The sequence below is a fragment of the Physcomitrium patens genome, chromosome 16 (assembly GCF_059467195.1).
Source record: "Physcomitrium patens ecotype Gransden chromosome 16, ASM5946719v1, whole genome shotgun sequence".
NCBI classification, from domain to species: domain Eukaryota; kingdom Viridiplantae; phylum Streptophyta; class Bryopsida; order Funariales; family Funariaceae; genus Physcomitrium; species Physcomitrium patens.
Genome location: NC_143425.1, coordinates 3,861,609 through 3,933,697, shown reverse-complemented (window position 1 = coordinate 3,933,697; position 72,089 = coordinate 3,861,609). Strand labels below are relative to the sequence as shown.

The 72,089-nt window shown below is 33.7% G+C and overlaps 5 protein-coding genes and 2 long non-coding RNA genes across 10 annotated transcripts; 1 reads left to right on the top strand and 6 right to left on the bottom strand.

Annotated features, from left to right (window-relative positions):
* The first annotated feature begins 16,613 nt into the window (after positions 1 to 16,613).
* On the top strand, positions 16,614 to 23,680 carry LOC112293742 (uncharacterized). The gene is made up of 18 exons (XM_024543533.3): positions 16,614 to 16,995; positions 17,427 to 17,510; positions 17,773 to 17,963; positions 18,291 to 18,395; positions 18,708 to 18,808; positions 19,009 to 19,087; positions 19,445 to 19,456; positions 19,644 to 19,709; positions 20,157 to 20,225; positions 20,412 to 20,468; positions 20,884 to 20,961; positions 21,270 to 21,367; positions 21,556 to 21,601; positions 21,826 to 21,962; positions 22,095 to 22,230; positions 22,508 to 22,573; positions 22,782 to 22,847; positions 23,151 to 23,680. Exons 1-18 carry the CDS (start codon positions 16,863 to 16,865, stop codon positions 23,367 to 23,369), a joined length of 1,743 nt encoding a protein of 580 aa, XP_024399301.1. The 5' UTR covers positions 16,614 to 16,862; the 3' UTR covers positions 23,370 to 23,680.
* Positions 23,681 to 23,806: 126 nt separating this feature from the next.
* Positions 23,807 to 26,006, bottom strand: LOC112293032 (protein NRT1/ PTR FAMILY 5.4-like; the record flags this gene model as incomplete). Its single annotated transcript, XM_090243556.1, has 5 exons — positions 23,807 to 24,485; positions 24,654 to 24,830; positions 24,984 to 25,198; positions 25,389 to 25,569; positions 25,800 to 26,006. Coding segments are annotated over 5 exons (1,326 nt in total), but the record flags the coding sequence as incomplete, so codon positions are not given.
* LOC149987598 (uncharacterized) lies at positions 25,552 to 27,094 on the bottom strand. The gene is made up of 4 exons (XR_016506932.1): positions 26,497 to 27,094; positions 26,175 to 26,336; positions 25,899 to 26,014; positions 25,552 to 25,668 (listed from the first exon to the last, which is right to left on the bottom strand). It is a non-coding gene; the product is annotated as an uncharacterized LOC149987598 (long non-coding RNA).
* Positions 27,095 to 30,024: 2,930 nt separating this feature from the next.
* Positions 30,025 to 30,772, bottom strand: LOC112293343 (protein EMB-1). Its single transcript, XM_024542641.3, has 2 exons — positions 30,472 to 30,772; positions 30,025 to 30,320 (listed from the first exon to the last, which is right to left on the bottom strand). The coding sequence occupies exons 1-2, from the start codon at positions 30,575 to 30,577 to the stop codon at positions 30,163 to 30,165; spliced, it is 264 nt and encodes an 87-aa protein (XP_024398409.1). The 5' UTR covers positions 30,578 to 30,772; the 3' UTR covers positions 30,025 to 30,162.
* A 4,263-nt stretch (positions 30,773 to 35,035) lies between these two features.
* On the bottom strand, positions 35,036 to 40,903 carry LOC112293410 (phosphoglucomutase, cytoplasmic 2). Of its 4 annotated transcripts, none has more exons than XR_016506930.1 (19): positions 40,727 to 40,903; positions 40,368 to 40,458; positions 39,946 to 40,027; positions 39,587 to 39,642; positions 39,300 to 39,413; positions 38,983 to 39,045; positions 38,728 to 38,847; positions 38,508 to 38,608; positions 38,264 to 38,323; positions 38,027 to 38,126; positions 37,634 to 37,788; positions 37,273 to 37,368; positions 37,091 to 37,154; positions 36,829 to 36,910; positions 36,460 to 36,632; positions 36,267 to 36,343; positions 35,954 to 36,111; positions 35,581 to 35,697; positions 35,036 to 35,403 (listed from the first exon to the last, which is right to left on the bottom strand). XR_016506930.1 is itself a non-coding variant. In XM_024542777.3 (19 exons), the coding sequence occupies exons 2-19, from the start codon at positions 40,446 to 40,448 to the stop codon at positions 35,332 to 35,334; spliced, it is 1,746 nt and encodes a 581-aa protein (XP_024398545.1). In that variant the 5' UTR covers positions 40,449 to 40,458; positions 40,727 to 40,903; the 3' UTR covers positions 35,036 to 35,331. The 4 variants fall into 4 exon arrangements, 2 of the variants coding, with proteins under 2 accessions (XP_024398545.1, XP_024398544.1); XR_002973021.3 differs by having other exon boundaries at positions 40,867 to 40,903; XM_024542777.3 differs by having other exon boundaries at positions 35,954 to 36,086.
* Positions 40,904 to 42,002: 1,099 nt separating this feature from the next.
* Positions 42,003 to 42,719, bottom strand: LOC149987597 (uncharacterized). The gene is made up of 3 exons (XR_016506931.1): positions 42,579 to 42,719; positions 42,268 to 42,370; positions 42,003 to 42,176 (listed from the first exon to the last, which is right to left on the bottom strand). It is a non-coding gene; the product is annotated as an uncharacterized LOC149987597 (long non-coding RNA).
* A 121-nt stretch (positions 42,720 to 42,840) lies between these two features.
* Positions 42,841 to 44,371, bottom strand: LOC112293411 (ATP-dependent Clp protease proteolytic subunit 4, chloroplastic-like). The gene is made up of 3 exons (XM_024542780.3): positions 43,836 to 44,371; positions 43,363 to 43,639; positions 42,841 to 43,138 (listed from the first exon to the last, which is right to left on the bottom strand). Exons 1-3 carry the CDS (start codon positions 44,279 to 44,281, stop codon positions 42,923 to 42,925), a joined length of 939 nt encoding a protein of 312 aa, XP_024398548.1. The 5' UTR covers positions 44,282 to 44,371; the 3' UTR covers positions 42,841 to 42,922.
* Between the last annotated feature and the right edge of the window lie 27,718 nt (positions 44,372 to 72,089).

The following is a 72,089-nucleotide window of genomic DNA, read 5'->3' as shown; positions in this document are numbered from 1 at the left end:
ATTTCGATCTGAGAATCATTCACGGGAACCTCAACGTTATTATTCAATGGCAACATCAACATCTTTGCCAAACGTACATTCGGAAGTAGAAGACATGCAAATTGACGCGGTACGTTTTAAACCTCTAACTGAGCAAGAAAAGATTCGTCGTCGTCAAGAAGGATTATGTTTATATTGTGGAGAACCTAAGCACACTGCTCAACATTGTCCAAAGAAACGACGCAATTATAAAATGAGGGGTACGACGGTCAAAGAAGACAACATGTCGGAAAACGGATTCGTCCAGCTACAATAGGGACCGTGCAGCTGGAACCTTGTACAATTCCTAATGAAGGTCCTATCCTCTCCTCAGAACCCTCTCCTTGTTTTATAATAGACTTATATTTAGGACCTAAGAATTACAAAGCCTCTGCTTTATTAGATTCGGGAGCCTCAGCATGTTTTTTAGATGAACAATTTGTTAAAAGTCGTAAAATACCCTTTGTACAGAAACCTAAACCAGTACATGTAGAAGTCATAGATGGTCGTCCCTTGTCTTCTGGAGATGTCACTCATGAAACTCATCCTATAAAAGTAACAATAGACGGTCATGATAGCTACATAGCTTTTAACATAATTAAATCCCCGTCCAATCCAGTTATTTTAGGTTTATCTTGGCTAGAAAAATATAACCCTCGAATAGATTGGAATTCGCGTAAACTTGACTTTTCCAAAAGCGTTATTAATAGCTCTACGAACCAAGTAAAAAATTATACGTCTAGTACAGTAAAACCCGTACTGATAGGTGCAAAAGCATTTATACACGCAGCAAAAGAAGGATTAACTTTTGCTATTTATGCTGCACCTATTTCTAAAAACGTAAAGACTTCAAGTGGCATTCCAAGTCAATATCAGGAGTATCAAGACGTTTTTGAGAAAAAGAATGCAGATATTCTTCCTGAGCATCGTCCATATGATTGTTCAATCGACCTCAAGGAAGGAACTCAGCCACCATTTGGACCAATTTACAGTTTATCGCAAGATGAGATGGCTGAACTCAAGACATATATTGACGAGAATTTAGCGAAGAATTTCATACGCCATTCAAAATCTCCAGCAGGAGCTCCAATTCTATTCGTAAAGAAAAAAGATGGATCTTTACGAATGTGTGTTGATTATCGAGGACTCAACAAGATCACAATCAAGAACAGGTATCCATTACCTTTGATATCAGGACTCCTTGACCAGTTGAATCAAGCTAAGATCTATACAAAAATAGATCTAAGAGGAGCATATAATCTAGTACGGATCAAAGAAGGAGATGAATGGAAGACTGCATTTCGAACCAGGTATGGACATTTCGAATATAATGTCATGCCCTTTGGACTCACGAATGCACCAGCTGCTTTTCAACATCTCATGAATGATGTATTTCGTGAATTCTTAGACAATTTTGTCGTCTGCTATCTAGACGATATCCTGATCTATTCCAAGAACGTCGAAGAACATGAAATACATGTTCGTTAAGTATTACAAAAACTTAGAGATGCAGGATTGTACGCCAAGATGGAAAAGTGTGTATTTCACACTACTCAAGTTGACTTTTTAGGATACATCATTTCAAATGATGGTCTCATGATGGATTCTAAGAAAGTCCAAACAATCGTGGATTGGAAGATTCCAAGGACAGTAAGAGATGTTCAATGTTTCTTGGGATTTGCCAATTACTATCGGATCTTCATCAAAGATTTCTCACGAGTTGCAGCTCCACTTACACGCTTGACTAGTAAAGATAAATTTCAATGGAATCAAGAAGCGGAAGCAGCATTTGAAGCCTTGAAGACATCATTTGTCTCTGCACCAGTCTTATATCGTGTTGACTTTTCCAAGGCATTTTTTATGGAAACAGATGCATCAGATTTTGCCTTGGGTGCAGTTTTATCACAAATGGGAACAGATGACAAACTCCATCCGATAGCTTTTCATTCAAGAAAATTCTCAGCAGCCGAGATCAATTATGAGATCCACGATAAAGAACTTCTTGCGATCGTGGATTCCTTTCAAGAATGGCGTCATTATCTAGAAGGCGCTTCTAGTCCAGTCACTGTGTATACAGATCACAAGAACCTCGAGTATTTCATGTCAGCACGCGTGTTGAATCGTCGTCAAGCTCGTTGGAGTATGTCTTTGTCAAGATTCGAGTTCATTATCACTTATCGACCAGGAAAACAACAGAGTTTATCCGATGCCCTATCTAGACGTTCTTATTTTGCACCAAAAGAAGGAGATGCAGCTTTTGAGCAACAAAGAACGGTCCTCTTGAAACCGGAGCAATTTCATCTCCGAGCAATGAAATTAACATTGACTGTTGATTCAACTTTTCTCAAGCAAATCCAGTCCAGTATGTCCTCAGACCCTCTTGTTTATGATATCGAGAATAATTCTTCCAAGTCTCATGATCCTTCTAAGTTTGAGTTCAAGAATAATCTATTATATTTTGAAGGACGCCTATATGTTCCAGAAGGAGAAGCACGTTTACGTGTTCTTCAAGCACGTCATGACTTTCCAGCAGCAGGGCACTTTGGATATAATAAGACTTTGGAACTCATATCAAGAGATTTTTGGTGGCCACAAATGTGGAAGTCAGTCAAAGACTTTGTACAATCATGTGATATTTGTTCAAGATCAAAAATTCCTCGTCATCGACCTTACGGACTTCTTCAGCCATTACCTATACCAGAACAACCATGGTCTTCTGTTTCTATGGATTTCATCACAGATCTTCCAAGCTCAAGATCTTATGATTCTATATTTGTGATAGTAGATCGTTTCACCAAGATGGCACATTTTGTGCCATGTACAAAATCTATCACAGGTGAAGAAACAGCTAAGCTTTTCATTGATAATATCTATCGCTATCATGGATTACCTAAAGATATCATATCGGATAGGGGAACTCAATTTGTGTCAAGATTTTGGAGGACCCTTTTCAAGATTTTAAAAGTGGACATAAAGCTATCTTCGGCTTTCCATCCTCAAACTGATGGACAAACAGAGCGCGTAAACCAAGTCTTGGAGCAATATTTAAGGTGTACTATCAACTACCAATAAGATGATTGGACAACCCTTCTGCCATTGGCAGAGTTTGCTTATAATAATATAGTACATTCTTCCACGCAACAAATACCTTTCTTTGCCAATTATGGCTATCATCCACGACTTGATACTTTTGATTTTTCAAAAGTTGATAATCCTGCAGCAGAAGATATGGCAAATCGGTTGTCAGAGTTACATGCAATAATGAAGACACAATTGAAGGAAGCTCAAGAACGACAAAAGATAAACGCAGATCTATATCGTAAGGAGCAACCACAAATCAACGTGGGTGATAAGGTATGGCTACTTCGTCGCAATATCAAGACTACTCGACCTTGTGACAAGTTGGACTATCGTAGGCTTGGCCCCTTTTCTTTTTCTGAACAGATCAACCCAGTTGCATATCGGTTACATCTACCGGAGTCAATGAAGATCCATCCTGTATTCCACGTATCTCTTCTTGAACCATATAAGACAGTGGATATACAAGGAAGAAGACAAATGCCACCGCCTCCTATAGAAGTAGATAATAATGAAGAATTTGAGGTGGAAGAGATATTAGACTCAAGGCGGCGCCAAAATAAGCTGAAATATCTTGTTCATTGGCGCGGATATGATATTAGTGAACGTACATGGGAGCCATCCAGGAATCTAGCAAATGCATCAGCTAAAGTCAAAGTTTTTCATCAACGACATCCATCAAAACCAAGATGAAAATCTCTCTTATAAAAGAGACAAGATTGAGGCAAGATAACATTCAATTTCCTATCCTTGTTTGTAACTTCTTTACATTTGTGACGCTAATTAGATGGAGAGCCAACAACCAGCGGATTCAACTCAAGAACCTTCGTTTGCTGACCTGTCGGACGAGACATTACGATTGTCACAACCTTCAAGACGACGCAATCGAGATGAAGATCTTCAAGAACGACATGTTCTTCCTCGAACAGATGGTGAGATACAACGCGTTTGGTATCACGATTTGGGAAGGGACTCTCGATGTTTGGTGATTTTGCTAGAGGTAGGAACAACTCCTGATGGTGTTCCGAATATTCTATTCGAAGGAAGTTATGAAGGCCTCAATAATGATCAAATAACTGGGTGGTCTTCCCGCCCTGGTATGGGACACTACCGATGGTTGAGAGGCCCTATCAATCATCTTCGAAGAGAACAGAGATCAGAGTATGTGGCAAATATAATTCGTCGCATCATAGATTTCCTCAACATATGATGACCGCTCCTCGTGGAACTCGTCTCTAGAAGGGGGGGTAATGTCACGGCCATAATCATGTAAGCTAATAATTACATATAGAAATAGGTAGAAGTAAGTAAAAGTAGATAAAAGTAAGTTAATTGTATAATATTTAATATAAAAGCTTCCTAGAAACTTCCTAGACGCTGCTTTGACTTCATAGGTGTCTTTAATTGACTTTTTGGATTAGAAACGTGGTCAACAAGTTGGCCATGTGCCACACATGTTGTTAGCTTGAAGATCAAGCTAACTATGTGGCCCACACGTAGAAAAACTTGCCTTGTAAGTCAAGGCATGTGTCCTACAAAGTCAACACATATTGGAGGTCCTATAGAACGTCGCCACGTAGTCCCTAGTTAGATAGTATATATAGAGACAAGAGTGAAGGCTTCTTCACTCTTGTCAACTCCTTTCTTGCTTCTAGTCCAGGTTCAAGAGTCTTTAGTTTCTTGTCTTGTGGCAATAGCCATTCCAGTTTCCTTTTAATATACCTACTTGTTTATATTTTGACTTATTATATCGAGATAGCCGTTTGGTGTATATTTTTCCTCATCGAGTCTTTGTCCTTGACAGCTCGAAGTTATGGAATGGATGTGATTTGTTCAGAAGTGGTTAGCATTGAATCGGCATACCACCTACATGGCGAAGCGATTATTATTTTCTGTGATGGAAACACTGGAAGGCACGATATTCAATTGGGCAGCTTATGTGGCCATAAGGATTCATGCAGAAATGAGAGCTAAGCGGAAGATGGGGAAGTTCGCTTCACCATTATGTTTCAATTATGTAAACTCAGTGATTGAGTATACATTGAAACAGGAATCTCAATCAGTAGTTCCAAGTTTACAAACAGAAACAGTTAGTCCAAGGAGTAATGGTGTATGAAGTGGGAGAATCCAGCAGAGCAACAAAACGGGAAGTAAGACTAATATCTACACCAGAGCGAGTTCCAATTCGACTGACAATAGAGATGACGACACTAATACCAGTTCCAAGGAAAAACAACCAGTTAGGGTTTCAATGGATTATAATGGAAGGATGGAATCTTAAAGAAGTTATATTGGGTCAAATTTTCCAGCTGCAACTTGCGGTGAGTAAGCTCGAAGATGAGGGTAGCTTAAAAAGGCAAGTGGAAGTGAGCAAGAAAATAATATTGGAGCAAAATTACAAAATCAGAGAACATGAACAAATCATCAAGGTAGAATCAGAATCCAAGATACGAGTGAAACGTGAATTGGATGAGGAAGTGGAAAACTGATCAAAGGAAAAATAGAGGATTCAGCATATCCTAGAAAATCAAAGACAAGAATTACTACAAACTCACAAATCATATAGATTGGAATAGGAGAAGATGAACACTCAGTTGAAGATGGAACGAGAGAAGAAGGAGGCATTGGAGCTTGAAAAGAAACAATTGGGTGACCAATATCGAAATAATACGGATGAGCTACAAACAGAAATTATTGTTTTGAAGGAAACAATAACAAAATTGGAGAGTGATTTGGTCAGTATTGATCAATCAGAGACATTTGCCTCAACGAGAGTAAGAATTGGAAAATTAGAGGAGAAATTGCAACAGCAGTAGCAACAACTGGAAGTTAAAGATGCGAAAATCCTCCAATTGGAAGCTCAGGTTCAAAAATTGGGAGCGTATAACGAAGATTTAACAGCTCAATTAAGGGCAAAGATTTAGGACGAGTCAGAGGAAGAAGATATAGTGTTGGAACAAGACCAAATGGAGCCAGCGCCAGAAATCAAAGAGATTGAATAATTCAGTTAAAAAAAAAAAAAAAAAAAAAGATTTTTGTTTATCAATACTGTGTTTACGGAGACGTTGTAGAGTTAGGAGTGGGACTATGTAGAATAAGTAGTTATTTTCAGAATGTAGATACCTAGTGTATAGTATAAACAGGGATAGATAACTGCTGAAAAGGTTGTTCAGCAGGTAGAATGGATGAATAGTCAGGAAAAGTAATTATCATCTGTAATATAGGAGTTGATATCTCGAGATAGTATAAAGAAGATGGGAGAGGGGAAGAAAATGCCAGACTATGATAGTACTGAGCCGAGAATAAGCTTGGTGCTATCTCTTCTTCTTAATTTTCTTATTTTTTTTGTATTAGTGTTGATTCTAGTAAAGAAAATCGATTTAATGAATTAATGTTTGATTTACAAAGTTGTTTATGGATCACTGTTTATCAATTGTTGAAAAAAATTGAGGACGTATGGAAGTTTCCAGTCATTATTTATCACAAGGTTGTAAGTTCAGTGGAGAAGAATTGTAATCGAAGGAATTGTCTTAATCAGATTCTGTGGATTGGAAGTTGTTCATTCCAGGGTTTGGGATATGCTTGTGTATTTGTGAATTACACAGGGTACTGAAATCATTGTAGTGGATGTTATTATATTGATATAAGAGAGTGGATAGTAGGAAGAAAAGATAAGTGTTCTTTGGTATGATAAGCATTCAGTAGTAGCGGTTAATTGCATGATCCTAACAATTGGAGCTCATATACATGGTCTTTCCCTGTATTCAAATTCCCCTATACGGGTTTATTCTGGGAGGTTTCTTCCAGAATAAGTAAAACGACAATCACAAGTCTCAACAATGATCAAATAATGGGGTGGTCTTTTTGCTTTGGTATAGGATACTATCGATGGCTGAGAGGGCCTATGAACTATCTTTAAAGAGAACAAAGATCAGTGTATGTAGCAAACATAATTTGCTACATCTTAGATTTCTTCAACATATGAAGACCGCTCCTTATAGAACTCATCTCTAGAAGGGAGGAAGGAGAGAGATAATATCACAGACATACATAGGTATTCTAATAAATAGTTATATGATTAGGTAGAAATAGATAAAAGTAGATTAATTTTATAAAATCTTTTAGAAAAACTTCCTAGAAGCTTCATAGATATTATTTGATTTTACATATGTGTGTAGTTGATTGATAGGTTAGAAACCTGGTTAACAAGTTAACTACATATTGGTATCTTGTAGAACAAGCTACTATATGGCGTACATATAGAAAACTTATCTTACAAATTAAGATATGTGTCTTGCAAAGTCAACATGTTTTTGGAGGTTCTATAGAACATTGCCATGTAGCTCTTAGTTAAGAGTATATATGGAAGCAAGAATGAAGCCTTCTTCACTCTTGTCAATGCCTTTCTAGTCCTTAGTCTTATTTTGAGACTTTTTAGTCTTCTATTTTTTAGCAATAGCCATTCTAGTTCAATTTTATATCATTTTTGAGTGACTTCTAGTTCCTTTCAATGGTACAAGAGTGTATTGAGGATTTTCTTTCTTCAAGATTCATATCTTTGACAATCTCATTTGATCCTTGTATAACTATTACTTATAATTTATAGAAAAGACATTGGTTTGTATAAATCCTATATTTTCTAATATAACTTGATCATATAAAAAAAATACAAAATTAAAATTGTGCAAATAAGCTTCTTAAATTAATTTTTGATTTTTTTTAGTCCTATATTAAGATAAAATTATGATCTCTATACTACAAAAATCTTGAACTGACATAATAGGATACTTAGATAATTAAATAATTTCAAGTTATATGATTGTGCATCTTGTTAAGTTATATTTAAGGCCAAATTTACTCAATCTTAGCAAAAATTAAGTCTTGGGCATAAATTAATAAATTAACTTTGTACTTCTAATTCACTTATCAAGATGAATACTATATTTTAGCCAATTTTTTTTAATCATGCTTCCTCTCTTCTTTGTATCGGAAGCTATCATTTTAAGGCTTTGAGAATCACATAATATGAAACAATAGTAGTAAGATACAATTGATTACATAGCTATGCCTTAAACATTCCAATATTTGTTATTATAACCTTCCAATTACAAGTAGATTCCACAATCTTAAATAAAAATATAAAATCTTCTATAATGATATTCTACTTGTACACCAATTTTCAATCAAAAAAAGATTATATAGCTATTGCAAGCAAACTCTCTACTACATTAGATTGAAAAATATGATTACATTCATTAAAAGTGTTTATGGTTTGGTATAGCAGGACTTACAAGGATAGAAAAGATGAAGAAATGGCATATGACTATAACTCTAAGAAGTCAATTATGAAGAAATCAAAATGTGTAAATTCTAAAATTATTATATTGTTTTGACTTAAAGACTTTGTCAAATTGATTTTAATATTTTTTAATAATGGCTTATTTTATTATGATTTTTAAATTCAATATATTATCATATTTATTAAATGAAAATAAATTTCCATCTATACTTTTTAATTATATTTACAAAGAAAGAAAATAGCCTCTTGCATTAGAATTCATTGCATTGAATGATTAGAGATAAAAAAATAAAGATACTTTAAAATAATCTTTAATAATATCATGCAATGATTTATGTGACCAAGAATATAATATTGGAATTTTAACAAGTCAATTATATAGGGCCATATAAACTAAATTATGTCAAATTCAAAACTCACCTTTTATTGAACTATCTCAAATCTACAAATAAGAATTATAAATCTAAAAATATTTTAGTCCTATTTAATACCTCATAGATGCTTCATGTCCATTTCTTGAAAGTGCATACCAAGTAGATGATATTCTAAGAAATGCCATAGTCCATTAAATGAAGAAAAAAAAGATGCAATTAAATCAACTTCAAAATTTAACATTCCACATTTCTCTTTAAATATTTTCAAGCATGTATTGTATCCTTGGATTTACAAGTTACTCATCCATATCTTGACCCTTCATCCTCTAATATCAAATATAAATCATAGACAAGAACTTTGAATCTTTCAAAATCCATTGCAACATCTTAAAACTACTTCATTGCAACAATACCCTAAGTTTTCATATTCAACATCCTTTCAATCCTCATATACTTTCTAAGCTCCTTAAAATCATCAATTTAGTGCATAAGACATCTTATCTATAATTTAAATGATCTTGTATCTTTTATAGAATTTGAACTTTATAATATTGCAATCACCTCTAATTGCCTTAAAAAATTCCTTTAATCCAAACTTCTATAAAATGTATTAATATGACAAGTAAAACTTTTGTAGCTATAGTATTTAGAACGTTGTTGTAATACGTGAAGTCTTGCTTGAAAATGCTCTGGGCACCTCGTTGTTGAAGGTAGAATAGAAATTACAACAAAAAAATCCTAAATCTAATAAAATACTAAGTAAACTCTAATTAGACCATAATAATACTAAGCAAGATTTAATCAAATTTAAAGAAATCTCAAAAGAATTATAAAGAAATAATAAAAAATCTTAAAGAAATATTAAAATGATCACAAATATATCTCAATTTAATCTTAATTTAATCCTAGTTAAAATCCTATTGGACTTTATTCAAACTTTAGGCCAATAACTAACTAAATCTTAAACCCTAAATAAATCCTAATAAAATCTTAAAAAAATCCTAAACAAATCTTAAACCCTATACCAAATCCTATATCTTAAATTTTAAATCAAATCCTAACCAAACTCTAAACCAAATCCTAACCAAATCCTAAAGTCTAAATCAAATCTTAATTAAATCCTAATCAAATCCTAAATCCTAAATCAAATCTTAATCAAATTCTAAATTCTATTTTTAAATCAAACCCTAATAAAATCCTAAATTCTAAATCAAATCCTAATCTTAAATCAAATCCTAATAATTCTTACAAAAAATTTAAATCTCAATTATTAATAAATGAATCATTGATTTTAATTCAAAATTTACACACTTCTTAAAAATTAACTTGATAATAAGCACAAAAAATTTAAAAAGAATCAGAATTATCAAATAGATAATAGCCTCAAAAAACATGCTTGGGTGTTGATTGGCCTCCTTCTTTGACCTTGATGCCAATCTTCTAAGCCAATATCTCTCTTTTTAAGATTTAGGATTTAAGATTTTTAGGATTTAAGATTTTTAGGATTTTAGAATTTTAGGATTTAGGATTTAGGATTTTGCAATCACTGTTCAATTGATCTCAAAATTTCCATATACATAGAAAAACAAGTCTAATATCTTAATACACAAATTTCACTCTAATCCAATTGGACTTAGAATTCTACTTTCTGAGACCTTGATCCACTTAAACCTCAATAATCTTCAATTCAACCTTTAGATCAAGCTAAAATTTATAATACATATTAAGCACAACTAAGACTATTAAATCAAAAAAATTCACTAATAGATCTATTATAAAAATCTTGAAATTGCCCAAAATATCAACCCTACTTTATTTCACAAAATCCAAGTCATCTAAAAACAAACTTGACTTTGTAAAGTTCTATCATGGATTATCCAAGGATATTATATTAGATAGAAGAACTCAGTTTATATCAAGATTTTGACAAATTCTTTTCAAGATTCTAAAAATGGATATAAAACTATCTTCGATATTCTATCCTCAAATTGATGGACAAATGGATCGTGTTAATCAAGTTTTGGAGGAGTATTTAAGATGTACTATCAACTACCAACAAGATGATTAGACAATTTTTTTGCCATTGGAAGAGTTTGCTTATAATAACATGGTATATTCTTCTACAAAACAAATACCTTTCTTTGCCAATTATGGTTAACATCCACGACTTGATATTTTTGACTTTTCAAAAGCTGATAATCTTGTGGCAAAAGATTTGGTAAATTATTTGTTATAGCTACATGCAATAATGAAGGTGCAGTTAAAAGAAGCTCAAGAACAACAAAAGATCAATGCGGATGTCTATCAAAAAGAACAACCACCATTCGACATGGATGATAAGGTATGATTACTTTGTCGCAATATCAATACTACTCGTCCTTGTGACAAGTTGGACTATCGAAGGCTTGGACCATTTTTTATTTTTGCATAAATCAATCTACTTGCATATCATTTACACCTACTAGAGTCAATAAAAATTCATCCAATATTCCACATGTCTCTTCTTGAATCATATAAGACAGTGGACATACCAAAAAAAAGACAAGCTCTACTTCCTTCCATAGAAGTGGACAATAATGAAGAATTCGAAGTGGAAGAAGTCTTAGATTCAACGCAGCACCAAAATAAATTGGAATATCTTGTCTATTGGCAAAGATATGATATTACTGAATGCACATAGGAGCTAGTAATGAATCTTGTAAATGTAACAAATATATTAGATGCTTTTCATCGATGATATCTATTAAAATCAAGATGAAAACTTTTTTTATAAAAGAAATAAGATCTAGGCAAGATAACATTGTACTTTCAATCCTTGTTTGTAGCTTCTTTGTAATTGTAATGCTGATGAAATGGAGGACCAAAACTAGCAGATTCGACTCAAGAGCCTTTGTTTGCTGATCTATCGGATAAGACATTATAATTGTCACAACCTTCAAGATGACGCAATCGAGATGAAGATCCTCAAGAATGACATGTTCTTCCTCAAATAGATGGTAAGATATAACGCATTTGGTATCACGACCTTGGAAGGGACTCCCGATGTTCGATGATTTTACTAGAGGTAGGAACAACTCCTGATGGTGTTTTAAATATTTTATTGAAGGAAGTTATGAAGGCCTCAACAACAATCAAATAATTGTGTGGTCTTCTCACCTTGGTATGGGACATTATCCATGATTGAGGGGCGCTATCAATCATCTTCGAAGAGAACAAAGATCACAGTATATGGCAAATATAATTCGCTGCATCTTAGACTTTATCAACATGTGATCATTGCTCCTTGTAGAACTCGTGCTTAGAAGAGGGGATAATGTCATGGATATATATTTATTATAATTATTACCTAGGTGATATGAATAAGTAGAAGCAAGTAAAAGTAGATTAATTGCATAATATCTTCTAAAAAAGCCTCCTAGAAGCTTCATAGATCTTGCTTTGACTTTACATGTGTTTATACTTGATTGGTAGGTTAGAAACTTGGTCAAGAAGTTTACCACGTGCCACACATGTTGGTAGCTTGCAAAATAAGCTAACTATGTGGCATCTACATAGAAAAACTTATCTTGCAAGTTAAGATATGTGTTGTATAAAATCAACACGTTTTTGGAGGTCCTATAGAATGTCACTACGTAGCTCTTAGGTAGATAGTATATGTAGAAGCAAGAATGAAGCCTTCTTCACTCTTGTTAACTCCTTTCTTGTTTCTAGTCTAGTTTCAAGGGTCTCTAATTTTCTTGTCTTTTGGCAATAGCCACTCCAATTTCTTTTTTAATATATATATTTAGTTATTTCTATTTTTTCATCTTTCTTTGAGAAAATTCTCACTTTTTTATTTATTTTTATTAAGTTCTTGTCTTTTATAGGTGCTCGGTTTTGTGCCTTAAGATTTGATTTCGATCCAAATTAATAACTGACCTTCTTTGGATATCAAATTTTATCTTTTTGAGTTAATTTTTATTAAAATCAACTCCTAACTTCCTCCTATAAATGTTCATATCCTTTATTTTTCTATTCTACTTTATTTTGCCTTATTTATGGTCCAACAAAGTAAGTAGAAGTCACTTTTCTAAAAAGGCAGCATTACTTCTAAAAGTTTTACTACCTTTCTATCTTTTATTCATATTTTTTTACTTTATATTTTAACTTGGTTCTTTTATAATAAGATCCATATTATCTTCTTTGACCATATAGTCGTGTTATAACATGACAACATATGCCTTGATCTAGATGTCAACAATCCAATGTCAAGTCAAACATGAGAATTTTATATAATACTTGAAATATGTAGCAAAAAAGATCCATAAATATTATGTTGTTGAGGAAGGAGGGAGAGATGGATGGAAAGAGACAATATACCTAGAAAGCTTGTACATGGAACACAATGACCTAAATGAAATTTGTTTTTACATTTGTTTGTTGTGCAAGTGTTTACTGTTAAAATTGGTAGATAGTAGATGTATTATTGATGAATATCAAAGAAAGGAAAGTTGGCATCTATTTGCTTAGTATATTATATGGCAATTGACTCCTTGAGATGTGAAAGTAAAAAGCTCTAAGTTACAAAAGTCAACTTCTACTATCTAGATAATTTGTTACCAATCTAAGGACACCTCCTATCTATGGATCACTTATTTACAAATATAGGGTCTAACTTTCTCTTGTCTTATAGATCCTAAGGAATAATTTATTTGTTGATTTTTACATGAATGTCTTTGATTCTTTGAAGTTGCCTTTATTGCCATGTTTTAATTGCCATTGTGCTTTTGCACCCAATAATGTAAATTATTTGGTATGCGCTTTGAAATCTGGCATCATTTCACTGCCTCTTTACCATTTTTTTCTTCTTCTTCCATCTTATTCCTTCCCTCATTAATAGACTCCATCATTCAAACACACCATATTGGCAATTTTCATATTCCTCATCTATTTCCAAGTATTTTGAACTATGGTAATAATAATAACAAACTCATTTGTAGAACAACATCAATTTATGGACATTCTATATTAAAGATTCGGTGTTTTCAATAGACCAAGTCTTAGCATTGAGTTCTATATTAAATAATATATATATATATATATATATATATATACATTGATTGATTTTTATTCTGTCACAATTTTGATTCATGGATACAAATAAGAGTTTGATAAAATTATTCATATATTCAACCATTTGAATTTAACAAAGCAAAACTTTGACAAATATTTGTTATGACTTATCATATGAATACGATAAACAAAAATTCATATTTTTTTGAATTTTTCATCAATAGAGACTTTTTAATTGATGATGTGGAATTTTATAATAGAATATTCAACAAAAATTATTGTACTATTTAATAAAAAATAACTTCATTTTTTACTAATTTATTTTTAGTTTTTTATTATTTTTTTATTGTTTAAAAAAACTTTAATAATTGTTTTATTGATAATCAAAGTTAGAAAATAAAAAAATAAAAGAAGTTGCCTTATATTTTATGTCATAATACTTTTTTGTTCAAGTTTCTTCTAGGCATTTAACATTAGTGCAAATTTGATGCATTAACCAATTTTTCAACAAACCTACACACTTTTCACTAAAGTAAATTATTACAAAAAAGAATAACACAATGGCCTCACATGATAATCTAAGTAAAATGTGCACCAAGAGCATCTATATTAGAAAAGATAAATCCTTCTTTTTCAATATATATATATATATATATATATATACATAAATATATTTATTTAGATATATACACAAACACACATATACATATAAACATACGCTATCATAATACGTGAAGTCTTACTTGAGATTGCTCCAGGCACCTAGCTGTGGAAGGTAGAATGGAAATTGCAACAACAAAATCCTAACTATAATAGAATATTTAGTTAGTATTCTATTAGTTTGATTAGGGTTTGATTTAGGATTTAGTTAGTATTCTATTTAGAATGGAAATTGCAACAACTAAATCCTAACTATAATACTAATTAGACCATAATAATGCTAAGCAAGCTTTAATCAAATTCAAAAAAACCTCAAAGAAATTTCAAAGAAACAATAAGAAATCTTAAAGAAATATTAGAATAATCACAAATATATCTCAAATACATCTCAATTCAATCTTAATTTAATCCTAGTTAAAATCCTATTGGACTTCATTCAAACTTTAGGCCAAATCTAATTAAATCTTAAATCCTAAACAAATCCTAATAAAATCCTAAATCCTAAATCAAATCCTAAATCCTAAATCCTAAATCCTAAATCAAACCCTAACTAAATCTTAAATCTTAAATCAAATCCTAAATCCTAAATCAAACCCTAACTAAACCTTAAATCCTAAATCAAATCTTAAATCCTAAACCAAATCCTAAACCTTAAATCAAACCCTAAATTCTAAACCAAATCCTAACCAAACCCTAAATCAAACCCTAACCAAACTCTAAATGAAATCCTAACCAAATTCTAAATCCTAAACCAAATCCTAACTAAACTCTAAACCTTAAATCAAATCCTAAACCCTAAACCAAATCCTAACCAAACTCTAGTAATTCTCACAACAGATTTAAACCTCAATAACTAATGAATGAACCGTTGATCTTAATTCAAATTTTGTAAAATTCTTAAAAAATAAGTTGAAAACAAGCACAAAAAATTTGAAAAGCATCGGAATTACCAAATAGACGATAACCTCAAAAATGTACTTAGGTATTGATCGGCCTCCTTCTCCAACCTTGATGTCAATCTCCCAAAGTCAATATCTCTCTTTTTCACCATTCAATTGATCTCAAAATTCTCATACACATAGAAAAACAAGTCTAATATCCTCTCACACAAATTTCACTCCAATCCAACTAGTAGAATATAAGAAATCTTAAAAACCCTCACTAGATCTAAAATTCTACTTTCTAAGACCTTGACCCATTTAAACCTCAATAATCCTCAATTCAACCGTTAGATTGAGCTCAAATTCACAATACATATTGAACACAACTATAAACATTAACTTATAAAATTTTCCTCGTAGATCTATTACAAAACTCTTGAAATCATCCAAAACATAAACCCTATTTTATTTCACAAAATCCAAGTCATCCAAAACAAACCTTGACTTTGCAAAGCTCTTACAAAGTCAATACAGATCCAAATCATCCAAAACCAATGCTCATAGAAATCCTATCCAATCTTCTATCAAACCCCACTCTCTGATTTGCCAAAGAATCTCGAAGTCATCGTCAAGACTTGATTTTGTGCCTCAGGGTCTGATTTCGACCCTAGTTCATAACCAGCCCTCTCCGGGTATCAATATCTAGTTTTTCTAAGTAAATTTTGCTAGAATTTACTCTTAACTTCCTTCTAAATATGTTTATATCATTTATTTTCCAATCTACTTTGTTTTGCCTTATTTATGGCCCTATAAAGTAAGTAGAGGTCACTTTTCTAAAAAACAGCATTACTACTAAAAATTTTACTACCTCCCTATCTTTTATCCATATTTTTCTACTTTATCTTTTAACTTGGCTCTTCTATAATACGATCCATATTATCATCTTTCACCATATAGTCATGTTACAACACGACAACACCCGTATAAATATTAGCAAGCAGTACTTGGTCATAGAAGAAGGTCAGAATCGAAGTTAAGAGACAAATTTATTTATTTATTTATTTATTTTGTTTGTTTGTTTGTTTGATGTGTTTTTAATATAGTTCCTGTGAAGGGGGGATTTTAGTCAATTTCCATTTGGATTGATGTCCCGGTGGCGGAGGAAGTCCCCCATCCCCGGTGCCGGATATTACGACGGCGCCGCGAAGTTGGCGTCGCTAATCCCAACCCAACAAACAGTCCAATTCGACGCTGGGTCCGCTGATTGATTGATCGTTCACTTCTTGCGATCGTGTCCACGATTCCCCGAACCGACACGGTGACGCAACACTCGCCTCACCTCGTGCTAGAACCGATTACCCAGAACAAGAACTACTGTTCTGTTCTTTTCTTAAACCCCGAAACCCTAATTCACGAGGTTCGCACATTTACTGCCAGCTTCTGGTTCCTCGAGTGTGTGAGATAGAGGTTTTGTAGCATTTTTTTGTGCAGTGGGGGGCTATGGGGACTAGGGCGCTTGGCAGATTGGCCAATTCTTCGCACTGGAATCGATCCCTTGCTTCTGCCTTGCTGGGATCGCGTGAATCGTCGTTTCGGTCGGGAAAGTCTCTGAGCTCGTCTTATCCTGTGCTAGGTTCTGTCTTCCGACCTCGTTTTCAATTCCCTGCATTTTGGTTGTGTGTGAATGGTTTTGTTTCTCTTGGATTAGAGATGGAGAAATGCCCTTGCGGAAGTTGAGCTTTGCGAAAGCGGGTAATTAGTGTGCGAGAACCAAGAGATAAGCTTGAATTTTTATGGACTTCAATAACTCAACTTTTTTTAGTTTGATTTTTTTGGTGAGTGAGGGGTAAAAATTCAGATTAAGAAAAAAGAAATAAATATATCATGACCCTTATATGTTGATGTTGAGGTGGATTTTTGGCTAATGGACTTGTGTGATGCGATTTGGAGAAAATCATGCTTTCTTCTTTACCAATCGATGGACGATCGATGAAAAGGGCTTCGTTTATTTTATTTTTTTTCACGCATAATCCTGTATATCTGAGCGAAACTTTGGATTTGCAGGGACTACTGCTGGGATTTTCACCTCAACAGACGTGGTCACAAATCAGTCATCTTTTGGAAGGATTTGGGTCTACTTGATCTCAGGTAGTTCCAAACATTTTTAGAATTTTGCTTTTCAAAGGATTTGCATTACTGAATAGAACCAATGCTTAGACGTCTTGTACCTACAAAATCATTGTTTGTTCGATCCAAATTTGTGTTTATTGACAGTATCTCGAGGGTTTTGTATAGCTTGTCGTCAATCATGCTGCAGTTGGATTTGGACGAACTCTTACCGTAATCACAATAAGCAAGTGCCCACATTAGAGCCTGGGCCTGCATGCTGATGTCTCTGGATTTTGCTCAGGAGTTCTTTCATGGGGTGGAATACATACTAGTTTGGCTGAGGAACTAAGTGCACGACCATCAACTGCTGATAATATGGAACAGGAAGTTCAACTTGTTGAAGACAGCCTACAATCTTCAAACCAAGCTTCCAATCCTCATACTGCAAGATGGAGGATCTACACTGACATGGGTCGCGACCTTTTCTCTCAGGTCAGAATTTTTCACGTCTTTCAATACGAGTCATGTTATCTTGAGTATTATTTTGTTAATAAGAAATTTGAGGATTAACAACGAAGCCTGGCTTTGAAGATCGAGACCATTTTTCTTGGATTTGAAGATAGAGGGGTTAGTTCTCATGTATCCTGTTCTACGTCTCTTTTTGGCTTTCCATTGGTGCATTGAGAATTGATTACTGATTCACCACTTTGCATCTCAGCCTGTTAACTGAGAACTTTTATGATTTATGAGTTGTGTAAGACTTTAAACCTCATAAATCATTAGACTTAAAATTCGTTTATTTGCTTATTTGTTCCTCAGGGCCGTCTCGACGAGGCTGAGAAGTATTTTGTACGAGCTTTGGAGGAAGCCAAGAAAGGCTTTGGAGATCGAGATCCTCATGTTGCATCCAGCTGCAATAACCTGGTAAGCATTTTGTTAGCAGTGAACAAATCAGCTTGCTAAGGAAGGGGGTCCATGTACAAATCGACTTCCTCTCAAACTAGTAGCATGTTTTCTTGCGCAGTTACAATAATGTCAATTTAAGACAATTGTAGTGCTTGGCTCGAGGTAACAGCTTCGTTTTGAACATTGGTTGCATATTGCAATCACAAGTATCCAAATCGACCGATTGTACTCATTACTTTGATTGCGCGTGTTCCTTACATTAAGTACGTCAATCGTTTGCTTGGTCAGCATTTAAACCACGATATAAATTCTGATAATCTTACCTATCAGGCTGAGCTGTACCGCATGAGAAAGGAGTATGCCAAAGCAGAGCCTCTCTTTTTGGAGTCTGTGCAGAGGCTTGAACAAGCTTTGGGTCCTATGCATGAAAGGTAAGGTCCTCTTGGTTAGGTTTGACCTTGTGTGAGCATTTTATGTACAAACTGTGGGGTGTTGTAATAACTTCTGCAGGCATTCAATGTGCCTGTGTTGTTTTGGAGGGGCTGTTGATGGTGAGAGTCCCAGTTGTGGTTGGATTTAGACATAAATTGACGGACTAAATAGGTGCTCTTGCATGGTTCAACTTTTACAGTGTGGCGTTTGCGTTGCACAACCTTGCTGGGACTTACTTGCAGCAACACAATTATGAGCTGGCTCGGACATGCTATGAGGTGAATTGACTAACTTAAACTGAAAGTGATGAGATTCTTCAGCTTGGAAGTTGTAATCCAGATTTGTTCTCTAACTATGTCAATAGATAGTCCGTGAAGGTCGAAATTTATCCGATCATCGAAACCTCAAGCTTCCTCTCTTCTAGGAATTACTCAGTTCAATACCTGCTATTATCTTGAGATTTCAATATTTCTTAAGACACCAAGCCTTAGTCAACTCGCTTATCCAAAAGACGTCAGTGATGTGTGAAAAGTTTGATCTTCCAAGCGTTTAGACAGTGGATCCGTCTTTCTTTACTTGACAGTGGTGGCGGTTTGGTTTTTGGTACATGATTCGATGAATGTTAACATCTACAGCGCTCATTGAAGGTGCTCTTTTCTCTCTCTCTCTCGCTCTTTCGTTCTGCAGTTTGGTTACTTCGTATATTCTTCTGCAGTGTTCTTCCATGATGATTTCTAGTTGTAATTAATGTGATGATGGGTGTCAAGTTGTTTTCTTTTCTTGTTTTGTGTTCTTCTCTATCTGAAAATGCTCGTCATTCGTGGGCGCCATCAGATTAAGGAAAGGAAGCTTGGACCTAATCATCCAGAGTACGCTAATACGATGTTTCATTTGGCAGAGGTTTGTACTATCGTCTTTCATGCGACCAATCTTGTTATGGATACCATCTTATTATTCTTTTTCAGTTTTACTTCTTCGCCCTCAGATTCTTGAATATTTTAGTTTTTCATGGTACCTTTTCCTTTTTCGCTCATTTTTGTTCAGCAATGCTACTAGAGTTAAAAGATGTTTTCTAAGGTACAAGAGGTTGTACTATATTTGTTTTTATAGATACTCTGTTCTTTTGTTGGTGTGACGTAATCATTGTCTTTTGTTGGTGTGCTGTAATCATTGTCTTTTGTTGAGCCCTTAGTCATGATTTGATTTTGCATTGAAGGGTAAGAGTACTTATTTACTTATTTATTAATTTTTTAATAATTTGGTTTGGTCGGAATTAATGGACCCAAGGCCTTGAAGTACTCGCTCATTACAGGGGTGATGAAAACTGTTTGTAAATGATTATGGTAGGTACTGCGGCTTCAGGGCAATAACGTGGATGCAGAGCATCTGATTCGTGATTCTTTGAGAATACTTGAGGTCTGCACCTTTCTACCTGTAATGTAATTACAAATGTATTTAAACGTGGGTTTCTTGAAAAGTATTGCATACACGTGTCATGATTTAGTCATATGAGGAGCAGCTTGGTGATGAAAACAGTGATTACATAGGTCAGAGGTCTTAGTTTTTGCTCTTTATATTCACTAAACAGTTCATGAAATCCAGGAGGGTGGAGTTGGCCACTCGCAACAAGCTGTGCGACGTATGAGCCGTCTTGCAGAAGTAAGTGATCTCGTCTACAACAACGACCTGACATGATTGATCCTACCGCTTACTTTTTGTGTTCTTTCCATGTTGGTTATGATAGTGGTCAATATATTTTTAATTGCCATTATCGCCAGAGCACTAGTTTAGAAATTACCATTATTTGAGATCAGACATTAGTATGCATTATTTAGTGCTGAAGTTATTTCAATTCTCATTGTTGGATGCGACAGGAATCTGGAAGTCCACACGATTTATTTCTTTACGATGGTTTACTGTAACTTTTGCTGCCTTCGTATGTTGAGTGAAGAGACGATATGGTGAAGAAACAGGTCTTACACTTGTAGTTTTTTGTGGTAGTAAAGAAGGTATGCTTTTGAATTTTCTCAAGAGCATGTTCATTGATAAGAGTTTAATGTTCTGGTATATGCAGATACTGGTCCACTCTGGCAAGTTGCAAGAGGCAGAAATCCTCCAGCGCAAGATTCTTCATATTCTTGAAATGCTGCAGGTGCTAGTTTTATAGGTTCCAGCTGTCATGTCATCATTTGTGTGTGATAGTTAGACACCTGCTCGCTTAATCACGCTTAAGGAATCTGCCTATTAAACTTATGTTCATGTTGGATATTCTATGGTGTCACAACGTGAACTTTCAAATCCCTCCTCACACGATGATTCTTTCCCCTCAGTACAATTCCCCCTCTGCTTCGTTTGAATGATGGACAGTGACTATGGTCCTGACTCTGGTGATTGTGTATTCTTAGATTTACCTTCGTTTAATTTTGCACATCATGACGTTTCAGGGTTTTGTTGTAGCAGGGGCCTGAAAGTCTCAGCACAATCACAGCAGTTGATAATTTGGCCACAACCTTACAAGCCTTACGGAAACTGGATGAAGCTGAAGAACTCTTTCTGAGGTGATCCACCTTTTTCTACCAAATTCATCACGGTTTACGCATGTTTCACATCTATGCAGAGATCACTACTTAGTAGTCAAATGCTTGACTAAATATCCTTGAGCTCTTTTTGAGTAGAATCTGATGTGCTCATCATGCATTCACATGTATTCACCTAGTTGTGAAATGATTCTGAGCGTGATGTTCAGATGTCTCCAAGTTCGACAGAAGGCGCTTTCTTCAACACACATCCTGGTATTGACCATTTAATCGTGTTTAAGATGCATTAGTGGATTTCCCTGATGTTCAAGAATCTTAATACGTTTAATTACATGATGTGTTCTGGTGTGTTCTGGTGTGTTTTGCCCTTTCATATTGTTCAGGTTAACAATACAACTATTGGGTCAATTTGCATTTATTTTTTTTATCTATATATTTTTTCTTACATGCTGGTTTCGTCTATGTTTCATTTTGCTCAGGTAGGATCAACATTGTTCAAATTAGCAGTGGTCACTACCCAGCAGGCCGACGAAATGGTGGCAGACAAAAGTCGTAGCGTGGAAGAAGCTCGAATGGCATATGAGAGGGCTGAGGACATGCTCCGTCAAGCAATTAGGTATTGGGCAGTCACATTAAAAGTTCACCAATTCTCTTCATGCATGTAGTTTCTTCTCAGCCATTCCGTCAAGAAATTTAGCTTTTTAGGACTTGTATGGTTCTTATTATCTCTGAATATCTTTGGTGGCAGAATTGCAGAACAACGATGGGAAGAAGCGTTAGGAGGAGTTGCAGCTGCAGACCAAGCTGCATCTGCAATGTTGGGCACTGACGTCAGTTTAGGCCCTAAAGCTCTCAACACACTTATTCCACCTCTTCTGGCTCTTGTAAGTTTTCCGGACTCTTCTAATATATCCCTTAAATTTTGCATTAGAATTTATCGCTGGAAGATGCTTTTGATTGATGTTTTGATACAATAGCTGGTTTCTCCCTCGAGAAAAGTGTTCTTTAAGATGGAGTGTCGCCGCTTATGTTTGTAATTCTATCAACCATGTACTGCATGTTCTCTTGGGAGTTAGACATGGTGTTATTTTTTGTTGCTTTACCCCATTTGCTGGATATTTTAAGCACAATATTTAGAAATTTTCTTGGTGGTTGGTGCAGGTACGATCGTTGAATGCGCTTGGTATTGTAGTTATGCATCTTGCTGATTTAGCTGGTTCCCCTGTGGTAAGAGTCTGTTATCTGTTCCATGATCTTAGATTATAGAACCTAATCTGTGTTCACTGCTTTTGAGTCTCTTCCATGTATTTTGCGTTATCCTACATACAGTTTCTGCTTACACTTTTAACATAGTTTTCTTCTTTATTTGTGTCATTTATTTCACTCTTCTGTGTATGGAGTTGAATATGATGGCAATGTGGTTTCATATTTGAAGGCTGCAAAGGAAAGGACTCAAGAGGCTGAACGTGTTCTACGCCACTGCTTGACATTACTTGACAAGGTACACCATTAATCTTGATTAAGTGTTTCTCGGCAAACATTCTGTGTTGAAGCCTCTGTTGGTTGCAAATTTTTATGGAGTTGCTTGATTATTTTTTGCATTTCATGAATTTTACATTGTGATACTTCGGTATTTGCAATCAGACGCAATTTTTTAGCGGTTTCCTGATGTTGATGGACCTGGAGAAGCGAACTGTTCTTGCTTGTTTTTAAAAGTAGCCTTTTAACTCCAGGTATATATGTTCCCTGATATCGTTAAATACTTGTGATCTGTACCGATAAATGTACTTGTTACCTATTGCAGCCACCTGGAATAGCACAGGACCTTGTTGAAGTTCCTGAGTTGCAGAGGGAATATGTGTCATGCCTCCATCATCTAGCGGCACTGCTTGTGAGGACAAAAGACCAGGGCTCAAGTGAAAATAACAAGTCAGCAGAGGAGCAAGCCGCAAGGCTGCTGAGTAGAGCAGAAGGTATTGAAGCTTCCCATGCAGCCCGAATACAAGCAAATCTTTCCAATTGAGGGTAAATGAAGTGAAAGCACTGCTTTATGCCGCACTTCTTTGCGCATGCCTTGAAACAAGTGCAATTTTGGGAACTCTTTCTCGTTCAATTTATGAACAAATTTTGGTTCCAAAGCTAGAATTTTGATCTAGTAAATAAGGTTAATAGTTCAGTAGCCCTTGTAGCTTCAATATTGCAACACACACAGGAAAGCACCCCACAAAGAAGCACATGTTATGCTGATCCGAGGTTTATCATTACCTGTTGAGAGTTGTGGAATGGATGTCACAAGCTTTGAAACACAGGCTCGAGCAAACATTTTCCAATCTAGCCATGGTGAACTGCTTCTTTTGCACTCAAATATGCTCTCTTACACACTCTAATTTTTGTTAACATTCGAGTCAAAGAATGATGGGCTTACTTTATAGTCTCGGTACTTTACTTAGGCTTCGTATGTTTCTGGTAGAATCAATATTTCGTTACTTATATTAAACATCTTCAGTATATACCAGAAGCAGTCCAAAGCGAAGCTGGAGGGTTTAGAAGATCAACATTCGCTAGAGACTCAAAGTTTACGGCCTCAATGATATCAAACAGCTGTTTTGTATGTGTACCAATTAGCTACTAGAATACAGAATACGAGGTTGATGATATCCATAGTTGCCAAAAGCCAATAGTACTTGTCAATGCGGCATTGGTTCAAGTAGTCTACAATCCAATCACCTTTCTTGCCACTTGTTACCGAAACAGCAATTGTTATAATCCCAGTGCATATAAAATGCCCAATTGCCGTGTTGGTTGTATAGAGAGTTGTGCCGATGCTTTGCATGTCATCAGGCGCTTGGTCATAGAAAAACTCGATTTGACTTATGATGACAAATATCTCGGCAACTCCAAAGATGTACTGCGGGAGGTGCCAGAAAGCACTCACGGAAACGGGCACTTTTGGGTTGTCTTCAAGGCCATGTTCTTTAATCACGTCCAAGCATTTGATCTCAACTATCGCTGCTACGACCATCGCAACAGTGGTGAGAGCAAGTCCTACGTCGATGCGTTGGAGCATAGAGATACCTCGTTCGTTTCCAATGATTCGGCGAATTAGGGGAACAAAATACTTATCGTAGATAGGAATACATTATACTGCAGTTAAGGAGTTGAAAGTAGTCAATGAGGCGGCAGGGATTTTGAAATAGGGTCCCATCGACAGGTCTATACTCAGACCTTGACAAAGAAAGAACAAGGAGATCTATGTAATGTGTACCATGAACATTAATGAGAAGATCCAGATGGGCATGACACGTACCAACAACTTAACGCTGCGGAGTTGCAATGGATTCTCTTTCGAGATATTCTTCTCAGAATCATTAGCATCAGCATAGCTTAAAGTTGTCTCTATCGGATCAATCACTGCAGCTTTGTCAAGGAACTTGTGTTTAGGGTTGCAGCAATATATCAGTTTAACAGGTGCGACATACATTCTCTCACAACACAAGAAAAGAAACTCTACTTGAACCACTGTCTCAGAAGAGGCTATTGTTATCTTGTGACTGGTCTCTCACTCTCAAACACAATTTGCTGAACTTGTACAACTGGTTCAACTTGCGGAAAAAAACATCAATATGAGTGGATGCACCTCAATGTGTTGGTGTGAAGAACATTTCTTTCCTTTAATATTGACATCATAGAGCATGCTTGGATGAGCTGGAAGAGCTTTGTTCGAATTGAGAAGCGCAGCTGTGCACACCTGGGCAATCTTTGTCAAGGGGCTTCCGACCGGTGGTTGGTAGCAGTATTTGGGTAAACCACACAGCAACAACAGGAGAGCTCTGCCTACACCAAAGGCAAGAACTGCAAAGCCCCATCTCCACGAAACATTTTTTTTGCACATAGACAAGTAGTGCATTTGAAGGAATACGGAGGTCAATCAAACCACTCAAAGATGAAAGTTCTCAGTATTTATCCATGCAAAAGATTTGGGAGTAGAAAGATGGAAAATCAAGGTAGCCATTCTGCTACCAAAGTACATCAAAGTGCGTACCAGAAAGAGTGAAGACACTCCCCCCGGCAACGGCGATTCTCCAATAGTTGAAGAACAACCGCTTCATCCGCTTCTCTTTTTTGTCATCCTCATTGAACTGGTCGGCACCGAAGGGTGACACACAAGGTGATATACCACTGATGCTAATGGCTATCACGTAAAGTGCTAGATAAAAAATACTCTATTATGTTTTCGTTGCAGGCGTACAATTCACAAGTGTAGGACATGGGGGTGGTCGCAGTCCATCGAGCAACATGGACAGTGACAGAAGAACAAGACCCTGAAATTCAACATGTACATATTGTGCATAAGCGTCATTGACGACGATCATTTAGAGGCTGCTTCCATAAGCTCACTACTGAGGATTGCATAGTAAAGACTACACTTGAGGATTAGAGATTTGCTTTACACTAGATAGATGATGTCAAACACGCTGATCATGTAGAACCGGCCAACATATGCATCTGCCACGAATCTTCCAAGCAATGGCAACACCCACGCCGCACCTACCCAATTGAAGACCGTTGCACTTGATTTTTCAATGCCTTGGTGAAGTACTTGGACCAGATATGTTACCAAGTTGAGAGCAATGCTGTAGTAAGCGGCTCTCTCTAAAAGCTATACTCCTACGAATGAATTCCATCAATAAGACCACAATCATCTTCAACTATCTTCATGGGAAACATGTGGCAAGATTTTCCAAAGAGATTCAGGATTTATAAGTAATGAAATTTGGTTCAAATTCTAGAAGGCACTGATTGCTGAAATTTAGCTTACGGCGTGTACCCATAATGAAGTAGGCAGCTTTCCATTGCCTCGAGGTTGATTTTCTGGATGGTCTTCTTCGAATATCAACCGAGACATCGCCAACCAAATTGTATTCATCAACTTCAAACGGCTGGTTCGTGGAAGAAAATAGGCGATCCATCATTATCCTGCTATAAAAACCTGAATCATAATAGCCATACGAGGTGAGAAAAATGAACAGTGCTCCATGTTATCTGTGAACCTTTGAAACAAGTCTTCCGCTCAACATAGTCCACCCAAAAATGCGAAATAAACAATTTTCACAAATTTTGCATAAGGCACCAAAGGTAATGGTATTTACTCTTTCTCAAGTTGTGCGGCATAGCCTGCAACTCTGCTCAAGAAGTTAAGTGTCTTCTATACTGGCATTAAGAATTGAAGTTGCGATCGTAGTCAGTCAGGGTTCGGAATTGTTAGAACTAGACACCTAGAAATCAGGATATTGCTCTATATTCACTCGCAGGCGTATAGATCACGACCCCCAGAGCCTTGTCATGTGGTACTCTCTCGCAATGATACTCGTCCCAAGCCATTATAAAGTTATTGAAATTCTACCTCATCCAACTTTCAAGGCGGTTTGCCATGTTGGGTGATTCGACTCGAAAAAAGCAATTCATAATTGCCATTTAGGACATTCTCAGCTTCTAAACTTAGCAAACATTTTGCATTGATGCGGGTCTGAAAAGACGCTAAAGCAAATAGACAAACAAATGAGCGAAAACAGCAATAGATTCTCCGTTTGAACAGAGTGCTCTCATGAACAGAAATGACGTGAACGTCTAGGAGTCTCCTGGAGTGACTATGAGGTATGCAGTAGCACTTGTCGTTCCACAAGATGTTACACATTAAGGTTTACAATTTCAATGATCCCAACAAGGTCGACTAGAAAAGGGCAGCCAAGGAGAAAAACCTACCTACTACACTCCTTGAAGATAGTACTTACGGAGCACATCGGTAAAAGGAGTCGAGGTGAGGTCGAAGCCACAAGTAAACACAAAGTTGATGTTGCTGCTATTTACATGTGCATGCCAAATCAAAAAATCAGCGCCACCCCATCCGTGAAATCCATGTTACACCTGTTTTAAGATGGGACAACAATTTTGGTAACTTTTGGATAATTTCCTCTCTTTTCGCTTACGTGACCGCAATTCTCACAACAAAGGTAAAGTGGAGGGGCTCATCCAAATACCAAAGGTAAAGATCGGACACATCTCGACCACATGAACAACATCGACTTTAAACGACCATGAAGTCTTCCAAAGCACATGGCCCATGGGATTCATTTGGACTTGACAATCTCCTGCTGTCTCTCAAAGAGATACCGTAATCCTTTATAAGCGTAAGATAACTCTGTGAACCAGCCTTCAAATATCATGCCTTAAACCAGACCCAACGTGCACCATTAATCTGAGCGACTCAGATCAATCCACACTTTATCGCTGACTATGCAAGACTTTTATAAATAGAAGATATCTCGGATCGCTCACTTACACTATTCATAAAGATGCAGTGTAAACTATGCAAGTGAGTGCAATCTCTGGATTCTCGAGGAGCAATTATTTCTAGAAATACGAGATTTACTTAAGAAATCACGTTGGAAGTGAACAAAGATACACCATAGAAAGGAAAACTACCACATACGCTTTTCTGCGTAACCAGCCATTGACAGTGAGTAATTTCGCAACCGGCAAGTCCAAAAGCACGTAGAGTTATCTACAAACCTGCTCAAGAGCTCTCTGTCAAGAATGATCTCGTCACAGGGACTGCAGCATCATAGTCACGATTAGCGATGGTGCTCATCAATCCAAGCCCAACAAAAGAAATTAATTGACATCCGATTCTTGTGTCCCTGAGCACATGGCGTTGCTGTAGGATTCCTATGGTGCGCTTATCAGAAACTTTCTACCATTCCACGGCGGCCTCTACGTAATACCAGGTGGCTTGAAGCACCTGAAGCACGAGCAACTGAACTGCAGGACAGGACTCGTCACGCCATACTTGTGCTTCTGCAGCAACTGAGGCACTTGCCGTGTTTGCTCACAGAAAATAATGTCATGCAACAGAATGAGTTTTGCCCCATGAGTTGTATTTTTCTTTTGCAAACCAAAATAATCTTTAACTCTGTAGATATGTATATATACACACATTGAGTATTCTGCAAATTGCTGAACAGAGTTCTCAATTGCCTCGTTGCAAGGTGAGGTGTGTTATTGGTGTTACTTTTGTAGAAATTCAACTGATTGTGATGAGCTTCGGTTGAAGGGTGTGAGGAAATATTGATTTATTTCGAATAAAATTTGGTAAATTACTACAAGAACAGATCAAATTGTATGATGTATGGTGCATATTATGAATTTCTTTTTAAAAGAATGCTTCTGTTGCCAAGAGGATAAATGAGCTCCTAGAATAAAACCTCTGTTGCTAGGAAGGTAAATGAGATCGTAGGATAAAGCCTGTGCTGCCAAGAAGATAAATGCGATCCTAAAACAAAGCCTGTGTTACAAAGAATTTTAAAAAAAAATAATAAATAAATAAGATATATATATTCTGATTGTGTAAACATTGTGGCAACTCTCTTAACACTTCCACCAAAATTTAGCAATTATTATGTATAATTAGTTGTGTGAATATTAATCATTATTTTAAATTAGTGCTCAATCAATATTCCAACTTTCATGGTCATCATCTAACATACTGAACAATTTTGATTATATATACGATTCAATTGATGTCTAAATTTTTTGAATAATATTGTTATATTTTTTACCTTATTGAAATTTGAAGTATAATTATTTTATTATTTGTTATGTAGAATGATTTTATTCCTTTGGCATTAAATCTTATTCTTTATTATAATAGTTGATAGATAAAAAAAATATCTGTTTATTGATTGCACTCATTTTTAATTTATGTATAAAACAATTCTTTTTGATAGAGTATCATATACCAACTAGTTAAAGAAAAATTTGGCTTATTTATAAAAGAAGAAGTATCAAAAGGAAACAATCTAAAATAATGAAATAAATCTTTTGCATAAATTTCTAAGCCATAAAATAATAAAGTAAACAAAGATTATAATTCATTCATTAATCTTGTATATAAGAAGTCCATCCATATTAAATAATTTGAATCTATTAAATACGATTATTCTACACATTTTTTACCTCTCAACTCATTTATAGAATCTAAATTAAATTTCTTCTTTGCCTCCATCCATAGTAGGCTTAATTGAAACTAAAATCACAAAGTATGTTAAAAATTTCTAAGTTTGATTTTGTACATAAGAACCTTGGCATTAAGTTGATTTGAGATATAAAATGCTCGTCTGTAAGCCATAGTAGGTACTTAAGAATTAAGATATAAAAAACAAAAAATAATGCTTAAAGTTTTCAATTATAATTTTAATGTATTTTTAAAAATTAAAGTATTTTTTGATCTTAAACTAAAGGAAGTTGAATAAACATAATTTTTTAGTTATAATAATTTTTAGCTCTTATCTAATTTTTATTGTAATAAGGGTGGTTTTTAGATTAATTAGCTTGTGATTCTAATTGAAAATAGAGTAACCATCTTTTTATAATAAGATAATTTTTCTTATATAGATATCTTTGTTTATTTATAAAAACATTATTGTAATTCTTTGGATGATGCATGTTGTCTTCAAAGATCCATTCTATATTAAAATAGAATAAATAGTTGATGCCAAAATTATAGAGGCAATAATAAGAAATCTTCTTATAAAGTAGATACATGTAAACAAAAAGGCCGTTCAAGAGACCTATCAATAGACGTGACTTTGCACAAAACAACCATGTGAAGAGTTCAAAGCTTGGAGATGAAGCTCAAGACGTTGTCATATTCACATCGCATAACCATGTACAAAATGCGTCTCGGCGGAGCCTTACGCGTCACAACTCTCAACAGTACCCACACACGGATCACTCCATCTTTACACTATGTGTATAGTCTAGGTGGTGAACTTGGTCTCGTCGATGCCGCGACCGGCAGCCTCGGCAGCGCCTCCACTGGACATGTCAGTTGTAGCAGAGCCTCCCTTCTTGCCCATCTCTACGTATCCTTCATGACCCAGCTGCTCCGCACGAGCTTGCCCTCCTTTGCTGCGGCCTGCAGGATAACCAACAAAGGGTCACTTGTTAATGCGGTTCTGCAGTGCAGCAAGCGCCAATGTTGCACCAAAAAGGTTAACAATCAGCAGTCATGAGGGCGATCACACAGCTGAGGAATGGAGTTGTCGGAATGAGATCCGAGACTTCACCTTCTGCAAGGTTCTTCTGAGCTTGAAAGGACCTTCCGCCAGTGCCTCCGGGCACCACCGTCTCTCCAGCGGCGGCCTTGGCGTCAAGATCTTCCTGGCTCGACATGATGACTGTCTACAACGGCTTTGCACACAAGAAGTGTGCCTCAGAAACAATCTGCAACTATCTCTGCGTACGAGCTGAAAATGTACAAACTACAACGGCTTTGCACACAAGAAATGTGCCTCGGAAACAATCTGCAACTATCTCTGTGTACGAGCTGAAAATGTAAATGGAATGATGGAAAAGCAGTGAACGACAATGTGAAAATGTGTAAAAGCCTGCAATTTATAAGGACAAATAGTAGCCGCCTTCTAACGTCGACATCTAACGATTGAACACGTGCACAGTGAAAGAACTGCAACCCCTGAGCATTCGAGTGTGGTGGAATGTGAATTTAGGTACAAGTGTCCTTGACTGTGGCATGCAGCCGGATTTGACGTTTTATTAAACTGGATTAGGTTTTGTTTTTCTTTGCATGCGTTTTCGACATCTGGCTAGTCTGTTAAGTTTTCTTTTATTTCCTAATTAGGACAGCTTTTTCCCTATTTTCTATCTCACTCCTCATTAAAGGACAGCTAGCGTGCTTGATAAAAATAAGTATGGTGTGACGGAGGTTGCCTCATTGCATTCATTGGTTCAGAGCCCAATGCACTTGCCTGTATTCAACCATGGAATCAAAAATCTAGAGGTTGTTTGGCACCGAAAGTCCTTGGAGATGAAAGGTTTTAGGAATTTTAAGCCTGAAGTATTCAATTGCAATTGTTGAAAAATTGATTTTCAACTCGCCTCATTGTTTAGAGACATTCTAAAAGGTGACTCTGATAAACTTAGAACCAATTTAAGATAACTTTGCGTCACCTTTATTTCCAGATAGTGTATCAGAAGCAATTGCATGCGTTCCAATTCGCATCCGATACAAAGCACCCATACGAAGTGATGTGGTGATTAAATTGTTGCGAATGTACAACATAATCAAACTCAACTATTACACAGCATTCAAATGTCGAGCAGGTGACATGATTTCATGGCCGAAGTAATCAAATCTCTCAAATATCGATGTTTTCGAAGTTGTTCAATGTATTGTCTCGTCAGCTGAGGCCTATCAGCGACGTGAATGTGATCGTGAGGGGTGATGCTACGTTTAACAAAGATTCAACTGGGTATCAAGCAACCGTATAATCTTCAGGTGTCATCAGTTCGGATCCAATGCGATCATGAGTTGTGTTCGCGGAGCATCCTAGTATAATCAGAGCGAGAAGGTTAGCCAACTGATTAAAACCAATTAAGACGTGAATGGTTCCATGAACATATGAAATGCGTTTTGCAGATTCCCTTGACGCTATGTTACAACCTCACAGATGAGCCCAACAGAGTATACTGAGAGGAAGTAAAAACTGAAATCGTGGTGACAACTCGCCATAACACAAACGCGGACGACGTCATCACTGCAAGCAATCCGATCTTCATGCAATCGATGCGTGGGGGAAAAGGCACTCCCAGAGTTCCTTGCATGTGGTGTCATGCAGAGCCGAAAGGGTGACAAGTGTGAGTGGAATTAAGAGCTCACCAGGTGAGCAGACAATTACTTCTGATTTAGCAGGTCCAGGGATCTTGGTATCAATAACCAAGTGTCCACAGCTATCCATTTCCAAAACGACACCCTAGTCACACCATAAGTGCCTGGCGTGCTTCGTTGCTATGGAAGACAATTGTCTAGAAAGCTTCTCTTCACAAGACACACCATCTCCAGCAACTTATAGAAAGATGGAATTAAATGAAGGAAAATTTTGGCAACTAATTTCATTTCAGACCTTGGAAGTTGCGAGTCCTTCACTGATGCAATCCACCTGAAGCCTGACTGGAATTCTATTCTACCTGGAATGGATTCGTGGATCTGAACGAATGGACTTTTCCATGAGAAGAATGTTATCTAGGATATAGAACTTGAGTTTTGTTGAATAATTGTCTAGATTTGTAGACTCACAATGTATTTGTCTGGACTATGGATGAACAACATCAATTGCCATAGTGTGAGAAACCAAGTTGTTGCCTCAATTTTAATGAAAAATAGAGGCTTAGACAGAGATGCTTAAGACATTCCCATTGAACTGGAACCTATTTAGTGGCGCTACATTTTATAACGAGCCCGTAATTGCATAATATCACATAAGTAATGCAACAATTGTTGAAATGCAGATTGAAACACAGTGAGAGTGGAAAAAGGAGGGAGGCGGGGTTTAGAAAATATCCTCTTAAAATTACATATAGCCCCATCTTTTTCAATAGAAGTTAGACCAATGTGATGTCTCTATCTTAGATTTTAGATGGAGATCAAGGAAAGGTAGGAATAATGGTACATAGTAGTGGACTTTTGTGTATAGAAAATTGGATCATGTTTAGTATGCGTGTCTCATGTGATGGTAATAATGATTTGAAAAATTTTTCCATTTGGTGGTGCTTTGTATTTTGATACCTCACGTTGCAAAAGTATTATGTCAATGCTATCCATAATGTTTATAATAAAAAAGAGCATATTATATAAATTACAAGAAAAATAATATATTGTTTTTAAATTACAATGATTTATGATTGCATTGTTATAATATAATTTTTTTCCTAATAAGTTTTTGGCATTAAAATGATTGATGATTTTTTTATGATATACCAAGGATTGCATGAGTTTTGTATTGGAATTTATACATCATACATGCTAATTTTAAATTTTGAGCAAGATAAATTTTATGTATTGCTATTTATTTTTAGTGTGGTTAATATTTTCTACATAAAAATATAGTACTTGAACAATTGACTTCCTATCTATTAAAAAAAATCCTAAATTTGATTATTAATGTAATAGTATTTTTTTAGAAGTTGTATTTATACTTTCTATTCCAATGCTAACTTTTGATATGTGTATTGTGATGATAGTTATAATAAATCTTTTTTTCTAATCTTAAGTAACTTCTTCACTCAAGCCATCATTTTATATTGCTAACTTCTAATTTAGTCCTTAATAATTAATTAACATCACTCTTATGTATAAAGAAGCACTTCTATTACAATATAGATAATTAAATTTAACTTTTGTGTAACAATATTGGCTATATAAAAAATTAAATTATATTAAAGAATAGAAGATGAAATAAGATAAAATATATTATATAATATAACTGAAATTTATTCTTTGTACATACACTACAAGAAAAAAGTTTAAAAGAACATAAAAATATTTAATATATTTTTTCACTGCCCAATGATATCAAATTACATAAATTAGATTTTTTAGTTTTTTTTTTGTATAAATACTACCTTACATATTGCCATAATATATAGTATTTTTGTACATTGTTAATTATTATATTGTATGCTTAAAACAATTAACATCCTATTGCATAAAAATTAAAATTAAAAATTATAGATCTTTTAGCTATGTTGATTGGTATGTATTTATAACTTTATATATCATAAAAGATGATAATGTAATTATATTTTATATTTAAAATGTTTAATCTATTAAGTATAAACTATATCAATGCATTTGATAATATACTAGAAAGAGTTCTAGGGTATGGACATCTAATAGAAGATTTTAGAAAGATTTTTAGAATATTCTAAAAGGTTCTAGAAAAATTCTTAGAATATTCTAACAAATTCTAAAAAGTTTTAAAAAGATTAAAGAAGTTGTTTGAGAAGCTTTTTAGAGTTGCTTCGTCTTCAAGCAACATAGAAACTTCTTGAGAAGCTTAGTAGAATTGTTTCATCTAAAATATTTGAATATTTATTTCAAATATACATTGTCTTAAATGCTAGTATATTTTTGGTGACCCTAAACTTATAGCATTTTATATTTCATTGATTTCTTAAAAGAGGTCAGTACTCTACATTGTATGATTTTCTGTCATTGAGATGCTGCACAGTTTGTCCAAATCTGCACCAACTTGTGTCTAACATTGTAGTTTTTGGTATTGGTGGAGAACACTTCTGCTCATCTGCCAGTTGAATTGACGCTCTGTGTTGTTAGCAAGTTTATTCTGCTTTAGTCACCGAAGATGTGCTCAAAGTTGTGAAGCAATCTTTTTTATTTCGTCCAAACGACGACGTGGTGGCAGTTGGATTTTGGGGCTACCACTTAAGTGTTTTAATGAAGACAGAGATCTCGTAAAATAAATTGATTGTGTGGGATTGGACTCCTCCGATTGCTCTATGGCAGAGAATCACCATTGTCTGTGAGAACTCAACGTGAGCTAAAGAAACAAGGGTGGTGCATGAAATGATCAAAATGCGGATATAGTTGAGAATTCTTCACAGGATGTACATTTACTAACTTCTACGATAGGCAATTGTACGTTTGTTCTAAAATATGCTAATTTTGAGATCAGTGATGAGGTCCTAGTTAATCACCATATAAGAAAAAAAGTTCGGATATCCTTTTGAATGTAAGTGGTTTTCGAAAGGAATCAAGATTAACTGTCCTGTGACAAAGAAATGATTTTCTGTTGGTCGCTACTTGCTACACTCGAGTAAATGTCAACATAGAAAATGCCAAGTAATACTGGAGCGCATTACTGTGATCACGTTCTTAAATTAAAAATAAATACAACGTTAAGAAATCGGTTCGGCACAGTTGGCTACAATTTTTGCACTTTCCGGCCATACATATCCATGTAAACATCTAAACTGTTGGCCATAGCTAAACTCCTTCCAAATATGAATGTAGTTGAATTCAGGCTGATGCTGCTGGTGAACAATGCAAGATGTTGCCAGCTGCATAAGCCATTTTCTGCCTCGCTTTCCTCTGCTTGCCATTAGCATAATATTTAAGTGATGACTGTAGGCTCCGAGCGGCCTGTGAACTCCTCCATTTTCGAAAGCTTTAAAGCTACCTCCACCTGCAATCATATTAAAATGGTATTAAAAGGTGGAATTTTCAGCTGATTGCCATTTTCACCAGAATATAGAAATTCCGTCATATAAAAGACTCGCTAGACTTTGTCTTCAACGGATGGGCAGCTAGAAATATATCTAAAGAAAACATTTCGAAAAGGGATGAGAGCGTAAAAACTTACAAGAGGTGCCAACGCCTCGGCAGAGGGTTCGAATATCTTGGCAGGATCAGCTTCGTATTGCTCAATGTACAGACGAATCGTAGCGCCCACTGAACCAGTTCCAGAGAGACGGAACACCTACACAAGTACAGAACAGTAAAGCTGTATACCAACAAAAAAAAAAAAAGAGAAATATGAGAATCCTCTAGGAGATCCAAAACTCCAGAAAACATAGAATTGATGGCATATCACATCCTCGGAGGAACTTGAAATAAAATAAACTTCTACTAGAACACTGCTCTGATACCAGCATCTAACCCAGATGTCTCGTCTCACTTCCAAGAATGACGGGACTAACAAATTTTTCAATCTGAAAATAGAAATAGAAACGCACCAGCCGAGAACCATCCTTGAACAGGTAGCGGATACCCTGGTGGCTGGATATGGACTGGTCAACTGGATCCTTATACTCAAACTCGTCAGCTTCTTGAACCTCGGCAACATCAGGTCTAATCTCCTTGATCAAGCTGGGTCAGATCCACAAATCACACTCTGAGCAGAGTACAAAAATTACAAGCAAATTCAGAATTGCATTAATAAGCGACATTTCTCAACAGCCACCTGGACCACTACGGCTTGAATGCGCCACACAATAAACACGGAAATAAATTTGAGAAGCAGTGGCACAAAATGAGTGCGGAAGTTACTTGTTCACATCGCCAAGCTTTGATTGGAGATCAACAAGATGAGCCATGAGTTTCTTTGCATCATCGGAGTCCACATTCTGTCCGTGCCCAAGAGTGGTAAATCAGAGCAAATTCGAAGGTGGAAATTACTTGTCAATCATTTCGGTAAAAGTCAAATAATGAACTCAACAATTAGAAATAGAGAAAATCTAACCTCATAGTCGTAACGTGTATAATAATGACGACCATAAGTGTTCCAGTGTTCAGTGACAATCTCTTCCACTGTCACAAGCTTGTCACCACCAGCCTGCTTGTTCCTGTGAGCAAGGATAGAGAGCCATGCCAAAACGGCCCAAATTCCATCCTTCTCTCTAATGTGGTCAGAACCTGCAAGACCGTGCCATAGTTCAAAAAACAAAAACACCACTTAAACCTTTTAAACTACTCTCAAGTACATAAATCGCAGTTTATAAATGTCGTGAACCCAAGCAAACCATGAAAGAATAACCATTAATAAGATTAGTCCAACACAACTTTTTCAAACTGCAAGGCATTGACGATGAGGGATGCAATGAGCGTAGACCTGTTCCAAAACTCTCTTCACCGCACACCGAGCACATGCCTGCGTCCATGAGGTTACCAAAGAACTTCCATCCTGTTGGTACCTGGTATGGATTTCGGCCGGGTACAGACACACGTCATGAGCAAAGCGAATAGGCAGGAGCAAGTGATAAAAGAGTATGGCACTTCTAGTGTCACAATGAAACGAATATAGAGAACTAGACTATGCCGTAGTTTTGGATATCTTAAATAGTCATTATTACAACTCAACCAGTGTAACCAACCTCGAAAAACTCCAGGTTCAACTTCTTAGCCACCACATCCAGGGCAGCTGAAGTAGGCATACTCCTGCGAGAATAAGTCAACTCCACGACCTTAAACATTGAAGTACGATATGGAGGTATCAATACAAAATATCGGCAACATAAAACTGACTCGAATGACGAACCATAGCTGAATAGCCCACCTTGCAACTCCTTTCAGACCACCACTGAAATAGGGGATAGCCCCAACAGCATTAGCAGCAATGATAGCTACAGAGTCTGATGGAGTCACAAAGAACCTGCACTCAGAGCCAGATTGCAACACATACCTCAGTCACCAGGTGAGAACAAGCATTACAAAGAAAAAAAAACGGCGACACAAGAACATTGGAGAGCATCCAGCATTAATAAATCCTGCACCACAAACAGGAAACCCGTTTTTGTAAAGTGATCACGACTGGAGCAAAGCTAACACAGAATTAGCGGGATCAGGAATACAGAAATCACATCAACTTCCAGATAGATTAAGACAAGGAGTCGTAGATGGGAGCCCTGATCACATACTTCTTGCCCAAAATCATGTTTCGGTCAGCATCACCATCAGCAGCGGCACCGAATTCCGGAATCTCGTCAGGTTGAGTCTTGCCCAATCCCATAACTTGCACGAGTTCCTTAGCGTAGGTCAAATTGGGATCAGGGTGACCTCCACCGAAGTCTTCCTGCATATAAAATAGTTTGTTATTAAAGAAGCGTGGAGAAACTAAAAAAGTATTCGCCTGCACTGGAGATGTTTCTACCCAGCTAATTAAGTTAGCACAAGTTTATATCACGTAAAAAATGAGTTACAAAAAAGTACTACAGATTCTTTTGAAATATCGACATTGCATTAATCTACAAGGCAACATATCCAGGTGGCATTGGGCAGCCTCTACATGAATTTGGATCTTATGAACTTACCTTGGGTTCGCAATTCAACAGTGAGCTTTCCTTCGCTCCCAATTCCTCCAAGAAAATCTTCTTAGCATACACACCAGCAACGCCATGCAGTGCATCATAACTGGCCAAGCGATACGAGGCTTATTAATCTTGCCACTGATACAATTCGTTACCAAGAAGAAATATGACCACATGGTATCTCAAATGGTCAACCACCTGCATATCAACTCTGTTGATAGCGGGCCGTATAAAACATACCAGAAGCTGAACTTGGGGTTGGTAATCAAATCCTTGATCGCTGTGAAGTCGAAAATAGTCCTGAACATCAATTTCAATCATTCTTTGTTACGAGCCCATTGAGGAGGAAGGCTGAAGCAGGCTAAATCAAGCTCTGTTGATATGAAAAGACATTCAAGAAACAGTATAATCATATCAAGCATCTTCTATGGGTGAAGGAAAAAGAAAAACGGAGGGGAAAAAAAAAGAGAAAAAAAATGCTCACTTCATCAACTTCACATAGTCCTCAGTTGAGTCGAACACCTCTACATCAAAGGTGCCATCAGGTCCCTCAAAACTGGTAACACCAATCTTGGTGACGTCAACCTTGGGTCAAGAAATTGAGCGTCAGAATTTATAAATTCATCGATTGGAATTATGAAATTTGTATCGAACTTTTAAAAAATGGTCAAATAAGTACAACTCGACAGAGTAATTTTGCGTACGTTTGGGATGCCATCTGCGGTATGATATGCCGTGATTTTCTTGGTGTTTTCGTAGATTTTATTGGTCAAGCTTTCAGGAGCTGGGCCTCCGTTTTCACAATTGTACTTGATTCCAAAGTCCTGCGCAGATCGGCATATTCCAGTCCGCTTTCAGAACTCGGAAGTGACTTCACTGGAAAGCTGTTTCACAAATGAGGAAAATGAACTGAAGGTGAAAGCTTTTCAAGTTCTGTGGAAGCGGTAAAGATGGGTTACCTCGTCGGGACCACCGGGGTTGTGGCTGGCGGTCAGAATGAATGCACCGTACGCCTTTTCACCCTGAAAACCATCACATTACAGGAGTTAACGTAATGCATTATCCTACGAGGGTACAGACCAGAGTTAACACCGCTCATGTCAACCTCATTCTCCCAGCTTCAAATCATGGAATCAGAAAAAGACAAAATTATTGCAATTTGGTGATTGGAATTCTAAAGGATAGGATGATGAAAATCTGAGAACATCTTATCGACTTTAATCGTTTTTTTATCAAGTTAGCCATGTCCAAATGGCAGTTCAGCCCCTCCACTTACATGACTATTCACTCGCTCTCGGATGATTGCAGACACGGCAGGGGTGGAAAGAAGAGTGTTCTGCCCCACCCAGACCCTCTTTACGCCATTAGCTGCGGCAATTTTGATGATGATCTGCAACAATAAACACCTAATCAATAACACGCTGATGCCCATTCTGGCTCAATACCCAGTTCCACGAACTCATAGTGCTGTGTCAAATTAAACAAGATTTAGGAAATAGCTCCTCCGATCAATGGTCTCAACTTCAGAACGAAGAATCTCTGATAAATAAATGAATCACCAACCTGGATAGCTTCCGTTGACCAGTAACGGCCATCACCAGACACGACTATGTTGGAACCTGAGCGACACAGACAACAGACAATGCAAATGCTCTATTTAATAGATGAAATGAAACTTTGCAATATTCAGATTTAACACCACTCAACGATCCAAGGGAAAGGTTGTTGAATGGGTAAAACTAGAAATAGTATTAGGAACGCAAGGACACAGCTGCAGTTAGACATCAGCTTTTTGTTTCATTGTCCATCATGGTATCTCTGTGCAAATGATCCTTACAAAGCTGGCTTTTTGTATCATAATGAGTTCAGTGTATTCGAGGCCAACACAATTATCCTCCAGTAGGGTAGAATTAGTGGTGAACCTTTCACTTTGTCAGAAGGAAGGGCATCGAAGGTGGCTTGCACAAAGTTGGCAAGGTAATGGTCCTGCTTAAACACTGTCACCTGCGGATCCAATTTGAATAAGCTTAAATGCGAGTTAAATCAGACTGAAATTGTAGTACAGAGTACAAATATGAATAACCGCAACGCAAAAATAGTACATAGCCTATAGTCCTCTGTAACACTTCTTTATCATCTCAATTTTTCTTCGACAATATAACTTTTAAAAACAAAATATAAGTGTCTCTGGGAACTGTATGGATCGGACTGGTGCTGTACATATTGAAGTGACATGGCTACAGCACAATAGGGATTTGTAATAAGGATTATCTTCCTCGTTTAAACAAGCTGATATACAGGCGAGTCACAGCAAGGGAAAGTAGTCAAAATTGTTCGTATGCACCTTCTTACGCAAACCAGAGGTACCAGGCTTTTGGCCATCGATCGCCTTAGTCTCCTGCTTCACAACTTTAAAGAGCACCATCCTTCAAGCTCTGCACAATAAAGGAACGGGATCCATTCCAAATCAGTACACATCCACTCAAAGAATGTGTTCTCGGAGAATCCACGATCCCTCGCTACAAAACCTCACTACACCTGCCCTACCCAATTATATCCCCAACATCAATCGGTACCTCAATTCGACCCAAAATCTCCCGATGCAAAATGTTAATAGAAACGCCGACACACAATGTTCTCATATGCATCCTCAAAACATCACAAAGCTCTCACAGATCTGCCATAACCCCACGCCCTTAATACCTCCGATCGGTCCACCAATTAACCCTTTAACACCAAACGCCGAACACCCACAAAAATGGCTAATCAAGTTCTCAAAACACCCAAAATGCTCAAAACGCCAAGATCTGAGCATAACAATCACAATGTGCCACCCAACTTACAAGTATTCGGATCTAGAAATGCGTCGTTGGTGTCACAACCAGAGAAAACAAGCTGATCAGCAAGAGAGTGCACTTTTCAACCCCACTGGTAGCAGGGAGAGGGATAGTCTAAGTGTGGCCTCGATCGATCTGGCTCTAGAGCAGGCCAGAAGATCTAATGCACGACGATGGATGTAGCGATCCGCTGATCGATCAATGGCAAGACAATGGTGATTGCTCATGCAGTGACGCGTGTTGGTGGGATCGTGAGCTGACATTCCCACAAATCTAGGCCAGAATTTCGGCCCCTCCCTATCAGTCTCTTTCTACCCCCAAACAACAGTCAATAATGTCCATCGATGGCGCATCTCAAAAGCTTCGATCCTAATGTGCCACAAAATAATCCAGACTCCATTTTCAGGGCTCTGCACTGATGACGCTTGTGATGAATATTATTTTTGTCTTCGAATGTGTAGCTTTATCGCTTCCTCAAGTTCGATCAGATATAGCTGTGCATAGGTTGAGATTGTGGCAAGATTTACTTGGCAGGACAGATCACCGGTGGCGATTTTCGGCAATCGATGGCTGTCCTTGTTCGTTGCCTCATCTGCAAGCAAAGTGTCCAGTATGGACCCAAAAATTGAAGTGGTGTTGCCGATTCTACTTTCGATGTACTGCCCAAGAAAAACTATATATCCCACAAATATATGTCCTTGAATGTTGACTCCATATTTCACATTCTAATCCAAAAAGAAAAAAATAATGATCGTGTGATAAATCTAGTATTTTGTTAATGAAACAGTTTGTAAGATGCATGTTACCAGTCCTTTTTGCCTGATGTGTTGGAATGATTGGAAACTGTTTAGCATAAAAAATCTGTGTAAAAGGTAATGACAAAAGAATCAGATGCACAAGGTCAGATATTTTATCGTGCCAACAAGTCACATGTACATAAAGATACATAAATATAAATATGAGTCTTGATCGATTGGCAACAAACAAGCCACTGCTTTCAATGAGCCTTTAAGTGAGGAGATGTGCATTTTGGTCACTGAAGCAATGGCTAGCTGCTTCCCGTCGCATGACAGGCTTGCTTCTTCCTTCGGCCAGTGCACATGGGTGAGAAACAACAAATAGCAAGCACTGCGACAACTGTGTTTCATGCTTGGAAATCTGATAATCACCATTATTTCTGTACACAAGGGTGTACTAAAGATGTATGGTCAGTGTTTCTCACGACACAAGTGACCATCCATCGTATTTTTAGACCCAGAAGCTATTATTGCTCATTGCGCACTTTCCAAATGGAGAACAGGTATATTGCGTGATCACTGCAAAAAAATGTGCACATCTTGGGTAAGTTCCAAGTGCCCTATTTAAAACAAGGGGATGACATAGAATGTTACAGCGTAGAAACATAACTCTATTCGTCGAGCAAGCTGAAGGATATCCGCAGTTGAGGAATTGGCATGCTGCTTTCAGTTTGTTGCACTGTGAATATTATCATGCCCTGCATACGAACTCTCTACAGAAGGAACCACGTACACATTGAGCATACAAGTAGACATTGACAACGCGCAAGGTTGGTCACTTGCCGTGCATGACTTCATGGTAAAATACGTCATGCACGGTCAAGGCATAATCACAAGTGTCATAAATTAGTGAAATAGTTAATGATTAACCTGCAGCTACCTGTGATTAGTTGCATTTCCGAATTTGGACAGGAAACTTACACTGCACCCGTGTTTTGGACAAAATGAGCGCTCAAGTTCCCTGTTTCACACTTAACCTCAAGTGATGCTGCACACATGATCTAAAATACACAAGGCTGCATGTTACTGAGGGAAAGAGATTCTGTAACGATTCAGGTTATCACCTATTCTTGCATGCCTCCTCAAATGATGAGTGGAATTGCAAACTTGTCATGGGGAACTATCCCATACACCAAAGCACATGCCTGTTTTAAGACTACCAATACAGTTGGGAAATACTGCATGAGAAAATGGAAGGGCAATTGAAAGGCATAAGCGCCGAGAGAAACTTTACACGTATTAAATGTACTTATAATCTGAGTAATTTAATAGATTTCATCATCGGGAATCTCAGGAGTTAAGAACTTCCTAGGATCCTCCAGAGCAGCTAAATTTTCCTGGCGAGGTTTCACCCGTTCAGGTACTTGAGGCAATTCATTAATAGCAATAGTTGCATCCTTGTCAATAACTCCGTCAATCATCCCGTACTCCATCGCTTCAATAGGAGACATGTATCGATCCCTATCAATGTCCTTTTCTACCTGGAGATACAAAAGATACAATCTCAACGCGAAAACCAAATTTCACCCACATCGGTGTTCTCCGTTCAGGATTTTGACACAATTCACGAGATTGCCACAATGTGCAATGTGCTTGAACTAGCACCCTTGAGGGCTTGATAGCCACACTAGCTCACTGACGCCCAAGCAAGTAAAAACAGCTACTTTGTGCAGACAAAAAAATTGAAGAGAGCTAAGACGCATACCTGCTCAATAGACCGCCCCGTAATCTCGGATAAAATACGAATGACGTTACTCTTATGGTACATGACCTCCTTAGCTTGGATTTCAACATCAATTGCCTGCCCACTAGCACCTCCCATGGGCTGATGCATCATGATGCGAGAGTTAGGCATCGCCAGTCGCTTCCCCTTCGTACCTGCTGCGAGTAGTAACGCGGCTGTTGAAGCCGCAAAGCCGAAGCAAATCGTAGAAATATCACACTTACACAGCTGCATGGCATCAAAGATACCCATGGCAGCACTGCAAAAAACAGAAAAGGAAAAAATAAAACAAAATGAGAATGAAAAAACACAACCAGAGCCACACGCAGAGGGCTAAATTCAGCATCAGGGACACTGCAACGTTCAGCAATTCACATTAAAACCCTAAAATTTAACCGCACTGAAGCAGCAATTCGCACCCAAAAGAACGAGAACTATTAACGTAACCCAAATACCTGATAGAACCCCCCGGACAATTGATAAAAAGACGAATGTCCTGCTTAGGGTCGATGGCGTCCAGGAGCAGCAACTGGCTGATAATGGAGTCAGCCACAAAATCGTCCATCTGATTACCGAGGAACACAATCCGCTGCTTCAGCATGAGACCCATCACGTCTCCCTCAGCTGATTGCATGGCCTGAGGCGCGGCCTGCGACGCCATGGGCGTCCACAAGGAGCTCTCCGCAGGACGGCCATCGGCCTCGAACAACCAGGAAGACGATGAAGGCGCGCCACCACTCGCGGATGCCCGAGGACTCAATCGCGCGAGCCGAGCGGGAGCGACACACGAGGCGCGCTTGGCGAGGGAATTGGACGTCGCCGAGGAGCCTGCTGTCGATGCCAGCGAGGAGCCTGGCAGCACAAACTTGCTGGTGAACGTGGTGGCCATGGACATCGCCATAGCTCCCCTCCCTCCCTCCTTCTCTCTCCGATTGTGTGCCTCTCTACTCCGTCCCCTTCTTCGTGCCCAATTCTACCGCAATTCCACCACACTCACCTCGCCTGCCCCTCCTCCCCGATGTGGATAGACTTCTTCATGCGTTCCCGTTTCTAGGGTTTCGGTTGCTTTGCGTGGGTTTAGGGGCTCGGTGTGAACGCGTTTCGCTGGATCGCTATCTCTCTCTCTCTCTCTATATATATATATATATATATATCTGTGTCTCTGTTTCTCTCTCCAGAGTGAAGGCTTTTGTTTATAAAAACTTATTTCTATCTTTTAATATTATAATAAAGTGCAGTAAAAAATCTAAACTGATTTTAATACTACTTAATGTAATATAATTATAAATTGATATGTAATTTTTAAATTTATGACAAATCAATAAATTTAAAGTGATACAAATTAGAAATAAATACATTAAAAAAGAGAGAGAATGATTTTATTTTATTTTATTTCTTAAAAGAAAAAGATATATAATATGATTTTTTATGGTAAGATGTTTATATAAACTTATTTCTATCTTTCAATATTATAAAATGACAAATTTTTGATTTAGGTATAGAAAAGTTAATACAATTTGAATTGTAACAAATAAGATTCATATTTTGCACAAAAGAAATTCTTTAATATTATTATTTGCATCACAATTTCAATAACTTCCAAATAATATTAAGTGGAATGATGTTGCATTTGTCAACAAATTTCTCTATAGATTGTAATATGAGATTAAAAAAAATTAATGCCACACTTATCTAATCCTTTGTCAAGGATATGAACTGAAAAAGATGCATAAACTTCAAAAATTTGTGTCAAAAGAAAAGTGAAAAAATAGAAATAAAAAAGTATGTATATTAAAATGAAACTAGAATGGCTATTACCAAAAGACAAGGAAACTAGAGACTCTTGAATCTAGACTAGAAGCAAAAAAAGAGTTGACAAGAGTGAAGAGGGCTTCAATTTTGCCTCTATATACATTATATAACTGGGAGCTATCTAGCAATGTTCTATGCGACCTCTAATATGTGTTGACTTTGTAAGACACATGCCTTTGCTTATAAGGCAAATTTTTTACCTGTGCTACACAAAGTTAGATTGTTTTTTAAGCTACCAAAATATGTGGCACACGACTAACTTGTTGACCTTGTTTATAATCTAAAAAGTCAATTATAGACACCTTCAAAATGAAAGTATTGTCTATGAAGCTTCTAGAAAGTTTCTATAAAATATTATGGAATTAACTTACTTTTATTTACTTTTATCTAATCATGTTGGTAATTATTTGTTTACATGTATATATCCGTGAAATCCTCAAATGTTGAGTCAAGCAATTAATTTTATTGTAAAGTATAATAATTGGTTATTTAAATTTTGATTTGAGAGCCCCACAAATGTACCTTAATATCTTTACATTTCAATAGCAATACCAATATCTTATCAACACATATATTTAAAAATTAAAGACATGCAAATTGATGTAGTATGTTTTAAATCTATCATTGACTAAGCGAAATCTGAATGTTGTTAAGAATTACTATGTTTATATTATAGAGCATCTAAATACATTGTTCAACATTGTCCAAAAAAGAAATACAACTATAGATTGAAGAATATAAATATCAAAGAAGATAATATGATGGAAAATGAGATTCTCTAACTAAAGTAGAGATTATACAATTAGAATCTTGTAAAATATCTAATAGACGCTTATCCTATTCTCAAAAACATCTCTTTGTTCTTTAATAGATTTTTGTTTAGAACCTAAAAATTACAAAGCCTCTACCTTATTAGATGTATGAGCCTTTAGTTGTTTTATATATGAAAACTTTGCTAAAAGATATAATATATTCTTAGTAATAAAAACTAAATCATTGCATAGAGATGTTATAAATATTTATTTTTTAACTTCTCTATTATTCTCTATAATTCTCAAATAAATTAGACTTCTTATAATTTTGATTTTTTTTCATAACATAATTAAAAATTTTCTTATCTAAGTAGAAAGTCACAAGTCAAAATTCTTATTGGTTGATATATGAAATTTTATGCATGTTGTATAAGAAATGTTACAACTTTCTATTTATGTAATATCCAATTTAGATGATGGAAAGACTTTAAGTGGTATTTTTAATTAATATCAAAATTATCAAGTTATTTTTTTGAAAATCAAAATGTAAATATTCTTCTAATACATCTTTCTTATGATTGCTTAATTGATCTTCAAGAAAAAATTCATCCATCATTTAGACTAATCTATAGCTTATCACAAAACAAGTTGACTACACTCAAAAAATACATTAAGAAGAACCTTGTTAAGAATTACATGAGTAATTCAAAATCTCTAATAGGAATTTTTTTCTTGATTGTAAAGAAAGAAGATGGATCTCTATAAATGTGATTAAATTATCAAAGATTCAAGAAGATAACCATCAAAAATAGGTATCCTCTACCTTTGATATCAAAACTTCTTGGAAAACTAAGAAAACAAAAATCTGTATTATAAATCATCAAATCAACTTACAAGTTGTTTTAGGAAAAAAGAGTATTATAAGAGTATCAATTGCTAAGTATTAGTTCTAGAAAAGTGGAGAAATTGCTAAACAAAAGCAAAATAAAGTTAGTAAATTAATTCTAGTTATATATAGGAATTCTAGTAGAAAATTTCAATTTTTAGAGGGCATTTTAGAAGGTATTCAATTAGCATATTTTTAGTATCTTAGGAACATCTAGACAAAATTTAGAATAGTCAAAATTTTAATATAATCTAGGTTCAATTACTATACAATATATGATATACGGATTAACATATAAGATATCATATGGAGGCCAAGAACTTTCTAATATAAGATACTAGAGAATACAAGGATAGTATAAATACAGACAAAATACAGTCAAAATACCAGCTAGATATGGTATGTGTAAGGCTAGACAATATGTATGGATTACAAATACTATATGGAACGTATAGCATATAAAATACGATATGGTGAGAAGATTGTATGTCTATCAGAACCATAATGTGTCCAGCATACGTTATACGGCAGTGCAGTGTATGTATACCTGGATATCTTTCGGGTATCATCCTGCCTTGATCTGCGGCAGCTTCTTGATGATAGGGGTCCGGGCCACCCTAGATCCCTCTCTGTTTTTTTTCTTTTATTTATTTGTTTATTTATTTATTTTTCTGTCTCGAGGACTTGAAAGCTCCGTGTAATTTGGTGTTGCGGTTAGAGGCTCGGTGAGCTTAGGGCGTTATTACAGCATCGTGCGTTGCGGCGGTGCTGGAATTACAAGCTGTCGTACTAGCTATTTTTTGCGTTTTTTTTTTATCGTCTTGGTCGGCAGTGGATTGGCGAAGTCGTCTTAGAATTGATGCAGCGTTGAAATAGTCCGCCCAACGGCTGGACGACGAAGGACGGATCTTAGTGGGTGTGCTTCCTGCCGCACGGAGGCAAAAATCGTGTTGAAGTGTGCGGTGGAAGGGAGCAGCGCAGACCTCTGGGCAATAGTGCGTACGTGAGCGCATTAGTGTATCGCTCACATTGGTGTAGAGCCAGGGAGCAACGGTGTTGCCTTGGTGGTTTTTGTTATGCGATATTGTGGATATCGGTATTGGGGCTACAGTGGCACTGGTGCAGTATTTTGAAGTCGCGACAAAACAGGGATATTAGAATTTAGTAATTCATCTAATGGGAGTAGCAAAATTCGAGGGTGCAAGGCACCCATCCTCTTTGGCGGCTGGAGTCAAGATCCTTAGTTGTTGTTTTTTCCCTTCTACGTTTTTGGATGTGGTTTAAGCAGCTAGCCCTGACCCTTCCGGTTTCCTTGCTCTTGAGCTCTTAGAGCAGCAGTTGTGATTGGAGCGGCAGCTACAGGCATTGGTCCTGATTTGATTATGTTATTTCATTCCCTCGCTCTTATCATCTGTTCTGGATTCATATCTTCAACGTGCTTGGTTCCTTTGGTGTCGTGGCCTGGAGCTTCGGCAGTTATGTAGTGTTCGTTTTCCTCGGCTGCTGCGAGGGATCCAGTGGTGTCTTTTCTCTATTCTGTTTTGTTCGGGTTTTTAAGGTCTGAAAATTTCGGCGTGGCTATAGTCGCTGGGGTTCACATTGATGACCTTGCGGTCGACGGTGCGGTGGTGATGGACAATTTCATCATTGCTGGAGTTGGTGATCAAGACCATCCTCCTCTTTTGTTGGTTGATCGCGGTACCTGCGGCGGGCCAAGGAAGGTTTGCTGTAGCAGTCTACGGCTGGGACTTTGTTGTCTCCAACTTCACGGTGCCTTTGAACCTTGATTGTAGTGCCGTCAATTTTGTACTTTTGGTGTTATCAACATTGACGGTGGCTGCGAAGATAGCATGGAGGCACTCTGATATCATCCAGTTCCTCGGCGGAATCAGGGTGGGTGCATTGGGACTCATTCCTAGTAGCGACTTGCTGATGCTAATTTTTTATTATACAATTAAATAAAAAGGGAAAAATATATAATATAAAACATCATAAAAACAATTTTCTCTTAAGCGTGTGTGGTTTTTGTATTGTTGTATGGCTTACAAGTAAAGATTGTTTAAACTTGCGAAAATACTTACTTCTTTAATAAATTTTTTATTAAGTTCAATATCTATTTTTTAAATTACACACAAAAGTCTTGATTACTTTGATTTATAAACTTCTCCATAAATTGCTTCATTTATATATTCTAAAATTTTAAGATCCTTTGTATTTGACAATAGTATTAAATCTATATCTTTTTTGCAATACAAGTCTTCCAATTTTTATTGTAAATATTATGTTAATCCATACTATTTGAAATTATTTTTTTCATTTATATACATCAACTTTTCATATAATAATTTAAAATTTTCTTCTATTTCATCACAAGTTACAACATGTCACAAACATACATATTTATTTTAATAATTACCTATATAATTTAATAGAAATATATAAAAATAAATTAATTTCATAATATCTTCTAGATGAGCTTCTTAAAAGCTTTATGAATGCTGCTTTGGCTTTACATGCATTTGTAATTAATTGATAGGCTAGAAATTCAGTCAACAAGTTAGTCATATGATACACATATTAGTAGCATGTAGAACAAGCTAATTATATAGTTCATATATAGATAACTTGCCTTATAAGTTAAGACATGTGTATAACAAAGTCAGTACGTATTAGAGGTCCTATAAAATATTGCCATGTAGCTATTAGTTAGACAATATATATGAAAGCAAGAGTGAAGTTTTTTTTTTTTTTTTTTTTTTTTTTTAAATCAATGCCTTTCTAGTCATTAGTCTTATTTCAAGACTTTCTAGTCTTCTTATCTTTGGCAATAGCCATTTCAGTTCAATATATTACCATCTTTGAGTGACTTTCTAGTCTTTTGAATGATACAAGAATGTATTGAGATTTTTTTTTTGAGATATTATCTTTGACAATTTGATGAGAGTGCTAATTCATTGTTCTTGTTTTTTTAAAAAAATGAGTGGATTACCTCACTTCTATTCTTGTGTTTTGAAAGTTACAGATAATCCATCTTTAAATAAATTATTTAATTTTCTAATATTGATTTTTTAAAAAATTAGATTATTTCTCTTCTAATTTGATTTGTGGATTTATTAAATTTTTTAAAATTAAAAAAAAAATCATGGATGCTATACTTGGTAGAAATAAGAATAAATTTGTAACCATTACAGATCTTTATAAATTTAACAATACTCTTAAGATAGAAATTTCTTACATTACTACTACCAACCATGGAAACACTAATCATATACTTATGGAAGAAGTTCAAAGTTTACATAAAGAAGTTGTGTAGTTAAAGGAAGTAAGTGGAATATCCTCACAACCAAATCTAAGGAGTTTTGCTTTTATAAGTATAACATGAACAAGGATTAGTATGCTTGAGAAGTTTGATAGAATAAGATCAAAATTTTGAGGATTTTTACAACAAGTCAAACTCTATTTAAGGATGCATCTTTTCTAATATCTTAATGGATTTACTCAAGTTGAGTTCATAAGTGCACTTCTATCTAAAAGTGCTCTTTCTTAGTTTGCACCTTTGATGGAAAAAGATTTATGATTTCTTTATGATTTAAAATTATTCCTAAAAGTATTTATAGCCACATTTGGAGAAAGTATTTGAAAAAGAGTAGTAAAGATCGAGCTCTTATCTTTACAACAAGGATCATGATCAACCACTATATATGCTATTAAATTCAAAACAAATTGCTTGCTACATGGACTAAAATGACAAAGCCTTTGTTAATCAATTTTGATATGGATGAAAGAATAATGTCAAAGATTTATTATAAATAATACTAAAAGTAAAATCTTTAAAATAATTTATTGCTCATGCCATTATATACAACAATTAATTATTTGAAAGGCATCAAGAACAAAAATTTGAGTAGAGAGAAACAACTCAAGTAATAACAGTAGATCCTAAGTTTTTAAAAACTTATTCATCAAGGCCAATGCTAATGAAAATTAATATGGTATGTTTTAAATCCTTCACATAGCAAGAAATGACTTCACATTGTCAAAAGGGTTTGCACTTATATTGTGAAGAAACTAAGCTTACTATTCAACATTATCCAAAAAAATAATACAATTACAAAAGATAGAGCACAATTGCCAAAGAAACCATTGTGTCAAAAAACAATTTTTTTTAAGTATAATAAAGACCATGAGGCTACAATCATATATAATATCTAATAAAAGCCTTATTTTTCTTTTAGATTCTTCATCTTACTTTACAATAGATGTGTATTTAAGACCTAAAAATCACAAAATCTTTGCATTATTAGATTCAAGAGCCTCAACCTCTTTTATAGATGAAGACTTTGTTAAAAAATAAAAAAATGCTTTTAATCAAGAAAATTAAATCCATATATATATAGAAGTTATAAATAGTCTTTTATTATCTTTTGAAAATATTATCTATAAAACTATTCATTTAGATATAGTAATTAAAGATTATAATAGCATAGTAATATTTAAGATAATAAGATCTTTCTCCAATCTAGTTATTTTAGAATTATTGTGGTTAAAAAAATAAAATCCTCAAATAGATTGGATTTCTTATAATCTTAACTTTTCTTGTAGCTTAATCAAAAATTGTATTATTCAAGTTGAAATATATAAGTCTAATATATCTAAATGATTACTTATAGATGCAAGAGATTTTATGCATGTTGCAAAAGAAGGATCATCTTTTATTATGTATACTACAACCATTTTTGATAGTAGAAAGATATGAAGTGGTATTTTTAGTTAGTATCAAGTTTTTCAAGATATTTTTGAAAAAAAAAATATAAATATTCTTTTAAAACATCAACCTTATAATTGTTCAATTGGTTTGCATAAAGATATTCAACCACCATTTGGATTGATTTATAACTAATCGTAGAATGAGTTGAGTTCACTAAGAAAATATATTGATGAAAACTTGGCTCAAAACTTTATATGCCATTCAAAATCTTGAATAGAAATTCCTATCTTATTTAAGAAGAAAAATAATAGTTCTTTACAAATGACCTTAGACTATGAACAACTTAATAAGATCACCATCAACAATAAGTATCATTTACCTTTGATTTTAGAACTTATTGATTAACTCAATCAAGCAAAGATATATACAAAAATAGATCTACAAGGAGTATACAACCTAATTTGCATAAAAAAAAGAGATAAATGGAAGATTTCTTTTTAAAGTAGATATGGATATTTTAAATATAATGTCATGCCTTTTGAATTCATAAACGCATCAACTACTTTTTAACATCTTATCAATGATATTTCTTATGATTTTTTTTGATGATTTTGTTATTTTTTTTATTTAGAAGTCATTCTAATCTATTTTAAAAATATAAGAAAATATAAACTTCATATTTTTTGTATTTTATAAAAATTTAGAGATGTAAATTTATATGCTAAGATAAAAAATAAGTATGTATTTTATAATACTCAAGTTGACTTCCTAGGATATATCATTTCTAACAAAAGTTTTATAAAGGATCCAAAGAAGGTCCAAACTATTATAGATTGGAAGATTTTAAGTACAATAAAATAGTAGATAACAATAAAAAATTTATAGTAGAAGAAATTTTAAATTCAATGTGGTATAAAAATAGATTAAAGTATCTTATTTATTAGTATAAATATGATATTAATAAATAAACATGGAAGCTCACAAGAAATCTTGCAAATGTAGTAAAGAAGGTTGAAGCTTTTCATCAATGTTATCCATCAAAACAAAGATAAAAAATAGCAAATCTTTACTATAAAAGAAATAAGATCTAAAAAAAATAGTATTCTACTTGTTACCTTTATTTGTAGCTTTTGTATATTTGTGGCACTAAAAATATGGACAATCAACAATCAATAAATTCAACTCAAGAGCTATCATTTATTGAGTTATCAAACAAAACATTGTAATTGTCACAACTTTTAAGATGACATAATTGAGATAAAGTTCATCAAGAATGGCATGTCTTTCCTCAAATAGATGGTAAAATATATTATATTTAATATCACAACTTTAAAAAATATTCTTAATATTTGGTGATTTTATTAGAAATGTAAACAACTCGTAATGGTATTTCAAATATTTTATTTGAAGGAAGTTATAAAGACTTCAACAAAAATCAAATAATAGGATAGTCTTTTTATATTAGTATGAGATACTATTAATGGCTGAAAGGACCTACCAACCATCTTTGAAGAGACCAAAGATCAAAATATATAAAAAACACAATTTGTTCCATTTTGGAATTTTTCAACATATGATGACAATTCCTCATGGATTCGTGCCTAAAAAGAAGATAAGGTCATGGATATACATATTTATTCTAATAATTGTCTGTATAATTAGATAGAAGTAGATAAAAATAGGTTAATTTCATAACAACTTTTAAAGAAGTTTTTTAGAAGCTTTATAGATATTACTTTGACTTTATTTGTATTTGTAGTTAATTGATAGGCTAGAAACTTAGTTAACAAATTAGCCACATATCACATGTAGTGATAGCTTATAAATCAAGTTAATCATATAGCGCATACATAGATAACTTGCCTTGCAAGTTAAGACATGTACCTAACAAAGTCAACATATATTGGATGCCCTATAAAATATTGTTATATAGCTCTTAGTTAGAAAGTAAATATGGATGCAAGAGTAAAGCCCTCTTCACTTGTATCAATGTCTTTCTTGTCTTTAGTCTTCTTTCAAGACTTTTTAATCTTCTTATCTTTGAAAATAGATATTTAAATTTAATATATTATTATCTTTAAGTGATTTTTTAGTCTTTTTGAATGACACAAGATTGTTTGAAATTTTCTTTCTTTGAAATTCATGTTCTTAACATAATATCAAAAGTAGCAAATGTGATGTCTTCAAATTTATTGAAACTTTGCTTTCAAAGTATATCACTTACTAAATTACTAAAAAAAATCAAATCTTATAACATTTTTTTAAATTTATATTTTAAAAATATAAATATAACTATAATAATTTTTTTAAATATATTTTTTACTTTAAAATAATATTTATTTGATATAAAAAATAATTCATTCAATAGAAATCTAAATTTTAATCCAGCATTGCTACAAGCCATTAAGTAATTATTAATCTTTATAACATATTCAATAATCTTACATAAATTTATTCATTGATTTCTATTCAATTTTGTTTTTGATGTAATCTCTAATGTTAAAATATAGGCTTGACATTCACTCCAAATATTTCCATCAACACCTTTTATATTTGAAATTATTCTAATATCATACAAGTAATTATTTGATTATTCTATTTTAGATAAAATTCTTTGTCACTAAATATATTGAAAACTTTTTTATACCATAATATATTTTTTAAATGATATCAAAATGGATGCCATGAAGAACTAATAAAAAATATTCTAATTTCAATATCTCACCACCTATAATATTCTATGTTAGATTTATTTTGTATTTTATAAACATTCTTGAAACATTCTTTGATCTACATTGTTCCACAAATTATAAATTTTTTTACTTCAAACATTTAATGTATAATTCTTATACTAAACCATCAATCTTCCATAATCTTAAAATAAATACTTCATTCCTTTATATATTTTAACAACTTATTTTTGATTTAAAAATTTAATATATCATTTACTAATTTAAAACCTTAAACACCTCCAATCTAAACAAATATATCTTACATACTTAGTTACATAACTAAAAAAAACTTTCAATAAGTTACAAACATGCTCAAAAATATTTACAATAAGAATGCAATATCATAACATGAAGTTCTTTAAATGCACCCACATTCTTTTGATTGAACTAAAAAACCAACTTCAATTCTAAAAGACATATAAGAAAATTATATCTTATGTGCACAACCAATTACAGCATGAGTCTTTATTACAAATTTTAATCAACAAAAATTTCAATAAATATTATTTCTATATATATATTTTCCATTCTATAAATTAAAATATTATAAATTAAATTTATTTCATAATTAAAATTATTTTTATCTAAATTTCTAATAAATTTTTTAATTTAAAAATAAACTGAAAAAAATTCATACACTATATTTACTTATTTGAACAATTATATCCATACTTTGTAGACCTGGTAGTATTAATCATATAACTCATTACCACATTCTTGTGATTTTTAACTTATCATAGAAAGAATATTTTTTTCTTTTAATCATGCTTATTATTTCAATTTTAATTTTTACTTCTAAATCTATAATTTTTTAATTTTAAAATATGAATCTTAAGTGCTATATTTATTAAATTAAATAAAAACATCTATTTTTATTAGTCCTAAAATCACTTATTCCATTAATTCATTACTACACTCTTGTAATTTTAAATCTTTCATGAAAATATATGAAAATATGAACCATAAATTTAATAAAAATGATAAAAATATCACTCTCTACACTAATTTAGAATTACTTTTATACCTATACATGTGTTCATTCCTCCACATAATTCAACCATCAAACAAAAATACATATCTTTATAAAAAAAAAAAAATACAATTGCTTCATTTATAAACAATTGTATCAACAACGAATCAGATGTTTCAAACTTATAAATATATAAGTTACAAAAAATTCTTCAATCTAAATTTACATATATATTTAAAAAATATTAATATCTTTAAATTTAATTATAATATTAATATAATATAATAATCACTTAATACTTTATTAATATATACAAGTATAGACCTTATTGAAAATACTATTAATAAACATTCGATTTTGATATTAAAAAGTCTTTAAGGTGAAAAAACAATATTTTAAATATTATAAAAAATATTTTATTGAAATATAAAAAATTCTATTTAATAAAATTGTTTGATATTTAGATATAATTCTTTATTTAGAAAATAGTTTGATATTTAGATGTAATTCTTTATTTAGAAAATAGTTTGATATTAATTTAAGATAGTTTATAATTTATACATTTAAAATTCTGTTTATTCAAATGTATAATATTTTTTCTTTTTTCTTTTATATTTTGAAGTAAAGAATATCAATTTTAAACAAATTATATTATATTATATTCGATTTTTTTAATGGTAATAAAAATATTTGATTCCAAGGTTTTTATTTATATATATATATATATTCTAAGTAATGAAGTAGATTCAAATATTTTGTTTTATATTTTAATTTTTTTTACTTTATTATCTCAGTTATTCATAATGTGGTTATAAATAATTTTAAATACAAAATATGATAAATTAAAATATTGCTATATATACATAGACATAATAATGTCTGCTATAGGTAAGATTGGTTATTATTAGGATCATTTTAACTTTTAAAAAGTTAATCTTAAACTCTTATCAATTTCTTTTTTATTTTTGAAAATTTAGATGGACAAAAAGAATGAAGTTTATGCTTAAATATATGGTCTTTATGATTATAAATATAGATTTTCTTTAACTACGAAATATTATTAATAAACAATTATTAGTGTCTTTTTTCTAAAATTTTATTTAAATAATACATGATTCCAACTTTATATTAAAAGAATATTTAAATTTTATAAATATTTTTTAAAGATTCTTTTATAAGATATTAAATGCTATTGTGAAAAAATTAATATATTGGTAATAGCATTTGCACTAAAGTTATTAAAAATAGTCATTTATCAAGGTATATTTTACCATTCAATCCAAATTATATGATGGCTGCAATTAAGAATTGTCTATAATTTGTGGTGTTAAGTAAAAGATTCAATTGAAGAAAAAATGATTAAAAATTGGAATAAAATAATTATACACTTCAAAAATTAGTGATAATTTGTTGATTAGATTTTTACTCAATAAATAAATAAATAAATAATCTTTATGTAAACGATATTTTATCTTTTTGATGACACATAAAACATAAAAAACATGATTTTCTGTTATTAATCTATAAATATTTCTTAAATAAAAAGAAAATTAACTATATAGGATTTATTTCAATAATTACTTGCTTAAAAAGTCAATGATTTAAGTTTCATCAAGACTCATAAATTAGTGTAAAGGGTTTCCTAAAGAATCCACAAGGCTTTAGTCTTATCTTCCTACCTATATCTTAGGTGCTACAATCCATGTGGGATATGTATACCTCCCTTTTTACAACTACGATATTAATTGCTGGTCCACTTCTTTTGTAGTATTTAAACATATTCTTTTGCACTTTTGAATTCACCACAGTATTCAAAATTATCCAATTTGTCTAGAAATTTTATAGGACCTTCATATATTACTCAAACTTTTTATAATAGCCTTACAAATTTATAAAATTACTTTTATCAAAATCTTTAAAATAAGTTGAGAAAATTATCAATGAATTTTAAATGAATTATAAATTAAATTCCAAAAAACATTTTAATATTTTAAAGATGCTAATGCCAATATTTTTAAGATCCTAAGCTTTTTTGATTCTATGCATCAACATAAAAAGTCGAATTTGAAGTGCTCACAAGTATTATAACTTGTGCATATTAGTTTCTTCTATCAGATCAATTAAGAAATGAAGTTGCAAGTAAATAGATGTAAACATAGGTTTTTTATAAATCAAAGTTCTTATGTATATTAAAATCTTCAAAATAATCAAAAAATTTACAGCTTTATTATATATCTAAATTTAGAAACAAGAAAATATCTGATGTTACAACATATTGATATTCATAAATATTTAGAAATTGAGATAAATTCACTTATTGTCTTTAGTATTTGCACAAAATAATTAATTAAAAATCCAAGTCTTTTAACTCTTATTAGAATTAAAATAAAACAACAAGAGTATAAAGCAAAAATTTTGATTCAATAAAATTAACACCAAATGTCACATTTAAAATCCTAGAAATTCCACATTGATTCCAATTGAAATTTTTTAAAAAACAAGAAATTATAAAGCAAGCATCATTTGCCAAATTAATACTTCAAATCCATTTTAAATTATTTAAATTAATAAAATGAATGAAAATTTAAATTATGAGCAATAATTTCAAAAACTTGACCCTTAAAAGTGCAAATATGCATATAAGAATATAAAACATTGAAGCCTCAATAGGCAAAGAGGCTCAATTTAAAGAAATATAAAGAATAATTCAAAAAAAATATCAATTAAGATAAGGAGGAGTAAAACGAAGAAACACTAAAAAAGAAGACATATCAAGGAGGAAAATGTCTATGAAAACGAAACACTAAACACAAAGAAGAAAAAATCTTGGATAATGTGGGCCTTTCAACATTCTATTTTATTGCAAATGTTTGAATATTCTGAATTAGAATTCTTTTACAAAGAAAGATGAAGATAGAAAATAAAACTACATTATTTCAACATATTCTTATTTTTGGATAAAATTTAGATTTTATTTTTAATATTTTTTGTCTTTTTTAATATTTTTTCTAAAACTAAGGCAAATTTGTAATTATTGTGTAGAATAGAAATATATTTGTTTCACTAGAAATTTTACTATTATCATTACAAAATTTTGACAATAGAACAAGATTAAAGAAAACTTTATTGGATTTTATGTACCTATGTTGATACACTCCACAAATTATTTATAATGATAATTTTTATTGACAAGTTAATGTTGTCCAAAGATTTTATATTAAGATTGTATCATTGGTCTTTAACTTCTTAAAGAATTTATCTTCTATTAGATTTTTTTATAACCTCTTTATGTCAAACAAAAAAATTAATATAACTTTTTGATAATTTTTTTAAAAATATAATTATTTAAAATATTTGAATAAATTTTAAAAAATTATTAATATTAAAAATTATTTAAAGTAAATATATATTTTTTTATTTTATAATATTTTTATAAAAAAATAAAACTTGATTAAAAATATTTCAATTTTTAAATGATGATTTGATCAAAAGTTTATAAGCATTATTAGACTTTGCTAATTTATTTTTAATATACTATTTTCTTGTATTTAATTTATATTTTGTATAATATAATTTTTTATAAATATTTATATTTACCAATATATTTATTTGGATAATTAAGAAAAAATAGAAATAAATAGAAATAAGTAAAAATATATTAAAATTGATAATATGTTATTAGATAGCCTCATAGAAGTTTTATACATGAAAATATAATTTTATAAGTATTTTTAGGTGATTGATAAGATGAAAACCTTACCAACAAGTTGCCACATGTTGCAAATTTTGTCAATTTGTATTATAAGTTGGTTGTGCAACATACCTGATAGAAACTTGTTCAATAAGTTAAATAAATATCTCGCAATTTAAACACTTGTTATGAGGCCTATAGGATATTACCACATATTTTTTTAGTTAAATAGTATTTTTAGAGGAAAGAATGAGACATTCTTATTCTTGTTAATACTTTTCTTTCTTCAAGTCTAGTTTTAAGAATCTTGAGTCTCTTTGTCTTTGGCAATAGCCATTCTAGTTCTTTCATGAATAAAGATTCTTTTTCTTTTTATTTTGCAAAGTCACTTTAATATGCATCTTACTTTGTTTATTTACATTCTTTGCATTCATACCCCTAAAAAAATCATAACATTATATTTATAATATTAAAATATTATTTTTAATAAATAAAAATAAAATATATATTTTTAAAAAAAGATATAAATAAATAGAGATTGTAAATTATTCACCTTAAAATTGAAATTGATTTAAAAAAAATCTTCATTCTTATCTATTTTTTATTATAAAAAGAATAATATATATATATATATAATATTAGAATTAAAAAATATAATAGTATAAATTGTTACACATATTTATTTTAACACTTATCTATATGAATTATCTCTTTTTGTAGAAATTTTCATTTGATATTAGAGGTTGCAGATTAACATCCCATAATTTAATTTTTGAATTTTTTGAGTTTTCTATAGAAGAAAAGATTATAGATGCTATTTTCATTGAAAGTGATAATAGATTTGCAACTACTCTAAATCTTCATAAGTTTTTCAATACTGTAAGAGTAGAAATCTCAAGTATTTTTAATATAAATCATAGAGATATTATTTCTATTCATATAGAAAATTTTTAGAGTTTGCAACAAGTAATTATGCATTTGAAAATAACAAGTAGATCAATCTCACAACCAAATCTAGGAAGTCTTGGTTCTATAAGTATAATAAGAATAAAGATTAGTATGCCTAAGAAGTTTGATGGAATTAAATCAAAATTTTAAGGATTTTTGCAACAAATCAAGTTCTATTTAAAATTGTATCTTTCTTAATATCTTGATGGATTTACTCAAGCCAGATTCATTGGCATAATTCTATCAAGAAGCGTTCTTTTTTGGTTTGTATCTTTAATAGAAAAAGATTAGCAACACTTTTATGATTTGAATTCATTCCTAAAAGTATTTATGGCTACATTTAGAGAAAAAAATAAAAAAGAGTAGCAAAAATCAAACTCTTATCTTTACAATAAGGATAACAATCAGCTACCATATATGCTGTTGAATTCCAAAACCTCACTTGCAACATAGAATAGAATAAAAAAGCCCTTATCAATCAATTTTAATATAAATTAAAAGATAATGTCAAAGATTTATTATTGGCAATGTTAAAGACAAAATATTTGAAATAATTTATTGCTCAAGTAATTGCATATGACAATCAATTATTTAAAAGATGTTAAAAATAAAAACTTGGCTAGAGAGGAATAAGTCAAATAATAAGTTCTTTGGAATAAGTTTCTAAACGCATTGCTCAATATTTTCCAAAGAAAAAACACAACCACAAAATAAGAAGCATGGTTGCTAAAGAAAATAATGACTTGAAAAACAAGTTTTTCTAACTATAATGAAAATTGTGCGATTAAAATCTTGCATAACTTCTAGTAAAAATCCTATTCTCTTATTATCTTATTTTATAATAGAAGTTTATTTATGATCAAAAAATCACAAAGTCTTAGCTTTATTAGATTAAAGAGCCTTAGCTTGTTTTATAAATAAAGACTTTGTTAAAATATAAGAAATATTTTTAGTCAAAAAAACTAAATCCATATATTTAGAAATTATAAATGATTTTTTTCTATCTTTTAGAGATATTAAACATAAAATTATTCCTTTAAATATAATAATTAAAGATTATAATAATATAATAATTTTTAATATAATAAGACATCCATCTAATCTAATTATTTTAGAATTATCTTGGATAAAAAATTATAATCCTCAGATAGATTGGATTTCTTGTAATCTTAATTTTTCTAGTAGTTTAATCTAAAATATTATTAGTCAAGTAAAAATACATAAGTCTAGTATATTCAAACCCTTATTGATAGGTGTGAGAATTTTCATGCATGCTGCAAAAGAATGGTTATCTTTTGCTATATATGCCATACTTATTTTTGATGGTAGAAAGATGTCAAGTAATATTCCTAACCAATATTAAGATTTCTAGGATATTTTTGAAAAAAAAATGTAGATATTCTTTTAATGCATTATCTTTATGATTGTTCCATTGATCTTCAAGAAAGAGTTCAACCACCATTTGGACCAATTTATAGCTTATCATAAAATAAGTTTGCTGCACTTAAGGAATACATTGATAAAAATTTGGCTAAAAATATCATACGCCATTCTAAATCTTCAATTGAGGCTCCTATTTTATTTATACTGAAAAAAAATTGATCCCTGTGAATGTGTGTATTCCTTTGAAGATTCAACCAAATCACTATTAAGAAAAAATATCCTCTACTTTTGATTTCAAGACTTTTTGATCAACTCAATCAAGTAAAGATCTATACAAAAATAGATCTATAAGGAGCATATAATTTGGCACAAATTAAAGGAGATGAATAGAACACTATGTTTCAAATCAGGTTTAGGCATTTTGAATACAATATCATGCCTTTTGGACTCATAAATGCACTAGTTATTTTTCAACATTTAATGAATGATGTCTTTTGTAAGTTTTTTGATGATTTTATTGTTTGTTATTTAAAAAACATCATAATCTACTCTAAAAATACAAAAGAGCATAAAGGTCATATTTATTGTGTGTTACAAAAACTTAGAGATGCTTGATTATATGCCAAGGTAAAAAAAATTAGAATGGTTATTGCTAAAAACAAGAAGACTAGAAAGTCTTGAAATAAGACTAAGGATTAGAAAGATATTGACAAGAGTGAAGAAGGCTTCACTCTTCCTTCCATATATACTTTTTAACTAAGAGTTATGTGGCGATATTCTATAGGACCTCCAACTTGTTTTAATTTTGACAACTACACGTCTTAACTTAGAAAGCAAGTTATCTATGTATGTGCCACATAATTAGCTTATTCTATAAGCTACTACACAGAATTAACTTGCTCCACAAGCTATCAACACATAATTAACATGTTGGCCAAGTTTCTAACCTATAAACACATCTAAAGTCAAAATCGCATCTATAAAGCTTCTCAGAAGCTTTTCTAAAAGACTTTTTAAAATTAATCTATATTTATTTACTTCTATCTAATCATATAAGTAATTATTGGGATAAATGTATATATCCGTGATATTACCTTCCTTTTTAGAGATGAATTCTATGAGGAGCAATCATCATCTTTCATGGATCTTGTATTTCTTCATCTTGATTTTAATGGATGTTATTAATGAAAGGCTTCAAGCTTCTTTGGTGTATTTGCAAGATTCTTTGCTAGCTCTCATGTGTGTTCACTAATATCATATCCGTTGTCATGTTGTAACACGAGTATACAGTGAAAATAAAAAAAAGAAGGGGAATTTTATTAATATTCAGTTACCTCGAATATTGGGAGCATCGACCAACTCCAGCGCAAATACTGAGTGGTCAGGTTCAGTCACCCCGTTACAGTCAGCCGGGGCATACTGAAATGCTCCATTCGATTCTAATAAAGTGAGTTAGCAGGATGAGAAGGACCAATTCACACGACGGGTTTGAAGAGCCAATTGGATCTAATTTCGAGAATCCAATCCGGGTCCTCTTACCCAATATGAGATTTGTATTGGTGGGGCAACTCAATGCAGTCTAGTTACGGGAAAATCCGGGTCTTACTACGGGCCTCAGCCAGTCTGACGCGAAGACCAATTTGACCCAATTACGCGAGCATCCAGGTTACTACGGGCATCTTACCCAATATGGGACCTGAATTGGTCGTGCGACTCAATGTGGTCCCGATTACGGGGTTTTGATTCTGTTTCGGGCTGTCCTGTTCTCTGTGCCGTTTCAGGGAACATTGTTTACGGTAAATGGATCTCTTAAAGGTAAAAACGGAGGAGAAGGCCTTGATGACGTGAGTCAATTTCGGATCTAAGCTCTGACGGCGGGAGCCAATTCCGGATCTAAGATGGAAGATTGAAGAAATTCAGAGGATAAGGTTAGGAGAGAATATAGTTTTAGGGAGGGAGGTTTTTTTCGGGGGGAATCGGGGGGGGAGCTAGTTTTTCAAGCTTTTGCAAGGTTACCAGTTCGGATTTCATTGGAGGTTTTTGAAGTTCAAGGGAATTAGAGAGAGGAGCTTCATGCTTCGGGTCGGGGAAGGAAAGACATAGAATTTGGATTTTTCTTCTTCGTAGAGTTTTGGGAAGACTGAGGCAATCGCTGCTGAAGTCAGTGTTGTAATGGTGAATCGGGATTTTTAAATGAAGTGGGTTTGAATACTCTTGACTGTTTTGTAAAATCGAGTTATGTCTGTGATTGAAGGATTAAAGGGATGTCTATAGGATTGAGTATGCGGAATGAATGAAATTTATTGGGTTAATCTAACAGGACAGTCAGTGGATACAAGATCATAAGTACAAAGGGGTATTGAAGATTAACAGTTTGGGTTGTTCGGGGTTCTCTGTAACGTCTAGAGACCTATCGGCTGGGGCAAAAAAAAAGACTTCGACAAGCAGTCGAAGAGCATCCGTATAGATTTACGGTACATTGTTGCAGTCGTTTATATTCCAGTAGTCAAAAACTGATAGACTGCTTGACTATCGACAAATCTCCATACTACCTTCTACAGCCACACGCCCGGCGCGTTCTCGAGCAGGAAAGCACGTAATACGACACCGTGCCAATAAACAAGATATTTTAATCTATTTTGACATCGCCTTGAATATAAGATTTCTTCTACCTCTAACTCTTAATCATTATCAATTTTTATAGGAAGAGGTGTTATTTGTCTTCTTTTTAAAATATTCACTATCTTATATGGCTCAAAAAGAGATATGTGAAATACGAGGTGGATCTTCATAAACTCCGATAGATGTAAACAATAAATAATATGATTGACTTATTGACAAATAGAAAAAATCTCAGCCTACAATAGTCCAACTTATCACAAAGACAAGTAGTCTTGATATTGCGACAAAGTAACTATACCTTGTCACTCACATTAAATTATTATTGCTCCTTGCAATAAGCATCTGCATTGATCTTTTGTCATTCTTGAACTTTCTTTAATTGTCTCTTCATTGTTGCATATATCTCTAGAAATGATTTGCTAAATCTTTTGCCACAAGATTATCAACTTTTGAAAAGCCAAAAATATCAAGTCGTAGATGATAATCATAATTGAAAAAAAGGTATTTGTTGAATAGCAGAATGTACCAAATTATTGTATACAAACTCTGCAGATTTTAAAAGAATTGTCTAATTATTTTAATGATAATTGATGATATACCTCAAATACTATTCTAAAAATTGATTTACCCATTCTGTTTGTCCATCACTTTGAGAATGAAAAGCCAAAGAGAGCTTTACATCCATCTTTAGAAACTTGAATAGGATTTTCTATAATCTTGATACAAATTGAATTCCTCTATCTAATATAATATCCTTTAGCAATCCAAGATAGCAATAGATATTGTCAATGAAAAGCTTAGCTATTTCTTCACTTGAAAAATATTTTGTATATGATATAAAATATGCCATTTTGGTGAAGCAATCTATGATTACGAGTATAGAGTCATATAAACTTGAACTTGGAAGATCTGTAATAAAATCCATAGAAATGGAAGACCATGATTATTCATGTATAGTCAATAGTTGGAGAAGTCTATAAGATCAATGACGAGGAGTTTGTGATCTTGAATAAATATCATATGACTAAACAAAGTCTTTTAAGACCTTTTACATTTTTGGCCATCAAAAATCTTTAGATATAAGTTTTAAAGTCTTGTTGTATCCAAAATGTCATATTGTTGAAAAGTCGTGACATGTTTGAAGAACACGTAAGCAGGTTTTTCTTTCTAGAACATATAGGTAGTCTTTGAAATAGAATAGGTTGTTCTTGAACTTGAATTTTGAAATATTATGAGACTTAGAAGAAAGATTCTTGATATTATGAACAAAAAGATCAAAGGGCATACTTAATTAATTTTTTTGACAAAGATTGAAAGAACAATCAATGTCGATTTCATTGCTTGAAGGTGAAAATACTCTAGCTTCAAGAAAATTATTTTTTGTTGATAAAAAGATATGTCTCCTTCTTTTGATGCAAGATAAGAGCGATTAGAAAGAGCATCTCATAAACCTTGTTGTTTTTCAAATTGATAAGTGATCTTGAAATCAAATCTTGATAAAGATGTGCTCTAATGGACTTAACAATAATTCAAAACATGTGCTAATATGAAACACTTAAGGTTCTTATGATCTATATATATTATGACTGGACTTAAAGCACCTTATACATAATGATGCAATTCTTGAAATAAATCCACAATTATAAGAAGTTCTTTGTCGTGGACATTATAGTTAAAATTTCTTAAAATAAAAAGATATTAGATAGAGTTTGTCATCTATTTCTATAAATAATGCCTTAAAAAAGTTGATACAATACAAAGTTGGTACAGAAATAAATTTCTCCTTCAAAATAATAAATGATGCTTTGGCTTCTTTATTCCATTCAAATTTGAATTTATAAATCAAACGTATCAGTGGAGCTACAACTTCAAAAAAAATCTTGATGAAGATTCAATAGTAATTGATAAAGCCCAAAAAGCATTGCATGTTCTTTATTGTTCTTAGAATCTTCCAATCCATAATACTTTGGACCTTCTTCAGATCCATCTTTAGTCCTTCATTGGAAATGATGTATCCTAAAAAATCAACTTGAGTAGTGTAGAATACATATTTTTTAAACTTTATATATAAGTTTTTATAATACAAAACAAACATAGACTTTGTGCTCTTCTATGTTCTTAGAGTAGATTAAAATATTATCAAAATAATAGATGAAAAAATCATTAAGAAATTCATAAAAGACATTATTCATTAAATGTTGAAAAACAGCCGGTACATTTGTAAGTCCAAAAAGCATGACATTATATTCAAAATGCCTATACTTGATTCAAAATATAATTTTTCATTCATCTCCTTCTTTAATGTATACCAGATTATATGCACTCTATAGATCTATTTTTATATAGATCTTTGTTTGATTTAATTAATCAAAAAGTCTTAAAATCAAAGATAGAGGATATCTATTCTTGATGGTGATCTTATTGAGTCTTTGATAGTCCATATACATCTACAGAGATCCATCTTTTTTCTTCAAAAATAAGATAGCAGCTCCGGGTGGAGATTTAGAATGACATATAAAATTCTTAGCTATGTTTTCATTAATGTACTCTTTGAGTGCAACTAATTTGTTTTGTGATAAGGTATAGATTGGTTCAAATAAAGGTTGAGTCCCTTCATGAAGATCAATGGAACAATCATAAAGACAATGCTTTGGAATAATATCTCGGATTTATATTTTCAAAAACATCTTGAAAATCTTGATACTGACTATGAATAGCACTTGAGGTCTTTTCACGAATACAAATCGGCGTGGCATATAAAGCAAAAGATAACCCTTCTTTTGCAGCATGCATAAAAGCTTTTGCATCTACCAATAAAGATTTGAATGTAGTAGACTTATATATTTCTACTTCACTAACAAAATTTTAGATTAAAATATAACAAAAATTAAGATTACGAGTAATCCAATCTATCTAAGGATTATATTTTTTTAACCAAGATAATCCTAAAATTAATTCTAACTTTGATGAATAAGTTTTTGAAAACTTACAAGCTACCATCATTATTTGATTTGTTCCTCTCTATGTTAGGGACATAGTCCTTAGAACCTTCTAGAGACAAGTTTCTAAAACCTTCTAGAAACAAGCTTCTAGAACCTTCTAGAAGCAAGTCTTTGGAACCTTCTAGAAGCTTCTTAGTTGGTAGAAGATGTTAGGGACATAGTCCTTAGAACCTTCTAGAAGCAAGTCTCTGGAACCTTTTAGAAGCTTCTTAGTTGGTAGAAGTTGCTTAAGAAGCTTCCTAAATAGGAGTATATATTGGAATCAAGGCTGAAGAGTTCTTCAGTCTCGACAACACATCTCTTGGAGCTCTAACTCACTTCTCTGGTGTTGTTCTTGTATTCATCTGATTAATCTAGTTCTTGCCAGTTCTTCTTGAACTTCTTGGTAGATATCAAGTCTGTATTCTGTATCCGTGACAGTTTGTCGAGACTTCATTCACCTCAGATATTAGAGCTGGTTTCTTCTTTGTTAGAGTGTGGATTACCCCTCTGCTTAAAAGTGTACTAGCACTTTAGAGGTTGCGGATTAACCTCCTCTAAACTGTTACTTCTTTTGTTACAATATTGGAGTCTTATTTTTCTTGGAGAGAGTGGATTACCCCTTTTCTTGAAGCTCTTAAGGCATTTTAGAGGTTGCGGAGTACCCTCCTCTAAACCAATATTGTCTTCTTATAGAGCCATTTCTGTCCTTCTCTTAGAATGGTCGGGGGCCAAGACATTAGTATGACAAAAAGTTCAGAGTCCAAGTTAGATGCTATCATGAATGCCCTTGCTACGTTATCGCAAAGAATTGCAGAGATTGAAAGAGTCGTGGCAAGGCTTCATAATGATGGAGCATCTGAGAGGGCACAATCTGTCACGGCCATAATCATGTAAGCTAATAATTACATATAGAAATAGGTAGAAGTAAGTAAAAGTAGATAAAAGTAAGTTAATTTTATAATATTTAATATAGAAGCTTCCTAGAAACTTCCTAGATGTTGCTTTGACTTCATAGGTGTCTTTAATTGACTTTTTGGATTAGAAACGTGGTCAACAAGTTCGCCATGTGCCACATATGTTGTTAGCTTGAAGATCAATCTAACTATGTGGCCCACACGTAGAAAAACTTGCCTTGTAAGTCAAGGCATGTGTCCTACAAAGTTAACACATATTGGAGGTCCTATAGAACGTCGCCACGTAGCCCCTAGTTAGATAGTATATATAGAGACAAGAGTGAAGGCTTCTTCATTCTTGTCAACTCCTTTCTTGCTTCTAGTCCAGGTTCAAGAGTCTTTAGTTTCTTGTCTTGTGGCAATAGCCATTCCAGTTTCCTTTTAATATACCTACTTGTTTATATTTTGACTTATTATATCGAGATACCCTTTTTGTGTATATTTTCCTTCATCGAGTCTTTGTCCTTGACAGATTGACAAGAGTGCACTTACAATATCAGAGCTTTGTTTTTCTTGAGTGAGAGTGGATTACCCCTTTCTCTTGACAAGACATAAACGTATTAGAAGTTTACGGATTACCCACTTCTAAACTGATATTGTTCTTAGTATCTTCTTTGTTATCAAGTCTTTATTTTCTTTTATCTTGAGCAGTATCAAACAAATTTTTCTTAGTGTCATTATGGCACAGCTTGTTGAAATGAAGAGTGCAATGGCACAAATGCAAGAGCAAATGAGGGAGTTAATGCTTGCGATGCATCAACTCAATTCACCAACACATGAAAGAACAAGAATAGCAGAAAGTGGGGATATAGAGATGATCGGAGCTGCTTCAACATCTACAACAAATCACATTCCTTCTCCAATTGTACAACACCCTGTAAGCACTAGAGAACTAAGAATTTCCTTACCCGAGAAATTTGATGGTACGAGATCAAAGTTTCGAGGATTCATCAATCAAGTACAATTGGCAATTGAACTTCAACCGCAAAGCTATCCAACTCCAGGATCACAAGTCAGGTTTATTGGTACTCTACTTTCTGGTTCAATATTATCATGGTTTTCGTCTTTTCTTGAACAACAAAATCCAATATTAGACAATTTGGAAGCTTTTTTGGTAGAGTTTCGATCTATGTATGGTGAATACGATGCAACTCGTGTTGCAACAAATAAGATCCGAATTCTGCAACAAGGAAATCGCTCAGTAACAGTGTATGCTTCACAATTTTGACAACTTGTAATTGACATCAAGTGGGATGATGCTGCACTCATTAGTCAATTTCTTTATGGATTGCAATACGAAGTAAAGAAATTGATGCTCAACTTACCTGATCCTCAAACTTTGAGTCAAGCAATCGATTTTGCGATAAAATATGATAATCGACTTTTCGAATTTCGATCTGAGAATCATTCACGGGAACCTCAACATTATTACTCAATGGCAACATCAACATCTTTGCCAAATGTACATTCAGAAATAGAAGACATGCAAATTGATGCGGTACGTTTTAAACCCCTAACTGAGCAAGAAAAGATTCGTCGTCGTCAAGAAGGATTATGTTTATATTGCGGAGAACCTAAGCACACTGCTCAACATTGTCCAAAGAAACGACGCAACTATAAAATGAGGGGTACGACGGTCAAAGAAGACAACATGTCGGAAAACGGATTCGTCCAGCTACAATAGGGACCGTGCAGCTGGAACCTTGTACAATTCCTAATGAAGGTCCTATCCTCTCCTCAAAACCCTCTCCTTGTTTTATAATAGACTTATATTTAGGACCTAAGAATTACAAAGCCTCTACTTTATTAGATTCGAGAGCCTCAGCATGTTTCTTAGATGAACAATTTGTTAAAAATCGTAAAATACCCTTTGTACAGAAACCTAAACTAGTACATGTAGAAGTCATAGATGGTCGTCCCTTGTCTTCTGGAGATGTCACTCATAAAACTCATCCTATAAAAGTAATAATAGACGGTCATGATAGCTACATAGCTTTTAACATAATTAAATCTCCGTCCAATACAGTTATTTTAGGTTTATCTTGGCTAAAAAAATATAACCCTCGAATAGATTGGAATTCGCGTAAACTTGACTTTTTCTAGAGCGTTATTAATAGTTCTACTAACCATGTAAAAAATTATAAGTCTAGTATAATAAAACCCGTACTGATAGGTGCAAAAGCATTTATACACGCAGCAAAAGAAGGATCAACTTTTGCTATTTATACTGCATCTATTTTTGAAAACGTAAAGACTTCAAGTGGCATTCCAAGTCAATATCAGGAGTATCAAGACGTTTTTGAGAAAAAGAATGCAGATATTCTTCCTGAGCATCGTCTATATGATTGTTCAATCGACCTCAAGGAAGGAACTCAGCCACCATTTGGACCAATTTACAGTTTATCGCAAGATGAGATGGCTGAACTCAAGACATATATTGATAAGAATTTAGCGAAGAATTTCATACGCCATTCAAAATCTCCAGCAGGAGCTCCAATTCTATTCGTAAAGAAAAAAGATGGATCTTTACGAATGTGTGTTGATTATCGAGGACTCAACAAGATCACAATCAAGAACAGGTATCCATTACCTTTGATATCAGGACTCCTTGACCAGTTGAATCAAGCTAAGATCTATACAAAAATAGATCTAAGAGGAGCATATAATCTAGTACGGATCAAAGAAGGAGATGAATGGAAGACTACGTTTCGAACCAGGTATGGACATTTCGAATATAATGTCATGCCCTTTGGACTCACGAATGCACCAGCTGCTTTTCAACATCTCATGAATGATGTATTTCGTGAATTCTTAGACAATTTTGTCGTCTGCTATCTAGACGATATCCTGATCTATTCTAAGAACGTCGAAGAACATGAAATACATGTTCGTCAAGTATTACAAAAACTTAGAGATGCAGGATTGTACGCCAAGATGGAAAAGTATGTATTTCACACTACTCAAGTTGACTTTTTAGGATACATCATTTCAAATGATGGTCTCATGATGGATTCTAAGAAAGTCCAAACAATCATGAATTGGAAGATTCCAAGGACGATAAGAGATGTCCAATGTTTCTTGGGATTTGCTAATTACTATTGGATCTTCATCAAAGATTTCTCATGAGTTGCAGCTCCACTTACACGCTTGACTAGTAAAGATAAATTTCAATGGAATCAAGAAGCGGAAGCAGCATTTGAAGCCTTGAAGACATCGTTTGTCTCTGCACTAGTCTTATATCGTGTTGACTTCTCCAAGGCATTTTTTATGGAAACAGATGCATCAGATTTTGCCTTGGGTGCAGTTTTATCACAAATGGGAACAGATGACAAACTTCATCCGATAGCTTTTCATTCAAGAAAATTCTCAGCACCCAAGATCAATTATGAGATCCACGATAAAAAACTTCTTGCGATCGTGGATTCCTTTCAAGAATAGCATCATTATCTAGAAGGCGCTTCTAGTCCAGTCACTGTGTATACAGATCACAAGAACCTCGAGTATTTCATGTCAGCACGCGTGTTGAATCGTCGTCAAGCTCGTTGGAGTATGTCTTTGTCAAGATTCGAGTTCATTATTACTTATTGGCCAGGAAAACAACAAGGTTTGTCTAATGCCCTATCTAGACGTTCTTATTTTGCACCAAAAGAAGGAGATGCAGCTTTTGAGCAACAAAGAACGGTCCTCTTGAAACCGAAGCAATTTCATCTCTGAGCAATGAAATCAACATTGACTGTTGATTCAACTTTTCTCAAGCAAATCCAGTCCAGTATGTCCTCAGACCCTCTTGTTCATGATATCGAGAATAATTCTTCCAAGTCTCATGATCCTTCTAAGTTCGAGTTCAAGAATAATCTATTATATTTTGAAGGACGCCTATATGTTCCAAAAGGAAAAGCACGTTTACGTGTTCTTCAAGCACGTCATGACTTTCCAGCAGCAAGGCACTTTGGATATAATAAGACTTTGGAACTCATATCAAGAGATTTTTGGTGGCCACAAATGTGGAAGTCAGTCAAAGACTTTGTACAATCATGTGATATTTGTTCAAGATCAAAAATTCCTCGTCATCGACCTTACGGACTTCTTCAGCTATTACCTATACCAGAACAACCATGGTCTTCTGTTTCTATGGATTTCATCACAGATCTTCCAAGCTCAAGATCTTATGATTCTATATTTGTGATAGTAGATCGTTTCACCAAGATGGCATATTTTGTGCCATGTACAAAATCTATCACAGGTGAAGAAACAGCTAAGCTTTTCAT

Excerpts from the sequence above, each read along its gene's own strand:
- LOC112293742 (XM_024543533.3), top strand. The coding sequence starts at position 16,863 with ATGGGGACTAGGGCGCTTGGCAGATTGGCCAATTCTTCGCACTGGAAT. Across the intron at positions 20,962-21,269 it reads ATATTCTTGAAATGCTGCAG|GGGCCTGAAAGTCTCAGCAC; the intron begins GTGCTAGTTTTA and ends TTGTTGTAGCAG. Across the intron at positions 21,368-21,555 it reads GCTGAAGAACTCTTTCTGAG|ATGTCTCCAAGTTCGACAGA; the intron begins GTGATCCACCTT and ends CGTGATGTTCAG.
- LOC112293343 (XM_024542641.3), bottom strand. The coding sequence starts at position 30,577 with ATGTCGAGCCAGGAAGATCTTGACGCCAAGGCCGCCGCTGGAGAGACG. Across the intron at positions 30,321-30,471 it reads TCAGAAGAACCTTGCAGAAG|GCCGCAGCAAAGGAGGGCAA; the intron begins GTGAAGTCTCGG and ends GTTATCCTGCAG.
- LOC112293410 (XM_024542777.3), bottom strand. The coding sequence starts at position 40,448 with ATGGTGCTCTTTAAAGTTGTGAAGCAGGAGACTAAGGCGATCGATGGC. Across the intron at positions 38,324-38,507 it reads GACTATGTGAAGTTGATGAA|GACTATTTTCGACTTCACAG; the intron begins GTGAGCATTTTT and ends ATTGATGTTCAG. Across the intron at positions 37,155-37,272 it reads GGTCTGAAAGGAGTTGCAAG|GAGTATGCCTACTTCAGCTG; the intron begins GTGGGCTATTCA and ends TTATTCTCGCAG.
- LOC112293411 (XM_024542780.3), bottom strand. The coding sequence starts at position 44,281 with ATGGCGATGTCCATGGCCACCACGTTCACCAGCAAGTTTGTGCTGCCA. Across the intron at positions 43,640-43,835 it reads TGTCCGGGGGGTTCTATCAG|TGCTGCCATGGGTATCTTTG; the intron begins GTATTTGGGTTA and ends TGTTTTTTGCAG. Across the intron at positions 43,139-43,362 it reads CGGGGCGGTCTATTGAGCAG|GTAGAAAAGGACATTGATAG; the intron begins GTATGCGTCTTA and ends TTGTATCTCCAG.